The sequence below is a fragment of the Nycticebus coucang genome, unplaced genomic scaffold (assembly GCF_027406575.1).
Source record: "Nycticebus coucang isolate mNycCou1 unplaced genomic scaffold, mNycCou1.pri scaffold_64, whole genome shotgun sequence".
Taxonomy (NCBI): Eukaryota; Metazoa; Chordata; class Mammalia; order Primates; family Lorisidae; genus Nycticebus; species Nycticebus coucang.
In genome coordinates, this window is record NW_026515589.1 from 213729 (window position 1) to 285817 (window position 72089).

At 39.3% G+C, this 72089-nt stretch overlaps 1 pseudogene; it reads left to right on the forward strand.

Moving 5' to 3' along the window:
* Positions 1 to 21876: 21876 nt before the first annotated feature.
* LOC128579535 (neurotrophin receptor-interacting factor homolog) lies at positions 21877 to 42001 on the forward strand (annotated as a pseudogene).
* The last annotated feature ends 30088 nt before the right edge of the window (positions 42002 to 72089 follow it).

The following is a 72089-nucleotide window of genomic DNA, read 5'->3' on the forward strand; positions in this document are numbered from 1 at the left end:
TGGGAAAATTAAAATATAAAACCTAGTGATGAGCCCTGAACTAATTAAATGGAAGCAGCAGAATTAAATAGCAATTGTAAATATATTTTAAAATCTAAATGCAAGTGTTAAAAATAATTTTTATAAAAGATTCATCTGAAGCAACAATAATTTATGAAATATCAATCTGAGTCTGAGTCGAGTACCTCTTTCAACATGAGTCAGTGAGGTTGGGAGGGTTGGGAGGAGGAAATGCGAACACATTCCTTGCGGATAACTAAAAGTTACTGTTTCCTTCTTGACCGTAATAGCAGAAAAAATAGAAGTTGGATATTTTGGAAAGTGAGTAGAATAAATATCAAGATGTCCGCTTTTTTCTAATCACTAAAGATGAAAGCACAGTCCATGAAAACAACTACCACCAAAACAAAGATTAAAAGGAAAGAAATATAAAAATTAAAGGGAATGAAAGAAAACACTGCAAGGAAGATAACAGAGAGAGAGAAAGACCAACTTATTTGGTTTTTAATAATTCAAATAGCTGGCAGACCATCAGATTGAGTCAAAAGATGCATTCTAACTACGCGCTGCTACTGTGATATCTCTAATTTACAGGTGCAAGTAAATGTTAAAAATAAGAAAATGAATAGAGATTTCTCAAGCAAATACAAATTAGAGGTGGCAATGTTAACTTTGGACAATGTAGCTTTAAGAGAAAAAGCATACAATGGAATAAAAGAAAGTTGCTTGATATTGATACAAGTTATAAAGAAGACACAGCAGCCACGAACCTTTATGAATTAAAAAATGTAACATTCAAATATATTAAGCTCAAACTGGCAAGCAGATAAAAATGAAGAACGGATAGAAACAAAGTTGTCATAAGAGATTTTAATACAACTTTCTCAGCCTTAGATAGATTATGAAGAATTTGAGAATATGGAGAGTTGAGTTATTATAATTAAAATAACAGTAAAATGAGAATTTAACTAGTATAGTTAATAATATATATTAAGCTGTCTACTCTAAAAGCACATTTTCTTTGCATTTGAAGAATCATGTATGATATTTTTAAAAACTGGTAAGATATTAATCTACGAGAAGAAGCTCAATTTATGATAAGAAGCAGAAGTAATACAGATCAAATAATCTTACTATATACCCTGCAACTGCAAATATTTTAATCCAGGCTAAAAGATTACCCAATTACGTGAAAATGCGTGTGCATGTGTATGAGACTGTTTATATATACACACACTCACATAAACACAAATAAACACATACACACAAATACCTGCACACATACATCCTAAACACTTTTTGGAATAATGAGATACTCAAAATTTAAAATGTTCTTAAATATTGCTATATTTCATAAGGCCTAGGATTTACATTAAAGTACCACAGAAAAATGGAGTAGGGGTGCCGCACAGGGAAAATCAGGATTGATAAATGTTGAAGGTTGATGATAAGTACCTAGGGGTAATTAAACTATTCTCTTTCTATGCATACGTGCCAAATTCTGAATATATAAAACAGAAATATTTCTTAAAGTGCGCCATATTATAACCCATGTGTTGCTTAAAAAGCTGTAACCTGAAGGCAGCTTCATAATCCTAAATGCTATTAGCAAAACAAACTTAGGAACATCAGAGAGAAGAAAATGTTAACAATGAAAGTAGAAATGAGTAAAAATGTTTAAAATATATATGTCCACTAAAATTAAAAAATAATTACAAGAGCTGATTTTTGCAGACATTATTAGGGTAAATATTCAAGAAACCCAATTAAGAAAGAAGATGCAAATAGCCAAAATTTAAACAAGCAACACGATAATGGAAAAAAACATTCAACATTGAAAAGAAACGAAATTATAAAAGCATTATTAATTAATTAATAAAGACAAAGAAACCATAATAATCTAGAGGGAAATCTATCTGAACATTTAACTTATTTCACGGCAGATTAGTACTGCTTAAGCATTAAAGCAATTGGAGGAAATTAAAAAATAAAAAGCTTGATGGATATGTTTAATGATAAAATTTATAACAATACATGGAAATGATCAAAACAAAATTAATATTCAGATGACAAACATGAGGGCTTGAATCAGAACAATGATAATAAAGATGGAGAAAAAAGCAGATTCAAGAAACACTTTAAAAGACATGAAAATAGGAAAAACAGTTTATCGTAATTTGAATGAGGGAGGATAATGGTGCCACAACGAAGGGTGATCACTGTCATAGGAAGGTGTTTGGTAAAGTGACTACTACCCACATCCATGTTATTGAGCTTAACTATAAACTTCCCAAACTTCATTTCATCCCTGAATTTTAGCTTTTAGAATTTTTTCATGTGTTGTTTGTTTGTTTTTAGAATCTGTTGACATGCCTCTCCACCTCATGAAGAATGAAATTTGTAAGTCTGAATCTCAGGGAGGAGCATTGGAGTTAGTGAGGTAGGACAAGGAGTCATCAGCACAGGAGGAACTAGCTGTTAGCATGAAAGTCTGTAAAAGCATCCAAGAGGAGAGAACAGAACAAGAAGAGTAGAAGATGGAAGTTTTAAAACTGGATAAAATGATCTTTTAAAGTCAGAACTAAAGAAGTGAATCAAGAATGAGAATTGAAAGAGGAACATTAAGAAAGAAGAAAATATTATTGGAGAAGCCAAGAGAGTTGAAGAACAAACAGAAGATCAGGAAGCCGCCTAGGAAGAGATTAACATCTGATGGTCCCAGGTATTGGGGCTTTGCTTAACCTCAGATTCCAATATATCCTGGAATTGGCTTTCCCGCATATAGTTTCTTCAGCCCTGGTCTGGAGCCGAAAATGAGTGACAGCCTTGTACCAGCCACTAGAATCAGAATCTTGGGGTAAACAGGAAGTCTGTCCTTTTTGATTACCAACAGTGTACTCTGGAGACCCAGTGGCTTCATACTGCTCTGAAAAAAACTTCTGATCTGGTTGAAGATTGGGCAGAGCTTGGGGCTCATCTGTAAGGCAATGATACAACGTGCTAAAAGCTGGGAAGTGTCCAATGAAATCAGAATGCCATCTAATGTCAGGGTAGAGGGATCATCACTTATACCAAGGGACTGTAGTCTGCGCAGTCGGATGCCGACTTTCCTAAATCCAAGTACCTTTCTCTGGGGTAGTCTACTCTTCTTCTTCTTGGATGCTTTTACAGACTTTCATGATAACAGCTAGTTATTCCTGTGCTGATGACTCCTTGACAAAAGACCAGTCAAAAAAGTAAGAGTTACAGAATATTATTTCATTATATTCTCTGGCAATGGGCAGGGGTTGATAGACTGAAATAGGCTATTCTCAGCATTTAGAAATAAGGACCATGCCAGCTAAGGGTATGAATTAATAAGTTTCAAGTTCACATTTAATGAGGTAGAGAAGCATTTCAACAAATTCCAAGAGCTAAAATTCAGGGATGAAATGAAGTTTGAGAAATGTATGCCTTCCTACGATAGTGACTACTCTTATGGTGCCATCTATGTGGTGTAATAATGACAATACAATTAATCATAATAATAAACAAGATGGATTGAGGATTTATTATGTCCCAGACATACTTTACTAGTCTAACCAGTAAGGTAAGGAATCAGAACTCAAACCTGGTAACCTGACTGCAGAGCCAACATACTTAATTGCAAGGCTCAGCCTACAGCCTTCCAACCATTCCTACAGTAAAGAGGATGAGACGGTCCTCAGATAAAATGACTGAAACATGATCTTTGTCACATGCAAACTGCAAAGCTCTGGGGAATTTTTACTGAAAGCCCTCAAATTGTTTATCATCTCCAAACTAGAAATAATACTAGAAATAATACCTACCAGCATGGTCAAGAACTAATGAGATGACATGCAGCGCTCGCTTTGTACCTGATAGATAGTAAGCTCTCCACAAAGAGTAACCCCACAGTGAGGAAGAAGAGGAGGTGGGTCATCCTATTTCTCATCATTACGATTATTGGTTTGTTTTGGGGTCAGGGCTGCATTTGTTTTGTATTGCTGCTATGACAAATTACCACATTTGAAACTTAGTGGTTTCTAATAATTAAAAATGCATTATCTTACGATGCAGGTCTCACTGGGTTTAAGTCAAGGTTAAAATCTGAAGATTCTAGGAGAGAATCTGTGTCCTTGATTTTTTTCAGCTTCTTAAAGGCTGTCCACATTCCTTGTTTCATGCTCCCAAAACACTACCTTTCCATCTTTAAAGCCAGCAATGGTGAGTTGTGTTCTCACATTTTTAAATTCCAACCTCCTCTTCTGCTTTTAAGGTCCCTTGTGATTACCTTGAACTCACCCAGATAATCCAGAGCTAACATGTTTAGCCCCAAGGCTCTACTATGCAGGCAGTCCCTGAGATACAAACATCTGACTTAGTACAACTTACACTTACAAACAGGGGTTATTATAGGTAATAGATGAATGTACTTTATCCAACTCACACACGAGTTCAATTTAACAACAAACCTACAGAGCCTCGCTCCTTCACAACCTGGGGTCTGCCTATAATCTCTCTGTTTTGAAGTCAGCTGATTCACAACCTTAATTTCATCTATAAACCTAATTCTACAGAGATTATTTGTTCGATGATGGGAAATCAGCACACATACATTTCATTTTATGTTATTTTCAAAAACAAAACATACTTTTCTGTACAACTTCAATTATAATTGCAGTTCATTCATATCACTTTCTTACTCAAAAGTCACTCATGGCATAGCATTATATATGCAAAAAAGCTAAACATTTTTAGTTCATCGTTCAACGTCCTCAATGATCTTATATGATGTAAGTCCTTGTATTTTGAAACAAATTTCTAATCACCACGTCTCAGAGAAAAATAGACTTGGGCCATACTTATTCTGCCTAGAATATCCTTCCCCCAGCACCATCTAATTATCTAAATTATTCTTATTTCTCAGAATATGATAGAATTAAATATAATTTTATCTGTGATATATTTCCACTCAGGATGTGCAAAAATTTCAATGACACAAATTGTCAGTACCTTCCTTTGTTATTTGTCATGAACAAATGTCTATGAACACTTTTTTTATTTCTTTGGTACACACACATAGGCATGCTCTTTCAAAATCTTTGAAATGATTGGCTGTTTAAGTCATGTAAGTTTGTGTTTAGAATATCCCACAATATTATTTCTGCAAATTTCTAAGCTAATTCTGATATTGGAAGGTTTTCTCCGAACACATACTCTGAAAGTGTATTTCTAAAAAGTATTATGCAATTTCATAGACCCAAATGAACATTTAAAATGGGATAAATAATAAAATAGTGCACTACTTTCCTGCCAGCCACCAGATCCCAGAGATACTATTATACTAATAAATAAAAATGGATATGATAAACTGTTTTCAATTGTGTACTATTTGGAACTATATTAAGTATTCTAATAAGAGGAGAAAATAGCAATATAAAAATGCTTGTGGAGAAATGCAACAGAATAAACATTTAATGAAAGGTTCAGAGGAGAGAAATGTATTCTCGTCTATTCGTTTTCCGAATACAAGCTTCTAAATACAAGAGACCAATTCAAATACAATAAAGTAGAAGGAACACAGGATAACAAAAGTCCACTGCTGAGGAAGTGGGGTCTCTGGAAAAGTCATCTACACTATGCCTCACTTTACACACCTATAAAGCACAGAATATTAAATACTTGATTTCCAAGACTCATCCTCAGAAATTCCAGGATCATTTGACGTAAAGAGCCTACTCATCATCTGGGTAAATGACGTAGTTCATTATTCACTTCAAGTAATCTTTATCTTTTTAACAAAACATCATTTTAATACATATCAGTGCTATTTAGATAAAAGATTATCTTAAAATTAAGCTCATTAAAATTAAATTATAACATTTTACTCAATCATCATTCTTGCAAATGTACCATAATCTTATTAATATTTTCAAATATATGATTCAAGTTTATTATATTCTATTAAACATCATTGAAATGGTCCAGTTTAATATCTATGGCTATTGTGTAAGGCTAAATAGACCCCTGCTTTCATGAAACAACAACTGCCACAGAAGTTTCCCCATGTGATCTTTCCATTTGTGACATAGTTACTGAATTAAAACACTAGGCCATCAGCATGAGCATGTTAGTTGCTTTTTCTATTTACTATTTATTTCTAATATGGCAACCACATATTATTCAAAAGATTTGACAACCACATATTACACATATACTAAAGAATCTTTTTTTGGTACCACAAGGTGGCATCTTCTTATTTTGATATAAATATAAACCTCTGAATATTTACATAATTTGAATAATTCCATACACCTGAACTATTTTTTTTTTAATTTTAAGACAACCATTTAACAGCTGTGCAAATATATGGCAATTCTGTTGGCTAATACAAGTAATACTTGTGGATATTTAGGCTCCTGGTACATTCAGAATATTAAATCTTTAATAGAATGATGAGCTGTTAACACTAAAAACTCAATAAACACTGTCCTCTAAATGTTAAGCTCATAAAGATTAGTAATACAAAGTATACAGTGTAAAATAAATGTATTTAAATGGAAACTTCCTTTAACACAGCCACAGTGTGAAACAGACCGAGTCTCCATCATTTAATTAATTGTTCATCACAGCTAGACAAAATAACAAATGCACATTTATTCTATGGCTACCCTAGGCCAGAAAACTACGTGAGGCAATCTTACCTATATTTTCACAACATTTCCTAAGAAAATGTCTCTAAATATATCAACTCTAAAGCCAAATGCAGTGGTCTAGTTTTTCTGAAACATAGTAGCTATGTAAATCATCTGGGGAGCTTGATAAAATACAAAATTCCGATTGCCAGCCCTTAGAAATTGTAACCTCAAAACAACATATTACACATAAACATCAATAAATGTTAACAAGGAATTCTGACACATTAAAAATAAACTTTACAATAACCTTGCAAAAGTAATCTTAAAAAAAGAACTACTAATCTGAAATAAATTGGTGAATACATAAAACATACTGACAAATCACTAAGCCTGCTTACTTCTGGCAGTTATGAAAATTGTAACTCTTAATATGCCTTGCTTGAAATTTTTTGTCACCATTTCTTGCCCCACATCTTCTGGTGAAAAATCGATAATGAGTGTGATGAGAGCTTCCAAAAAAAAGAGGAAGAATAGATAGGGTAAGATTTCTCTCAGTTATTGCACTTTCCTGTGTACAGCTTAACCAACAACTTGCCATTTTGTAAAAAATAAATGGAAGACATATCCTATGGGGGTATAAAAAATACAATGACAATTACAACAGGGCCACAGACAGCTCTATGCTCAAAGTGGTGTCGCAACCTTTAGACTCTGATGACAAGATTTGGTCATCGGCAGAATATGTCGATGGACAAGAGGAAGTCACTTATCTCTGGACACATTCTGTCCTGTTACATAAACATATATCCCTGCAGTTAAAACACTGTAATCTAGTACTGTTTTATCTAGAACAATCACTGATTAAAGATGCAGGTATTTTTGATGAAGAAATATTCCCAAATTTTGAAAATATTGTAGCTAATAAGATCATAGATCCAGGTTGAAAATGGTTCCCAAAATTCTAACTGTCATTCTACAGTCATTCTCTCTTTCAAGCCTATGTACATACATACGCATTCATACATATGGAAGCATCAGGTGATTGTTGCTACATTTCATCCAACTTTTAGACAGAAAAATGATGCTATAGCACCACTGTGATCTTCATTGGGTCTATGAGATGTGAAGTTTCTCAGTTGCTCCTCTCTAGCCTTTTTAGTCTTTTGCATGTTATTTCCTTCAGATAGAAAAGATAGAAAAGTTGCATTTCAAACAATAGTGCAAATTAAAAGAAAAAAAATCCCTACCTCACACCACACATCAAATTAGTCCTGGAGTTTAAAAAAGGAAAATAAACTATAATGGCACTATAAGATGTTCAATTCTAGAATAGAAAAGGTCGGAATGCACAACCCCCAAGGCATAACATAACTATTAAAAAATGGATGGGTTTGGTAATAAAAAATAAAGATAAAAACTTTAGTATTTTTATCAATTCAATGAAAGGTAAATAATGAACTAGGGGAAATAGTTGCAAAATATAATATAAACAAAGTAATTTTGCACATATTCATGTATATTGCATACATTTTTGTAAGAAAATAGCAAGCAACTTAGAAATTGTGAAAGTTAGACAATTCTCAAAGAACTACTAATATAAACTTAAACTTATTCAATTTCATTAGAGAAATCAAAGAAGTTCAAATTAAAACAGTAATAAAAGGTTTTTTTAATCTCCAGGTTAGATTGGATTTTTTTTTTAACACCTAATATTAGAGGGAGGAAAGAAAATAGCAGTCTAGAATATTGCTATTGAGAATGTAAACTGGTATTTTCTGGAAAGCAAGTAAATAATTCATGTAAAAGTTTTAAAATGAATACATATATTTTTAAATAACAAATGCATGTGTAGTAATATATTTAAAAGATAAGCGTGAAAAGATATAATGTCCATATAAGATGAAAAGCATAAGAATACAATAATCCTTTGAATCTGCTACATTGCAGCTGTGAAATATGAGTTATAAAGGAATTAACTTTAATGAAGTGAGAAGCTGTGTATATTATGAAGATCTTTATTTTCATACATTTATTTTCAACATTGTAAAAAGAAAAACTATAAACATAAGAGGAATATTCCAGGAATATACATTGAAACATTAAAAGAGTTTATTTGAAGGGGCTTGATTACATGCGCTTTTTTAATATCCACTTTTAGTTTCCTTTTATTTCTAAAATTTCCATAATGAGTGTGATGGTTAATTTTATGTGACAATTTAGTATACAATAGCGCCCAGTTGTTTGGTCAGACCCTAGTGTGGCTGTTCCTGTGAAGGCATTGTTTAGATGTGATTACCATTTACAAACAGTAGACTTTAAGCAGGTTTCCCAGTGTGGGTGAGCCTCAGCCACCCAGCTGAAGGTCTAAGAGCAAAGTCAAGTTTCCCATAGAAGAAATTCTGTTTCAAGATTGCAACATACCAACCCTACCTGATTTTTCTGTCTGCCTGGCCTGCCCTGCAGATTTGAGGCTCAATACTACAACATCCACTCCTCCCTGAGGTTCTAAGCTGCCAACACATCCTAAATTTTCTGATTGCAAGCCCCCACAGTTCTGAGAACCAATTCCTTAAAATAAATCTTTCTCCTTCTCTCTCCACACACACATACACACACACACACACACACAGACTCACACAAACACACACACCACTGTTAGCTCTGTTTCTCTGGAGAATCCTAACGCAATGACATCTACAAGTTTTGGCATAAGACACAATGAATAAAAAGATCTTTGAAAATTTAACAATAGGGAGGCAGAGCAAGATGGCAGCCGAGTAACAGCTTCCCTGAATCTGGGCACCGTGAGTCTGGGGAGATAGGACTCCAGGCATCTCAGGCTGGTGGGAACTGCCTATCATCACCCCTGAGAGGATACAGGGAGTCAGCGAGAGACTTCTGGACCCCAAGAGGAGGACTAAAACAGTGGAAAACCGGCAAGTGTGTACAATCCGTCTAAACCCGCCAGCAACTTCCACAGGCACGAGAACTTAAAGAGCAAGAGGAGGTGAAAGGAAAATTAGGGCAAGGAAACAGATAAAAGAAATCACTCATGAGGAAGAATCAGCAGAAACCTCCAGGCAACATGAAGAACCAGTCCAGAACAACCCCACCAAGGGACCATGAGGTAGCAACTGCAGAGGATTCCACCTATAAAGAAATGTTAGGAATGACAGAAAGGGAATTTAGAATACACATGTTGAAAACAATGACTGGGAACTGCTAATAAAGTGGAAAATAACCAAAAGGAAATCCAAAAACAGAATCAAATAAGAGATGAACGATATGAAGAATATAAAAAGGATATAGCAGAGCTGAAGGAACTGAAACAGTCAATTAGGGAACTTAAAGATGCCATGGAAAGTATCAGCAACAGGTTAGACCATGCAGAAGAAAGAATTTCAGAGGTAGAAGACAAAGTTTTTGAGATAACTCAGATAGTAAAAGAGGCAGAAAAGAAGAGAGAGAAAGCAGAACGTTCACTGTCAGAATTATGGGACTTTATGAAGCGTTCCAACATACGAGTTATAGGAATTCCAGAAGGGGAAGAAGAATGCCCCAGAGGAATGGAAGCCATACTAGAGAATATTATAAAAAAATTTCCCAAATATCACCAAAGATTCTGACACACTGCTTTCAGAGGGCTATCGGACCCCAGGTCGCCTCAACTCTAACCGAGCTTCTCCAAGACACATTGTGATGAACCTGTCCAAAGTCAAGACAAAAGAAAAGATTCTGCAAGCTGCCAGGAGTAAGCGCCAATTGACCTACAGGGACAAATCCATCAGAGTGACCACAGACTTCTCTAATGAAACTTTCCAAGCAAGAAGACAATGGTCATCTACCTTTAATCTACTTAAACAGAACAATTTCCAGCCCAGAATTCTGTACCCTGCTAAGCTAAGCTTCAAAATTGACGGAGAAATCAAATCATTTATGGACATACAAACACTGAGGAAATTCACCACAACAAGACCAGCTCTACAGGAAATATTTCAACCTGTTCTGCACACTGACCACCACAATGGATCAGCAGCAAAATAAGAACTCAGAAATTAAAGGACAGAACCTAACCTCCACACTGATGCAAAAGATAAAACTAACCAATGGACTCTCACAAAATGAGAGGAATAGAATACTACCACACTTATCAATTATCTCAATAAATGTTAATGGCTTGAATTCCCCACTGAAGAGACATAGATTGGTTGACTGGATTAAAAAACACAAGCCATCCATTTGCTGTCTGCAAGAAACACACCTGGCTTCAAAAGACAAATTAAAGCTCCGAGTCAAGGGTTGGAAGACAATATTTCAGGCAAATGGAATTCAGAAGAAAAGAGGAGTTGCAATCTTATTTTCAGATACACGTGGATTTAAAGCAACTAAAGTCAAAAAAGACAAAGATGGTCACTTTATATTGGTCAAGGGAAAAATACAACAAGAAGACATTTCAATTCTAAATATTTATACACACAATTTAAATGCTCCCAGATTCTTGAAACAGACCTTACTCAGTCTGAGCAATATGATATCTGATAATAACATAATAACAGGGGACCTTAACACTCCTCTTACAGAGCTGGACAGATCCTCTAAACAGAAATTAAACAAGGATATAAGAGATTTAAATGAGACCCTAGAACAACTGTGCTTGATAGAAGCATATAGAACACTCCATCCCAAAGACAAAGAATATACATTCTTCTCATCACCCCATGGAACATTCTCCAAAATTGATCATATCCTGGGACACAAAACAAATATCAACAGAATCAAAAGAATTGAAATTTTACTTGTATGTTCTCAGACCATAAGGCACTAAAGGTGGAACTCAAATCTAACAAAAATGCTCGACCCACCCAAAGGCATGGAAATTAAACAATCTTCTGTTGAATAACAGATGGGTGCAGGAAGAAATAAAACAGTAAATCATTAACTTCCTTGAGCATAACAACAATGAAGACACAAGCTACCAAAACCTGTGGGATACTGCAAAAGCAGTTTTGAGAGGAAAATTCATCGCTTTAGATGCCTACATTCGAAAAACAGAAAGAGAGCACATCAACAATCTCAGAAGAGATCTTATGGAATTGGAAAAAGAAGAACAATCTAAGCCTAAACTCAGTAGAAGAAAAGAAATATCCAAAATCAAATCAGAGATCAATGAAATTGAAAACAAAAGAATCATTCAGAAAATTAATGAAACAAGGAGTTGGTTTTTTGAAAAAATAAATAAAATAGATAAACCATTGGCCAGACTAACGAGGAATAGAAAAGTAAAATCTCTAGTAACCTCAATCAGAAATGATAAAGGGGAAATAACAACTGATCCCACAGAGATACAAGAGATCATCTCTGAATACTACCAGAAACTCTATGCCCAGAAATTTGACAATGTGAAAGAAATGGATCAATATTTGGAATCACACCCTCTCCCTAGACTCAGCCAGGAAGAAATAGAGCTCCTGAACAGACCAATTGCAAGCACTGAAATCAAAGAAACAATAAAAAAGCTTCCAACCAAAAAATGCCCTGGTCCAGATGGCTTCACTCCAGAATTCTATCAAACCTTCAAGGAAGAGCTTATTCCTGTACTGCAGAAATTATTCCAAAAAACTGAGGAAGAAGGAATCTTCCCCAACACATTCTATGAAGCAAACATCACCCTGATACCAAAACCAGGAAAAGACCCAAACAAAAAGGAGAATTTCTACCTTTATCAAGTTTCGCAAATACCCCCGTAATATGCACCACAGGTAGAATGTAAATGTTTTGGCACAGTAACTGAGATAACGCCAGAAAGGCTATGTTAACCACTGTGATAAAAATGTGTCAAATGGTTTATGAAGTGAGTGTATGATACCCCATGATCATATCAATGTATACAGTTATGATTTAATAAAAAAAGGAGAATTTCAGACCAATCTCACTCATGAATATAGATGGAAAAATCCTCAACAAAATCCTAGCCAATAGATTACAGCTTATCATCAAAAAAGCCATTCATCATGATCAGGTAGGCTTCATCCCAGGGATGCAAGGCTGGTTTAACATACGCAAGTCCATAAACGTTATCCACCATATTAACAGAGGCAAAAATAAAGATCACATGATCCTCTCAATAGATGCAGAAAAAGCATTTGATAAAATCCAGCATCCTTTTCTAACTAGAACACTGAAGAGTATAGGCATAGGTGGCACATTTCTAAAACTGATTGAAGCTATCTATGACAAACCCACAGCCAATATTTTACTGAATGGAGTAAAACTCAAAGCTTTTCCTCTTAGAACTGGAACCAGACAAGGTTGTCCTCTGTCACCTTTACTATTCAACGTAGTGCTGGAAGTTCTAGCCAATACAATTAGGCAAGACAAGGAAATAAAGGGAATCCAAATGGGAGCAGAGGAGGTCAAACTCTCCCTCTTTGCTGACGACATGATCTTATACTTACAGAACCCCAAAGACTCAACCACAAGACTCCTAGAAGTCATCAAAAAATACAGTAATGTTTCAGGATATAAAATCAATGTCCACAAGTCAGTAGCCTTTGTATACACCAATAACAGTCAAGATGAGAAGCTAATTAAGGACACAACTCCCTTCACCATAGTCTCAAAGAAAATGAAATACCTAGGAATATATCTAACGAAGGAGGTGAAGGACCTCTATAAAGAAAACTATGAAATCCTCAGAAAGGAAATAGCAGACGATATTAACAAATGGAAGAACATATCAAGCTCATGGATGGGAAGAATCAACATTGTTAAAATGTCTATACTTCCCAAAGCAATCTACCTATTCAATGCCATTCCTATCAAAATACCAACATCGTACTTTCAAGATTTGGAAAAAATGATTCTGCGTTTTGTATGTAACCGGAAAAAACCCCATATAGCTAAGGCAGTTCTTTGTAACAAAAATAAAGCTGGGGGCATCAGCATACCAGATTTTAGTCTGTACTACAAAGCCATAGTGCTCAAGACAGCATGGTACTGGCACAAAAACAGAGACATAGACTCTTGGAATGAAATTGAAAACCAAGAAATGAAACTAACATCTTACAACCACCGAATCTTTGATTAACCAAACAAGAACATACCTTGGGGGAAAGACTCCCTATTCAATAAATGGTGTTGGGAGAACTGGATGAAGACTGAAACTGGACCCACACCTTTCCCCACTCACAAAAATTGATTCAAGATGGATAAAGGACTTACATTCAAAGCATGAAACAATAAAAATCCTCAAAGAAAGCATAGGAAAAACACTGGAAGATATTGGCCTGGGGGAAGACTTCATGAAGAAGACTGCCATGGCAATTACAACAACAACAAAAATAAACAAATGGGACTTCATTAAACTGAAAAGCTTCTGTACAGCTAAGGAGACAATAACCGAAGAGACAACCTACACAATGGGAAAGGATATTTGCATATTTTCAATCAGACAAAAGCTTGATAACTAGGATCTATAGAGAACTCAAATTAATCCACATGAAAAAAGCCAACAATCCCATATATCAATGGGCAAGAGACATGAAAAGAACTTTCTCTAAAGACGACAGACAAATGGCTAACAAGCACATGAAAAAATGTTCATCATCTCTATATATTAGAGAAATGTAAATCAAAACAACCCTGAGATATCATCTAACCCCAGTGAGAATGGCCCACATCACAAAATCTCAAAACTGCAGATGCTGGCGTGGATGTGGAGAGAAGGGAACACTTTTACACTGCTGGTGGGACTGCAAACTAGTACAACCTTTCTGGAAGGAAGTATGGAGAAACCTTAAAGTACTCAAGCTAGACCTCCCATTTGATCCTGCAATCCCATTACTGGGCATCTACCCAGAAGGAAAGAAATCCTTTTATCATAAGGACACTTGTACTAGACTGTTTATTACAGCTCAATTTACAATCGCCAAAATGTGGAAAGAGCCTAAATGCCCACCAACCCAGGAATGGATTAACAAGCTGTGGTATATGTACACCATGGAATACTATTCAGCCATTAAAAAATGGAGACTTTACATCCTTTGTATTAACCTGGATGGAAGTGTAAGACATTATTCTTAGTAAAGCATCACAAGAATGGAGAAGGATGAATCCTATGTACTCAATTTTGATATGAGGACAATTAATGACAGTTAAGGTTATGGGGGGGGAAGCAGAAAGAGGGACCGAGGGAAGTGGGGGGGGGCCTTGGTGTGTGTCACACTTTATGGGGGCAAGACATGATTGCAAGAGGGACTTTACCTAACAATTGCAATCAACGTAACCTGGCTTATTGTACCCTCAATGAATCCCCAACAATAAAAAAATAATAATAAAAAAAATAAAAATCTGTCATGTAAGAAAAAAAAAATTAAACAATAAATTGGGAATAAGAAAAAAATATCAAATTCTCCTGGAGATAAAGCAACATGACTGAGAAAAATCATCCTGTTTCTCTACTTATTATTTAAAAGTCACTGGCAATCATGTACAAGATAGACATAATGTAAAAAAAAGTTATATCAGCTCTATGTAATCACATCTTTGCCATCTCTATTATGTGCGATGATGAAATTTGTCACTTGTCTGCTATTTACGGGTGAAATTTTAATAATTTATACCATGTAAGCATTTGCTGATAAGATAAACTGCAATCGTGAAGGTGTTTCATGTGAAAAATAAGAAACATTTTCTATTTTGTTGCCTTTTCGTATTAATATCTGCTAGTCTATCATGCTAATTAATAAACATAGCAGGCAGGGTAAGTCTCTGGGATTTTTTTCGTATTTTTTTTAATTTATCAAATGGAAAATAATCCAGCAAAGAGTCATTAATTTAATTTCTTCTGAGAGGGAATCATTACTAGATATGTTAAATTTTCAACAATGCTGTTTCAAAACAGCTGTAGCCATGGAAAATTTTTATAGTTTTAATTGAACATCTGTGCATTTTAATTGAGAAGGGCTGATTCTGTACCAACAGAATCACAAATGTCCTTGTATAATGCAAGGTAGGAGTTAGGATCACAGAAAGCAACATGATGACATAATCAGATGTTGGAGTCCAAGAAAGATATGAACATAGTGCAGTGATGGGTTTAAATATCAGGATGGGGCCATAAGCCAAGAGAGATAGGTGGTTTCCAGAAACTGGAAAAAGCAAAGGCATGAATTGTTTCCTAGACTCCCAAGAATAAACGCAACCCTGCCTACACCTTGATGTTATCCCAGTAAGATACATTTTGGAATTCTGACCTCCAGAGTTGTGAGATAATAAATTGGAATCACTTCAAGCCATAAAGTTCTCATAATTTGTTACAGTGGCACTAGAAAACAATCACACTCCTTGATGTCACTTTATTCAGCCAAATGTTTTGTGGTTACATTCAACACTTGGATCTATGACAACCACTTGTGTCCACAAGGACGTGAGCCTTAGGAAAAATCAGGATAATATGCTGAGGAGGATGAGCTAAAGATATACAGTACCTAGCTACTAGCTATAGTTGAGCCCAGCAGTCAGCCCTAGAAGCCCTTGCCTCCATATTTAATGCAATTAAGTCAATGAATGGTGGCATATTCTGTAATTTGTGCCAAAAATACATCTTATGTGACAACCCTTTCCTGCTCCTCCCAGCTCTGCTCTCAAGTCTCTCGCTCAGTCATGATGAGTCACGATGTGAGGACTCCTAGAGGTAACCAGGCCCTGCAGGCTCCAGATGACCCCTGTGGAGCTGACTCAGAATCACTCCTTACGAGGGGGATGCCCCATGACGAGCAGGGACCCACTTACTGAGCAGGAAGGGCCACATAGACTAGCTGTAGTCTCAGAGGCATGGCCAAGGGGTTATAGGTACAGCAAGGGGACAACCCAGAGGTCCCAAGGTGTAATGTGTGAACGAGCTCCAGATGTGGTGGATTCAAGTTACATAGGCAGATGTGGATCCATCTCCCACTTATTCCATGACCTTCATTGTGGGCAGCATAAGAATCCCCTCTGGGTGAAAAAAGTTGCTCAGAACCACCCACATACCTCCTACCAAAATAAATCATGCCAACTTGCTGAATCACAGAATGACTCCTTCTGTCACCAACCCTTGGTGTCAAAGTTCTGTGATTACAACTGTATGCTACTGATGGCTTTTAAGACTAAATTTATTGGAAAAAGCATAGTTTTAGATTACAGGCAGTTTCAGGTTATAAACAAGATAGGTAGGCTCCGTAGGTTTGTCCTTAAGTTTAATGTGTATGTAAGTTGGAGTAGGTACATTCATCTATTACATGTAATAGCCTCCATTTGTAAGTGCAAGTCATACTTCAGATAGATGTTTGTAGCTCTGGGATTGCCTATAGTAATTTCTGCAGGAATTTCTCCTTCATGTGAGCTTAACCCAATTTATTTTCGTGAAAAATAGCTACCAGTTCTTTCCTTCATATTTGGATGAGGAGGGAAGTATACAGCAAAGTTCAAGGGCCAAGCTGCCAAAAAGGCTCTGTTGTAATCGTATTTGTACTTTTATCATATCCAGTGATGAAATTGGCACTGGCATCCTGGAATACAGTAAGCATTTTCATTTATGTATAAGTTTACCTCTAATTCTTTCCAAAATGTATCTTAACATAAGACCTCTGCATTTCCTATTAGATTAATCTCAAATATTTTGTGTTTATAATTTCTACTTTGAAAGGAATTGCTTTTGCAATATGTGTTAAAGTGATAGAGATTTTGTGTGTTCACTTGGGTGCTTTGACCTGTACATTTTTAGTTCTTTTTCTGCCTGGCTTATATCACTGATTTTTAAAATATTTAGTTGACTTTTTTAAATATGTTAACATTATTTGTTAGTAAATTCATTTTTATGTCTTTTTCCCAATAATTATAGTATTTAATTGTTTCATCTTTTTTGCATTAACAAGAAGATCCAGAAATTCTAAAATTAATATTGCTGAGAATGGATTTCTTTCTTTGGTTTTGGAATGTATGTATATCTACCTGTCCATGGTTGTTGAAGAGAGAAGTAAATAAGAACAAGACCCAAGAAGAAAGATGGGAGTTAATTTTCATCAAGAGAAAAAAGGTCAACTTCCTAGGGCAGACAGAAATACTGAGATGAGTTGTGTTCAGGACCAGCAGGAAGTGGCTGGTTGGCTTCTTCCTTGTCCATACCCTAGTGGAGAAAGGACAAAACACCATCACACTGAGGATAGTGGGATGAACAGTGGGAGTCCAGTCCTGGGTGACATCAGTGGGCAGTTAAACCAGCACCAGGAACCACCTCCTTGCAGATTTTCTATTCTTTAAGGAGACAATGTTGATTATTTGGGTTTTCATTTTATTTACAACCAAACACATCCAGTGGAAACAGGTTGCAAAGGTGTGGACTAGATTATTCCAAACATGCCTCACTGGTTTATCCTGCATTCTGATGACTTCCTGAATTCTTCTTTGAGGCAACCCATTTTCTAGAGGCTGTCTGTGGTCAGCCTCTGGTCAGAGCTCACACTCCACACATTTCTACATGCTATGTCCAGTGTGGGTTATCTTGCTGTTACCTTATCTTTGATGTTGGGTGAAACAAATGGAGAATAAATGAGTAGCAGTAATAAATAGAACAAAGAACTTCTTTTCTGGGAAAAAGAGCTATGATGCTAATAATTTACAGGTAAAAACACTGATTAATTTATCCATATTAATACTTCTCCAACCTGAAGTTCTCAAGCTCTGAGAAGTTCAGAGATGTGTGCTAGAACCTGACAATTCTGTGTGAACTATATGAGGAAAACTAAATGTTAAACTTTATAATTGAATTAAATAACTACTACCCTGTTTTCCCCCAAATAAGACATCCTCTGAAAATAAGACCTACTCACAGGAAAGATAAGATGTCCCCTAAAAATAAGACCTAGCACATCTTTGGGAGCACACGTTAATATAAGCCACTGTCTTATTTTTGAGGAAACGGGGTATTGCAAATTCAGCCATTTTCCTATATGATCCACAATGCCTTCATTGCAAGTTCAAATCCCAAAACATTTTCTAATGAAAATTTTTTCCCTGTTATGAATCTGCAAAATATGTATGAACTAATAATGTTATTTATACTTTGTCTTTCTTCAAACTAGTGTAAATCTTGTACTTTGCTGCGGATATACTCATGTGTTTGATGACCAGGCATTAATTCAGACATATTAGGGAGGTTATATACCTCGTGGTGGATACACCTTACTATCCTACTAAAATCCGAGTAATTGTGAATTCCAAAATACTTTTGGCCCTGAAGGCTTTGAAGAAGGGATCAGGGCACTGAATGTTGCTGAAAACAAACAACAAAAAAAAGCACAACCTTGGGCGGCTCCTGAGGCTCAGTGGGTAAGGCGCCGGCCCCATATACCGAGGGTGGCGGGTTCAAACCCAGCCCCGGCCAAACTGCAGCCAAAAAATAGCCGGGCGTTGTGGCGGGTGCCTGTAGTCCCAGCTACTCGGGAGGCTGAGGCAAGAGAATCGCTTAAGCCCAGGAACTGGAGGTTGCTGTGAGCTGTGTGAGGCCACGGCACTCTACCGAGGGCCATAAAGTGAGACTCTGTCTCTACAAAAAAAAAAAAAAAAAAAAAAAAGCACAACCTTTCTGACATTTTACATGCCAATAGTTAACATCTGTTCAGAGATTATGTTTTTTTACAAATTACAGTAAACAGCATATTTAATTTGATAAATAGGAAAAAGTATGCAATTATTAAAAGTTGCATCAAAATAGATTTCATAATTCAATCTCTAATAATGCACTTATTTTAAAGCACCCACCTTTAACCATAAATAATGCTTTTACTCTATACCATATAAACAGAAAAAGATATTAAAATAATTTCCTAGGGGACTTGCTTCCTCAATATGTAAAAGACCTTCATCAAACATGAAGGTTAAAAACTAGAAACATCCCCGTTTACATCCAAAACAAAACAAGAATGATTGTTAGTAAACAAGACTATTTAAAATGGCTCTGTCGCACTAGCTATGACTATACAACTTTAGTTTTATTTTAAATTGAAATATCAATGGATATGATATTTTATTTACAAAAGCCAAGAAAAATCCAAGGAAACATAAGAATAAAAGACATCTGCCTGGTCTCTGACTAAACAACTAATACACAAAACCCAACAGACTTACTAATTGCAACAAAGATTAAGACAATGTGTAGCCCGAAAGTGAACCACGCAGGCCCCCACATTAACAATCCCTGTAACACGTTTGGTAAGCACACGACGGCTCAGACATGTAATCCTAGCAGTCGGGGAGGCTGAGGCAGGTGGATTGCTTGAGCTCAAGAACTCCTGGAGACCAGCCTCAGCCAAAGACTCCCCACAACCTCTAAAAACAGCTGGGTGCCTGTATTCCCAGCTAATCGGGAAGCTGAAGCAAGAGAATCACTTGAGCCCAAGAGTTTGAGATTGCTGTGAGCTACGACACTATGGCACTCCACAGAGGGTGACAACTTGAGATTCTGTATCCAAAAAAAAAAAAAAATTAGCACGCAGTGTGCAGGACCACTAGAGGGAGGCACAAGGCTTTGAGAAACACCAAGAAACCTCAAGGAAGACAACAGAAAGAAATCCAGGATAGATTAGCAGACCCTGAGCCCCAGGAAGAGAACATCAGAGCCCCTAGGCTAGGGCCCCAAGGAACACAAGACCACAGATTGGGAAGGCAAAATACCACATGCCAGTCCCTGAAAAAGCCAATAGATCACAGACCACCCTGGACTTAAGGAAGACCAGCAAACTACACATCCAGCTCCCACCTCCAGCTTCCTCTTCCTGGATATGTGTACCTGGCACCCAGAAGCAAACTCGAACTCAGGAGCTGAGCAGAGGATCCCGGCCTGCCCACCCCTTCCACATACCATGGGTGCAGTCAGTCCTGATCTACTCCCTACAACTGTGTGGACATTCAGGCCCAGCCACACTGCCTGGGAGACAGTTAATCCCTTCTCTTTAAACCCCCCCACCCCTCACCCCCGGCAAGAACTAGGGTGAATGCTTCGCCTCTCTCCCTCCCCACTTCCGGTGGACAGAGACTGCTCACCCCACCCACCCACACCCGGGGTAGGCCTGGCCCTCTGCTCCCAGGCCTGGGCAGATTTGAGTCCCAACACCCAGCTCCCCCTAGTCTAAAGCGGGCGGGCCTACAGCACCAATGAGCCCTCCCCCGCACAAGTTCATCCCCTTGGTACCACCTTCCTCCCCCCAAAATGTAGTGGGTTATTCGCTCTGCCCCGCCTCTCCCACTCAAGGGGGATGGTGGCCTCTAGGTCCAGCCCCTTAACTCCGGACCTGTCTGGCCTTCCTCCACCCCAGAGCAATGTCAAAATGAACCCCGCCCAAGCAGCCTCGCCCCCTGCATAACTTCTGGCCTGACTCCCCCTTCCCGCGCCTTCCCTTTCTCCTGCTTCCAATGGGCCCCAGGAGGGGTCGCCCACATGGTGGGGCACGACTTTCTCTCAAACTGGGTTGCCCTGCACGGGACTTGAGGCCTAGCTTCTCTCACCAGAGACCTCCCTCCCACGCCCCCCCCCCCGCGCTCAGCTGCACCGCTGGTTGCCACTTACCGGAGCCTCTTTTCTCCCCCAACTCCCAGCTTCGCCTGCCTCACCTAGCGGGCTGAACAAGATGGCCGCCGGGGCGAGGCCGCGGGGAGAGCCGCGGGGGCTTCTGGGAGTTGTACTCCAGCCGGCGCGCTGACGCACTTCGCGGCGGGCCGACAGGCGCCATTGTGAGGCGTGCACCGGTTGAGTGGGGCTAGAAAGCCGTGTCCGGCGGGAGCTCCCTGGGCGGGTGTGGGGTCAGTATTTGGGAGCGGGCACAGCCTGGGGCCCTGCCCTGCCGCGCTTGGGAGCCCGGAGTCAGACCTGCCTGCCGTCCTGACGACGTGCTATGGGACATGGTGTGACCTGGAACCCCGAGGGGAGACGGCGGTCTCGGGACCTGAGGGCTGAGGGAGCCGACTGTGCTTGGGAGCGCGGGGCCCGGGAAGGCGGACGACCCCCTGCGGGTACGTGGGAGCTGGGAACAGCGCGCTCCTGTTGGCCAGGGTCCTCTCCAATCGTGCTGCAGTGCGCTTTTGACACATTCTGGGCTCCTCCTGTGAGGGTGGACTTGCCATTTCCTGTGGATGAAGCCAGTTGCGAGCACACCCGGGGAGAGCTCCCTGGCGATTTCCCCTGAACCCCACTTTGGTTTTCTCAGGACTTCACCCATTCCCGAGACAGACAGACTGAGAGGGAGAAAAGTATGGCCTTCAGGCATCTGACGACCTGGTCCTGGGTGAGTAGAGGCTTCTTTTAGCTTTTGAGTGCACTCCTTTATGGGGGTGTGGTGGGGAGAGACCCCCTTCTGTGAGATTTCCTCGGGCCCCAGAGCACCTCAGGAAGCTGCAAGGGGTTGGTTGGGCATGAGACAGTCCGCAGGTTGCTTTGCTTTCTAAGGGGTGTGGTTAGATTAGTGGCCAGATTGGGGGTGATTCTGAAGGGCAGGCTGAGGTGATTCCAGTTTACTCTAATCCATACTGAGCTGAGTAACTGACAGGTATAAGTGAGGATTAGGCTTCTGTTGAGGTTTCAAACAAGACGTGACATGAGCTCAGTTTAGCAATAAAAGGAAAAGAGAATAGTGGATGGATCCCTGAAAATAAATGAGATAGAAACAGAAGGGGCTCCGCTCAGCTCGTCTCAGCTCGTCTCCTGTAGCACAGCGGTTACGGCGCCGGCCACGTGCACCGAGGCTGGCCTGTTCGAACCCGGCACAGGCCTGCAGCACAACAATGACAACTGCAACAACAACAAGAAAAAAAACCGGGCTTGTGGCGGGCGCCTGTAGTCCCAGCTACTTGGGAGGCTGAGGCAAGAGTTTGAGGTTGCTGTGAGCTGTGAGGCCATAGCACTGTACCGTGGGCAACATAGTGAGACTGTCTTGAGGGAAAAAAAAAAAGAAAAGAAAAAAAAAAGAAACACTAGGGGCTGAAGTCTATTTTTTTTTTTTGAGACATAGTCTCACTATGTTGCCTTAGGAAGAGAGCCGTGGCGTCGCAGCTCTTAGCAGCCTCAGTCTCTTGGGCTTTAGAGATTCTCTTGCCTCAGCCTCCCAAGTAGCTGGGAATACAGGCGCCCATCACAATGACTGGCTGTTTTTTGCTGCAGTTGTCGTTGTTTGGCCCGCCCCTGCCGAACCCGCCAGCTCCCGTGTACGTGGCTGGCACCCTAGCTGCTGAGCTACAAGCCTGGAGCCATGGGCTGAAGTCTTGCATGTGATGATTCAGCTCAGGGAATTCCTTAGGAATTCTTATACTCCAATCCTCAGATTAATAAGAAATGGGCAGGATTTCATATGCCAGCAAGGTCTGGTGACCTGAATAGGGTCAAGCTTAGTGTTTGCTCAGAGTTTCTGACTGGCACAGAATCTCAGGATGTGACTCCCAAGATGATCATCATCTTGTACACCATTCTGTGATTTCACGGGCTCTGTCATCCTCCTTTGTCTTTCTTTGCCATGGATGAGGACATGCCCTGACTGAAGAAAAATCTGGATTTTAGGAACCAGTGACTTTTGAAGATGTTACACTGGGTTTTACTGGGGAAGAGTAGGGACTGCTGGACCTGGAACAAAAATATCTGTACAGGGAAGTGATGCTAGAGAACTACAGCAACCTGGTGTCAGTGGGTAAGGCTGGCCTCCATGTCAATAAAGATCTGTGCTTTGTGTGAAATGTGTGTCTATTTGGGCTTAAACTGCAGGGATCACAGTAGAAGTGTTATGGCCCTGGAGCCTGAGGAAGCAAGTGAATTTTTCACCTGTAGGATAAGGACTTACTACTGCCTAATCCATTGCTAAGAGCCCCCGAGTACTAGGCATGTGTCTGTTAAGGATGTTTGCAGCTGCAGTAGTGTATGATTCCTGTTTTTATAATAAGAATTACATAGGATGTGGTATAAAATGTTCTACCAGGTCAAGTGTATCGTCATCAAAGAACCTAATCTCTTGCATCTCTGGCTACTGTGAACCTTTCCATCTTCTGGTTAGTCATTGTATGCCTGTGGCTTCAAACAATTCTGCATTCAAGGCAGAAATAAGGGAAGGGGTAGCGCTGGCCTGCTCCTTTTCACAGCTTTGCATTTAACAAGAAAACAAGCTTTTCCCAAAAGTCTCAGCTAACCCATCTCCCTTTGTGTGAGTGACTGGAACTGGGCCAAGATAGGGGATGGATAGGATTGTGGTCATCAGAAGTTATGTCATGCCATCACAGGGAGGAAGGTGGAAACAGCTTGTACAGCAGCAGGGCAGCATTTTCTCCCAAACACAGACCACCCCTGCAAGCCCTGTCTCTTTTCCTTTAAGCAGAATATCAGCTTTCCAAGCCAGATGTGGTATCTCAGTTAGAGGAAGCAGAAGAATTCTGGCCGTTGGAGAGAGGAATGCCTCAAGATACCTTTCCAGGTGAGAACCAGGCACATGGGAAGACCTCACAGGGAATGGATCAATTGATTAGTCTGGGACCAATGTTTTGGAAAAGAGTTGGAGAAGGTTGGAGTGATATAGTAAGTAACCACAGACATGCAGAACCAAGCTTTTCTGTGGCTCCAAAGTTAGTGTCCTACTTGGTTGAAAGGGAACCTGTTACTAGGCAGGTGGTATATGTGTTGACAGTAGGGGCTCCCTCACACTGTTCCATTCATTGTCTGCATTCCTCCCCCTCATGTAATCATTTTTAAGTCTGGCGTGTCTCTAGCCAGACTTCTGTTTATGGGTTTAGTGCACGTGTATAAATTTATATAGATGTTTTGGGGGTGTATTATACTCAATACAGACAGGTCTGCTTCACTCTTTAACAGATTCATTGTAGTCCACATTTTATTTTTCTTCTCTCCCCTTGGGAGACATTCCAGTTGTTGGAAAAAACTTGCTTGTATACAGTTTTTTGCACATACAAGTTAGTTTTTCTGTAGGCTAGATTTTTTTCTTTTTTCTTTTTTTGGATACTGTAGCTTGATGTACTTGCCGTAAATTTGGTTACATTCTCCCTGAACTGAATCCAAATAGGCAAACAGTCATGCAGACCTAGGGCACATGTCACAAGTAAGGCTGCTTTAGCAGGTGTAGTGGCAATCCTAGGCGCATCAGTTATCTGTGCAAGAAACATAGTTGATACCAGTTAACTGTAGGATTGACTAAAGTGTAAGCTAAAAATCTGGTAGCAATAAATAGCCACCTAAAATCCTGTAAAGTATGTATAGCTCAGGCACATGAGTGCTTTTTGCCCTCTCCATCACCAGGGGAATTTTTTTTTTCTTTGCCCTGAAACAGAGTTTCATTATGTCACCCTTGGTAGAGTGCCATTGGCGTCACAGCTCACAGCAACCTCAAACTCCTGAAATCAAGCGATTCTCTTGCCTCAGTCTCCCAAGTAGCTGGGATTACAGGCACCTGCCACAATGCCTGGCTATTTTTTGTTGTAGTTGTCATTATTGTTTAGCTGGCCCATGCCTGGTTGGAACCCACCAGTCTTGGTGTATGTGGCTAGCACCATAACTGCTATGGGTGCCGAGCCTTAATTTTTTTTTAAGATTTGTGGGTTTGATGGGTAAAGAAAAAAATAGCATATTAGGTTTAGTTCACATTTTCCTCACAGCTGCCAGAGTTGCATGTTTTATAAATTTATATACTCTTGGCAGTTTTTTCTTCTGTGAGTTTGTGTATTTTCCCTTTTTTGTCACCTTTTATATGTGGTAATTAATATTTTCTGGATGTTAAGATTGAAATACTATATTCCAGACCTTCTATCTTCATGTAGTCTCTCTACAGAAGTTCTATAATTTCAAGTATTTTTTTTTTCAGGTCTGTTTTTATTACCGTTCTTGGTTTTGAATCATAAGTAGGCCAATAGTACGCATACTTTTGTGTTTTCTAGTATTTTCAAATTTATTTTTTGGTTAGTTCAGTTTATATGGAGTTTCCTCTGACACTTGGTGTGGGGTACAAGTTCTTTCAGCACTGTTTACTGACTATGTTCTTTGTTCATTGGATGTTAATTGTTTTTACTTTTTGGAAGAAGTTATGTAATTGCATTCACATGAACTTCCAAAGCATTGTGAAGCTGAGAGTGTGAAGAGTGGATGTCTGATTTCCAGATTTTGATGCGCATGACACTGGATTCTACTTCGATTCAAAACAGTTTTTATCTGGATGAAGAAATAGTCATCTAGTCTTTTCTAATGAATGAAAATCAGTAATATCTCCAGTTTCCCACCCAGAACCTACCACGGTGGTCATAGGGATATTTTTTTCCTTTAAGCAGTTAGCATGGGGACATAATAGACATAGAAGTACCCTTAGTGTAATGTGTAGCTGGAGTCTGTTGACTTTTTTTTTTTTTCATGTCAATGCTGATAAATTACTTTAGGGAGGTGGGTTTTTCTTTGCTATCTTTTTTAGCTTTTCTATCATCAAGGTGTGCTGGCTAGAAAGCACACTGGATGCTTTGCCTTCTCTTTGTTCTCTGTGCTCTGATTTAAATACCACTGTAACTACCCACTTATGGTTACTATGTGAAATCTGTATTTGAAATCTGTATCTGGCCCCCATGTTTGATGATGGACTGTTCACCACAGAATAGTGGGGGTGTGGTCTCTCCTCTTCCTCTTTTTCTCAACTCTATTTCAGGTTTTTCCATGTTTTAGCTTGACATCTCGATTTTTTTTTTCTTTTCCACATTCAGAGGCCTTTCTGTTCTCTTCACTGAAAATGTTTCTACCCATTGGCACAGGTAACCAAACTATATGTCCTCTACAAGGTACCCTGCAGTGCAAGCACTTTGTGTCTGTCTGCCCATTGGTTTCAACCTTGATCATCTAGACTCCTAATGTCCCTTCTGGTCTTTATGGTTCCAGATTACTCTGGATGGGACGAGTTAGTGTCTCATCCTCCCTAGAGCTTAAGTCCCATATGCTGCATGGGAAACCTCCAGGTCATGTACTTCTGGATATAGTTCCCTAAATCTAGCTGCTCTGTGGGGGCACTGTGGGTGCCTATGGTTCTACACATAGGGGAAAGCTGGCTTCACAGGTGACAGATTGAGGGGTGGTGTCTCAGAGTTATAGGCTGTGTGAGGGAAGTTGTGTGAGGTTAGGGAGCTCTTGTATTTTGTGCCTGAGATGATGGGTGCCCAGTTAATCTCTGCTTTGTCACAGAGTTATTTGTTAGATGTTTTACTTCCTCTCCTTTCCTTCTTTCACCTCCCAAATATTTACAGACAGTCTCTTCTGTCCCATGCAGTATACTAAACACTTGTGTGAGAAACTGAAGCCTTAACTTAAACCCTGCCACCATACAGTTCATAATCAATTTGATGGCTGTTTGTAAGCAGATAGCACAGATAGAATAAGTTGTAGTAAGTACTGAAAAGTAAAAGAACTCAGTGGAAAGGGGAGAGCTATGAGAAATTAGGGAAGAAAGACTCTGCAGGGGTGAGATTTAAGCCAATAAGGGAAAATAAGTGTGCCAACATGCAAGAGTGTTGGTGAAAAGAGCTTCCAGACTTGGAGACGTCATTTGTGGTGACCATGAGATGGGAAAGAGCTTGGCTTTCTGAAGAACAGTAAGTTGCCCCAGTGGGGCAGGAGTAGATAACAAGTATAAAGAGGAGCATGTAGTTTGGCATAATCAAAGTCTCATTGGCTGTGAGCGGACTGCTTTGCATTCTTGAGACCGGGTGAGACGTACCTTTTCACGGCTCCCTTTGGGTAGCTTGTGAAGAAAGAACTGAGGTACAGCACTGTAGTAGACCATATGCCTTTAAGGAAAGGAGAAGCAAGAGCTAAGCTTGGAAACACTCAGCAATTATAAGAAACACCTGTAACATCTTGGTACTATTAACACCTTGGTGATAAGGGCATGGGGCAGGGGGGCCACAGTAGCACCTAAGAGAGAGGTCCTAGTACCAGGCTTGAGAGTAAGAGCAGGTTTAGGGAGAAGCAAGTGTGGGTGATTCATGAGTGGACTCAGTGGGGGTAGGTGAGTAATTGGTTGAGGATGGTGAAGGAAAAGCAGCCAAGAATTCTTCATAAGTGAAAGGAAGACTGAGTTCCTGTGATTATTTATAACATGTACTTACTACATACAGTGGTCCCCCAATATCGATGTGGGATTAGTTCCAGGACCAACCTTCACACAAGATACCAAAATCCACAGATGTTCAAGTCACTTATATGAAATGGTTTAGTATTGGCATATAACTTATGCATAGCCTCTCATATGGTTTAAATCAATCTCAAATCATCACTCATAATGCTTAATACAATGTAAATGGTAAGTAAAGTAGTTGTTAATACTGTGGTGTTTGGGCAATAATGACAAGGGGAAGATTCTGGAAATGTGCATTATGGACACAACCATCCATTGATTTCCCCCAATACATTCAGTCCACAGTTGGTTGAATCAACAAATACAGAACCCATGGATATAGAAAACCATCTGTACATTCTTTCTTATATGTCATTATCTTATTTTTAAAATGTGATAAGGGAGAAAATTTACTTCTGAATTTTTGGCATGAACCAAGGACAGCTGGTAAATGCATGGACTTTTTCAAGGGGTAGAAGTACAGGGTTTTTTTTGTTTCATTGTTTTGTTTTGTTCTTTGTCTTTGGGGGTTTTGTTTGTTTATTTGTTTAGCAGGCCCTGGCCTGCCTGGTTCAAGCCTGCCACTCTTGCTGCACAGGGCTGGCATTCTAACCATTGAGCTATAGGTGCCCAGTCTACTTTTTATGTTTAAATAATTTTAAACAAAATGTTTACACTAACACTACAAAGTCACAGCTTTTGCCTTGATTTTGAACTATCCCATGTCTTGACTGGTTCTGTTAATAAAGAGTTTGCGTGAGAAGAAAGTAAGAGACAGCTAAAGAGGTTTGCAGGGTGGCGCCTGTGGCTCAGTGAGTAGGGCACCAGCCCATATACCAAGGTTGGTGGGTTCAAACCAGTCCTGGTCAAACTGCAACAACAAAAAAATAGGTAGGTGTTGTAGTGGGTGCCTGTAGTCCCAGCTACTCCGGAGGATGAGGCAAGAGAATTGGCTAAGCCCAAGTGGTGAAGGTTGCTGTGAGCTGTGATGCCGTGGTACTCTACAGAGGGCAAGAAAGTGAAACTCCGTCTTATAGCTGGGCATTATGGCGGGTGCCTGTAGTCCCAGCTACTCAGGTGGCTGAGGCAAGAGAATCACCTAAGCTCAAGAGCAGGAGATTGCTGTGAGCTATGACGTGACAGTGCTCTACTGAGGGCAACACAGTGAGACTCTGTCTCTAAAAAATAAAAAATTAAAAGCTCTATACTTCTAAAGATAATAATAATAAAAAAGAGGTTTGCAAAGCCAGTTGAGTGCACCCATCTGACCTCAGAAGGAGAGCCAGTCAGCACATAAAAATGTTTTTGGAATGGCAGCCTTTACTGTTGGCTGAGACATTTATCCCTCATAGAGGTCTCTTTATCCCACCACTGGCATGGCTATCCCTCATTAATGGACAGAACTGGAAGTGAATTCAAAGCTGGGCCTTTTTGGCAACTCAACTTATGTACTTTTCCAGCTTTCTGTATTCACAAGAATGACAGCCTAGGTCCTGGTTGTTGAAGTAGAAAGAAAATTCAATAAATGCCATATTCTCAAGAAAGCACTGAATGGGTAGTGATGCTGTGAAGGTAAAAAATGTGCTGAGGTAAATTTTATGGCAGTCACACTTCAGCTTTCAGTTAGTGTCCATCACAAGAAGGCATTGCTCTGTGTGGCTATTGGGTAGAATACTTGAAATATAAACTAGATTTAGTCGTTAGGGAAGCAAGGCAGGGAAGGGACTATTAATGAAGGTTATGCTCATAGGACATCCTACAAGAATTTAACACTTTTTACTTGTGAAGTCATTTAGTAGGAAATGAGCTCTAAAAATAAGAATATGGCATTCTTTTCAAATCTAAATTTTTGCAAAAAAATAATTTAAGGAAGGAAGTAGTTTAATTGGGAGAGAGAGATGCTTCTGTAGATTCCATCCTTCATGTAGCCCGACAGAATCACATAGACCATAGAGTTAATATATATATATATATGTATGTTATATATAGAGATAGATAGATAGATAGATAGATGTATATATAGATAGATAATGTAGGAAATGAGTGGAATACACTTGTTTGATAGAAAAGATAACTCATCTAAAAACAGAATGGAATAAAGCCCACTTTCAGCTCAGCTTGTCCTTTAAGGAAAGACTCACATGGGAGATTAACCTTCAAAGACTATGAATGAAGTTCTTTTCATGAGTTTTTTAGCATCTGAGAACTCACACAGGGAAAAAAAATCTCAGTAATATCACATCACGAAAGACTCTGGCATAACTCAGACTTGAGAGAATTCATACTGTAAAAGTTCTTAACAGGCAGTGATTCTGTCTGAGAATTCTGAAATGATGATAACATGTAATTGCTATGGGGAAGTTGTATGCATAGCTCTCCTACTCAGCATCATAGAAGTCATACCAAAATAGCCTAAGAATGTAATCAGTGTTGGGAATGCTTCAGGTGTTATAGAAGTCACTGGCAGGGTGCCCAGTGAATGACAAAGTGGGAACCCCTTCAGTAGGAGTCCTCATTGTTTTCAGCATAAGAGGACTCTTATGAGTGGAGATGTTCTGAATTTAATCTCTTCAGGCAAATTAACTGCCTTAGCCCTCACTTTATTTAACAGAACAAATAAATTTACCCTGGACAAGACAGGTGGATTGCTTGAGCTCAGGAGTTTGAGACCAGCCTGAGGAAAAGCAAGACCCTGGTCTCAATAAATAGCCAGGCCCTGTGCGCCTGGGAGGCTGAGGCAAGTGGACTGCTTGAGCCCAAGAGTTTGAGGTTGCTATAAGCTATGATGCTAGGGTGACTAAGTGAGACTGCCTCAAAAAAGAAAGAAACTTATGATAGAAAGAAACATATTGAATAATGTAAAGGTGCTGTTTTATCTTGTTTTTTTTTTTCCGTTTTTTTTTTGTTGTTGTTGTTGAGACCAAGTCTCACTATGTCACCCTAGGTAGTGTGCTGTGGCATCACGGCTCACAGCAACCTCAAACTCTTGGGCTTAAGTGATTCTCTTGCCTCAGCCTCCTGAGTAGCTGGGACTTCAGGTGCCCACCATAATGCCCTGCTATTTTTTGGTTGCAGTTGTCATTGTTGTGTAGCAGGCCCAGGCTGGGCTCTAACCCAACAGCCTCAATGTATGTGGCCGGCACCCTACTCACAGAGTTACAGGAGCCGAACCTTATCCTATTTTTTATATCATACAGAACATAAGCCCTACCTAAAGGTTCGGTAACATAAGTATATAAATGTAGTAAAACAGATCTTTACTAGTTTGTTTTACTCTCACCTCCCATATTTGTCTTATAAGACCTGTATAAAATGTGAGCCTCTTGTCTAGGGAACAAACACTCTCTGGCATCCAGTGTTGGCAGCCAGGGCTAAATGCAAGGGCTGAATTGTCTTTAACCTTTATCTGAATATGAAGGAAAACAGACTAAACTTTTGAGGCAGACATTTTATAGAAAAAAGAAGAACACTTCCTCACCTTGGCGCTTGTTGCTCAGTGTCTAGGGTGCCAGCCACATACAGTGGAGCTAGTGGGTTCAAATCCAGCCCAGGCCTGCCAAACAACAATGATGACAACTACAACAATAAGGAAAAAGAAAGTAGCCAAGCGTCATGGTGAGCACTTGTGATCCTAGCTACTTGGGAGGATAAGGCAAGAGAATCGCTTCAGCCCAAGAGTTGGAGGTTGCTATGAGCTGTGATGCCATAGCACTCTACCGAGGACAACATAATGAGATTCTGCCTCAAAAAAAAAAAATAAAAAGAAATTACTAAGGGTTTTAGTAATTAAAAAAAAAAATAAAGTGCTGTATAAAGAGGTAACTCACCAGAAGGTTTACTTTTTTGTTTGTTTTTTTTTGAGATAGTCTTACTATGTCACTCTTGGTAGAGTGCTGTGGTGTCACAGCTCACAGCAACCTTTAACTCTTGGGCTTAAACGCATCTCTTGCCTCAGCCTCTTAAGTTGCTGGGAGTACAGGTGGCCACCACAATGCCCGGCTATATTTTTGTGGCAGTTGTCATTGTTTTTTAGCTGTCCCAGGTCAGATTCGAACCCACCACCCTCGGTGCATGTGGCTGGTGCCATAACCACTTTGCTATGGGCACTCAGCCAAGGTTTACTGTTAAAATGTATAATTCAGGGATTTTAAAACTATTTTCACAGGGTTCTGGAACCATCACCACTATCTAACTGCAAAACATTTTAATCACCATGGCAGGGAACCCATGTCAGTTAGCAATCCCCTTTCTATTCCCTCAATTCTTCCATCTCCTGGCAATCACCAATCAAGTTTTTGTCTGTATGGATTTTGATATTTCATATAAATGTACTAATATGGCCTTTTATATATGATTTCTTTCACTTTAGCATGATGCTTTCAAAGTTCATCTGTGTTGTGGAATGTATCAGTTGATTTTTTTTTTTTTTTTTGAGACAGAGTCTCAAGCAGTTGCCCTGGGTAGAGTGCTGTGGTGTCACAGCTCACAGCAACCTCCAACTCTTGCACTTAAGTGATTCTCTTGCGTCAGCCTCCCAAATAGCTGGAATTATAGGCACCTGCCTCAATGCCCGGCTATTTTTTGGTTGTAGTTGTCATTGTTGTTTGGCGGGCCCAGGCTGGATTCAAACAGCTCTGGTGTATGTGGCTGCCATCTTAGCCGCTTCAGCTACAGGTGCTGAGCCTATCAGTTGATTTTTTCTTGTTGCCAGATACTTTGTTGTACAAGGGGATCACAATTTCTTTATACGGTCATCAGTTGACGGCTAAAAAGGGGAAATAACACAGATGTCCTGTAATGAATAATACTGCATTCTGAGACAGGTTTTTGTAAGCATATGCTTTCAGTTCTATAAGAAATACTCAGTTCTTTTGGGAATATTTACTAGATGGAGAGTTGGGGAGTTACATGTAACTTTACATTTACGTTTTTGAGGTTTTACCAAAGTATTTTGCAAAGTGGTACAGCATTCTGTATTGCCACCAGGAGTTTGTAGGTCTAGCAGTTTTTCCATATTCTTACTTGTTACGGTCCATCTTTGATAAAAACCGTTATTGTAGGTATAAAGTATATTTTATGATGATTTTGATTTGCAGTCTTCTGATGGGTAATGATACTGAGCATCTTCCCATATGCTTTTTCACCATTTGTCTTGTTCTGTTCTTGACCTGCAGAATATCTTGGGCCTCAAATCAAAATTCAGCTGGGTCCTCTTCCTGGTGAGAATCCCCTGATGAACATTGAGGTTGTTGAGGTCCTCACACTGAACCAGGAGGTAGCTGGTGCCTGGAATGGCCAGATTTGCGCCGTCTATGCTGAAGATGGGATCCTGAGTCCTGACATTCTCAAGGAGCCAGTATAACTGCTGGGCGAGCATCCAGCTGATCCTGAGGCAGCTCGTCAGAAATTTCGGCAATTTCATTATGGGAATGTGGTAGGTCCCCGAGAAGCCCTCACCTACCTTCGTGAACTGTGTCACCAGTGGCTGGAGCCTGACGTTCACTCCAAGGAGCAGATGCTGGAGTGCTGGTGCTAGAGCAGTTCCTGGGTGCACTACCTGGGAAACTCCGGATGTGGGTGGAATCACAGCATCCAAAGGACTGCAAAGAGGTGGCAGCCTTGGTGGAGGATGCTACTTGGATATCTGAGGAGGAAGGTGAGTGCAGTGGAAGGGTAGGTAGGTGTGCTGCTCCATGTGGGTGTGTTAGAGGACTCTGCAGGAGAGAGAACTTCAGACTTCCTGGGAGAGTCAGGGGACAGGTAGTGCACACTGTATGCAGACCAAAGATATCTGTGTCCCCATGTCAGAGCTATTGAAATCCCTGGGGTAGGTTCCAGCACTACATTCTCCAAGGAGCCCTCCAGAGGCTCCAATGAAAGCTTCCAGATAAAGTACTTCTTTTTTTTTCCATTTGGGATCCCTGCTGTACTACGATTCCTTTATTACTTGGTGAGACAAACAAAAGTATTGAGCTCTCAGAGCCTACAGTCTAGCAGGAGAGATAGGGATTTAACAAATGAATGTGCATGTGATGATGGTGGGATCACGATGAGTTTGAGAGTCCTCTTGGAGCTCATGGAGGCTGAGTCAGTGGAGTTGACACCTGGCCATGTAAAGAAAAGGCAGGAAGAATGAGCATTGCTTATTAGGGCCTAAGAATAGATCACAGTATGTGCATGGATAATTTGGGTAGGTTGGTACAGAAAGGGAGCAGGGGACTGAGCTGGCACAGCCTGTGAGGGCCCTGTGGTGGTTTGCATGCTGTTCTAAAGATAAAGCAGTGGGAATTGATCCCTGAACTCTGAAGGTGGGGGCCACAGTGAGACTTGAGACAGGTACAGGTGTTCCTGCCTGTAATTCCAGTACTCTGGGGGGAGGATCTCTTAAGCTCAGGAGTTGCAGAACAGCCTAAGCAAGAGTGAGAGTACATTTCTATCAAAAAAATAGAGAAAATTATGTAGTCGATGTGGTAGGTGTCTGTAGTCTCAGTTACTTGGGAGGCCAAGGCAGAAGGATTGCTTGAGCCCAGGTTGCTGTAAGCTAGGCGGATGCTAGGGCACTCTAATCTGAGCAATAGAGTGAGACTGACTCTCTCTCTCTCAAAAAAAAAAAAATTGCTTTGAAATATCAAGCAGGGACAAAAAAAGAAGAAATGTATCATGCTGAGTATGGTGGGTGATGAACAGAGGACAGAAAGGAGAGTACAAGCATAGTGGCTACTTTGAGCTATTGCCCATCCTCCCAAGAGAGGTGGCTGGCTGGGGAGAGAGCACACATGTGAGTTTTACAGAGTATGGATGCTTCTGCATTGTGTACCTCCATGTTCCATGTTGATAGGTATCCATAAGATGTTTCTGAAGTGAATGAATGATTAACTGGTTGATGTTTATGATTAAGGGGAAAGGAGGAATCCTATAGAGGAGATGGTGGGATTCTAAGAACAGGTAATCCTGGAGAAGGTGTGGTGGGGGGGGTGGGGAAGGCAGATACAGAGTTTGGGGTGCTGTGGTCTTCAGAACAATTGTCGCAAAGGTGTCTGTGTCCTCATTGTAGATGCACCCTCTACATCTATTATCTTAACAGGGACAAAGGGATCTTGGAGATATGATTAGGTTAAGAGTCTTGAGATGTGAGAATAGGTTAGATTATATGGGTGGGTCTAATGTAGATGTGAGAATAGGTTAGATTATATGGGTGGGTCTAATGTCTTTGCAAGGTTCTTTTTTTTTTTTTTTTAAGAGACACTTTATTGCCCTTGGGAGAATGCCATGGCATCACAGCTCACAGCAACTTCCAACTTCTGGGCTTAGGTGATTCTCTTGCCTCAGCCTCCTGGGTAGCTGGGACTATAGGCACCTGCCACAATGTCCAGCTATTTTTATTGTTGTTGTTGCAGTTTGGCTGGAGACCGGGTTTGACCCACCACCCTCGGTATATGGGGCCGGCGCCCTACTCACTGTGCCACAGGCGCCACCCCATTGCAAGGTTCTCAAGAGAGGGAGGCCACAGGATCACAGTCAGAGAAATTTGATGACAGAAGAAGGAGTGATATGAGGAAGGGCCATGAAATACATATTTGGAATAGCCTCTAGAAACAGAAAAGGCCAGGAATGGGTTTTCCCCTAGAGCCTCAAAAGAAGCCCAGCCCTACTGACACATTGATATTAGCCCAGTGAGGTACATATCATACCAGACTTATGATCTCTAGAACTGTGAGCTAACAAATATGCTCATTTGAGCCACCTAGTTTGCAGCAGTTTATTACACCAGCAATACGAAACTAAATATAGGTTCTGGCCGGGGTGCAGTGGCTCATGCCTATAATCCTAGCACTCTGGAAGGCCAAGGTGGGTGGATTGCCTGAGCTCATGAGTTCGAGACTAGCCTGAGCCAGAGCAAGACCCCATCTCTAAAAGTAGCTGGGTGTTGTGGCAGGTGCCTGCAGTCCCAGGTAAGTACTTGGGAGACTCAGAAAAGAGAATCACTCGTGCCCAAGAGTTTGAGGTTGCTGTGAACCATGATGCCATGGCACACTACCTAGGACGACATAGTGAGACTCGGTCACCAAAAAAAAAAACAGGATAGAACATTACATTATTCAATGTATTTCTTTCTAGCATAAGTTTCTTTCTTTTTTGAGGCAGAGTCTCACTTAGTTGCCCTAGGTAGAGTGCCCTGGCATCATAGTTTACAGCAACGTCAAAATCTTGGGTTCAAGCAGTCCACTTGCCTCAGCCTACTAGGCCCATGGGGCCTGGCTATTTTTAGAGATGGGGGTCTCACTTTTCCTCAGGCTGGTCTCAAACTCCTGTGTGCAAACAATCCACCTGTCTTGTCCAGATGAGACTCTGTATCAAAAAAAAAAAAAAGAGAGAGAGAGAGAAAGAAAGAAATACAGCTACCAAGGAGACAGCTGTGGAGTTCCTGATATCCAAGTCAGTGAGTTCATCCTGTGCTTAACCTCACAGATGGATGGAATCAATTAATATCACAGAAAACAGAAGTCTTCCAGGAAACCCTCAGAATCCCTCTCTTAGTGATGATCATATCACTTGGGACTCTTAGGTGTGACTGCCACAAAACACTTTCGTAGAATGGGTCAGGGAGGAGGAAAGTTTCTTGAAAAACTTCTTGGATGACGTAGCATCAGACACAGCTGAATCCAGGACCTCATAGTGTCCTCAGAACTCATCTTCTCTCCCATGTGTCAGTTTTTTTGCCCTTGGTTGGCTTCACCCACAGGCAGTCTATCTCTCTGCGGGTCCTCCCATTGTGGAATTTCTCTTTTCCAAACATTCCCAACATTCCCAAGCCTGTTGGCTCTGATTGTTTGGTTGTGGGCTGTGTTCATCCCAGATTCAATCACTGGCCAGGCTAGGTTACATCAGGTACCCCTTGATGTTGCAAGTGGAGCCAGTATGATACAAGCTTGCAAAATGTGTGGTGCCATGTAAAGAAGATCACAAGGAGGAGCCATGGTTGAGGGGTCATGGGGCCAGATGGGCCTGTTTTCTAAGGTGGAAGAAAGTTGATGAAGTTCGTGTCAAGATTGGTACATGTCCTGAACGCTGGGGAAGTCCATGAGGTGGCAGGAGTGATGGCAGAAAGGAGTGCCCATGTGGGCAGGGTGGAGGGCTTGGATGCTAGAAATGGGGGCTTAGCTTCACAGAAGGCATGAGGCAGCCATCTCATTGGGGCTGGGGCCCAAGATAGTCCCTAGAGAGGGAAAGAGTGGGACCAGGAGTCTCAGCAGTGGGAGCACTGCTCCCTGTGGCCTGTGCAGAGTAAAGCATCTTGTACCCATCCAGATGTGGGAAGACAAGTACCTTGAAAAGACTGGAGGGTCGAGAGTAGAGGGCTGAGTGTGGGAGAAGAGAAGGCAGGACCAGGGACATCACAGGGTGTAGCAGAATGCTGGTGTGCGGTAGCAGAGATAGGCTGCCCTTGCCCTTCTGGGGTATGACCACACCTACTGATGTCCTCCCAGCACCACCTGCCCAGCCTTCACAGGACCCCACCTGCTGTCTCAAAGTCCCTGCCCAGCAGGAAAAGAAGCAGCAGAAGGCTACAGCCATCCAGCCAGAGATGGCCCTGCCTGAGGTGAGTGGGGAAAATCACTCTCTTCTGGTCCCAGCATCCCTTGTGAAGCAGGCCCACAATTGAGGCTTTCCACAGGTTGAGCCATTCCAAATCTCAGCTCTTAGGTCTGTGCTGGACTCTGAAGCAACCTGAATGTGAAGAGAATCCCTGCCCTCTAGCCACAGTGGCATCACTAGAGAGAGGGCACGGTGACCTGGGAGTTGAGGCATGAGACAAGGGAGGGGACTGACCAAATGTTTCCATAGACTTGAGAGCTAGAACAACCTCAGGCCAGGGGTGTGTGGACATTTATATCCCAGTTTGTGTAAGAGCCCTCATCCTTCAGAAATGCATTTCTGGGATTTGCTTCTGAATAACCCAGAGCTAGGATCTGGGTAACACAGATAGGTCGTGTCTTGCTGACCATCAGGGTAAGGGTGTATCTGTGGCATTGGTCAGAATTATTTGCAAGTGACTGATACTGACTCAAGCATAGAAGTAAATTTATTGGCTTTCATGTATTCTGGATTAGGCTTAAGGCAAGGCTGCATCCAGGTACTTCCAGGTGATGGAAAGAATCTCTGACCATCTCCAGTCTCATGGCTCTGCTTTCTCTCATTCCTTCTCAGGAAGGTTGTGTCCCATATGGGCAAGATGCCTCTCGTCCAAGCAAAGCAAAGTGGAGGTGATCTCATCTTCCCAGAAAGGACCAATCATAGCACAGCCAGAGTGACTGTCCTGCTCTAGCTCAAGTGGGGAGGTAGTATTCATACAAGGAGAAGGCTCTGCAGTGGGAAGTTGTCAACCCAGGGTAGGGTAGATACAGATGTGGGAAAAGGGAAATAGCTTGCATATACTTGGGGCTCTTTGTGAAGTAGGAGCTTTGGTTCCTGGAGAAAGGGACCCAGTAGACCTCTTTAGCCACAAGTGGGTATCTCTAAACAAATCCCCAAAGCAGGAGAGTCCCTATCACAGTGGGTTTTGTAGGAATACTCAGCCAGATTTTCTTCTGCCCCCATTAAGAACCCTCCTGAGCAGACAACACATGTGACTTCACAGGAACCAGTGACTTTCCAGGATGTTGCTGTGGACTTTACCCGGGAGGAGTGGAGGCTGCTGGGCCTAACACAAAAGGACTGAGTACCATTATGTGATGCTGGAGACATTCGGGCACCTGGTCTCTGTGGGTAAGGCCAAACCCTCCCTTTCCCTGTCCTAGGGCTTATCTGCCTTAGGGACTCCGAGTTGGGGTTTCCCCTTCTCTGGGCTGAGAACTAGGACTGGTTATTATTCCTTGGGGATCATTCCGGTCATTCAGCATCAGAGAGTTCATTCTGGAGAGAGACCATTTGAATGTCAGGAGTGTGGGAGACCTTCAGTGATCGCTCGGCCATCTCCCAGCACCTGAGAACTCACACTGCAGCTAAGCCCTACCCATGTCAGGACTTCCGCCAGAGCTCCCACCTCATTCGGCATCAGAGGACTCACACTGGGGAGCGTCCATATGTGTGCCACAAATGTGGAAAGGCATTCACCCAGAGCTCACACCTTATTGGGCACCAGAAAACCCACAATAGGACAAAGTGGAAGAAGAAACAGCCTACATCATAGCTCTCAAGCCAGTTGAAGAGACAGTGCCTTTTCAACTTGATTCTGCAGTGGAACATGCATTTGGATGGTTGGGAATTGGGACTGAATGTGAAAGAAGCAGAGGGAGGACATTCCCCAAACCAAAGAACCACTGGGGACACCACCATTCTTTTAATTAGAGTAAAGAAAATGAGGAGTTGTCAATGTTTGGGAAAAAGATTTAATTTTTCAATCAGTTGATGTGCTACTGTTTGCTCATTCATTTAGTCCTTAAAAATTATATTAGTGACAGTGCCCGTAGCTCCATGGGTGGCAAGCTGGCCACATACACTGAGGCAGGTGGGTTCAAACCCAGCCTGGGCCAGCTAGACAACAATGACAAGTGCAACCAAAAAAAAAGGTGGCGCCAGTGGCTAGAGCACCGGCCACAAGCACCCAAGCTGGAAGGTTCAAACCTGCCCAGCCAGGTAAACAATGACAACTGCAATAACAACAAAAAATAGCCAGGCATTGTGGCTGGTGCCTGTAGTCCCAGCTACTTGGGAGGCAAAAGAATCACTTAAGCCCAGGAGTTTGAGGTTGGTATGAGCTATAATACCACAGTACTCTACCAAGGGCAATGTGGTGAGACTCTGTCTCAAAAAATAATGATAAAAATAAAAGTTACATTAGTAAAATCTCAAAATGCTTGTAATTTTTTTTTTTATTTTTGAGACAGAGTCTGTCACCCTTGGAATAGTGCCCTGCATTATAGCTCACAGCAACTTCAAACTCTTTGGCTCACGTGATCCTGTTGTGTCAGTTTTTCCTTTTTAGTAGAGACAAAGTCTCACTCTTGCTCGGGCTGGTCTCAAACTCGTGAGCTCAAGCAGTCCACCCACCTCAGCCTCCCAGAGTGCTAGGATTACAGAAATGAGCCACCCCACCCAGCCAAAAATGCTTATGAATTTAAAAAGACAGGTACTTAATAATCTGTGCACTGATTTTGTATCCACAGTAAAAATTTGAGTCTGTGGACAAGGACTTTAAAAAGAATGTGGTTAAACTATATATTTCTGTATAGAATCTCTTTACTTGGCCAGAATGGTGGCTCACTCCTGTAACCCGAGTGCTGTGGGAGGCTGAGGTGGGTGGATTACTTGAGCTCACAGGTTTGAGACTAGCCTGAGCAAAAAAGTGAGACCCTATATCTACTAAGAATAGAAAACCTGAGGCAAGAGGATCACTTGAACGTGAGTTGGAGGTTGCTGTGAACTATGACACCACGGCACTCTACCCAGGGTGACAGCTTCATACTAAAAAAAAAAGGATTTCTTTCCTTCATCTACTTAAATATCCTTACAGTAATGTTTTCATATTTAAAATAACACTTCTGAAACACAAAGAATAAAATTATATAATTTTTTTAATTAAAACAACCAGCTCAGTGCCTGTAGCTCAGGGATAAGGGCACCGGACACATACACCAGGGCTGCTAAACAAGTATAACTACAACAAAAAATAGCTGGGTGTTGTGGGTGCCTGTAGTCACAGATACTTGGGAGGCTCAGGCAAGAGAATCGCTTAAGCTTAAGAGTTGAAGGTTGCTGTGAGCTGTGATGCCACAGACTCTATGAAGGGCAACATAGTGAGACTGTCTTAAAAAAAAAAAAAAAAAAAACAATATTAAAAGGAAGATTGCCAGATAGTTTTAGCAAATTCTGTGCAAGGCTGTACAGTACCTTGGGCCTAAAGTTCTACCTTTGTTGGGATGACCAGTTCATTCCACTCTTTAGGGTATTATGATACAGTTTGTATAGAGAAGGGAATCCTTGAAGAACCCAGAGGACTAGAAAGTCCAGGCAAGTATGTGTTGCTTTCTGGGAGTATACATTTATTTTGTTTCCATTTTTCCTAAGACCCCTACCAAGGAGGTAATGGCTGTGTCCAGGTGCCAGCCAGGAAGTTAAACAACAGTACATTGGCAGCATTAAGGTAAGATACCCATATTAAATATTCTCCAAGTCATACAGCCTGTATAGCACATGCCCATTCAATCCCTCCACAGCTGCACATATATTGAGTTCTGCATGACACTCGAAAACACCCTCTTAAAGCTGGACAAAAAATACTTAAATTCAACAGATGTTGAGTGCTGCTCTGCATAGCTCCTTAAGAGTCCTTAGGGTCATGCCTTCTAAGCTGAAGGCATCTCCTTTCTCCACAATCTGAATCATGTCTGAACATGTGAACCCCATGGATGCTTCCTTGCTAAAGAGCATTCTTCTCTAGAGCTATGATTCGAAGCTACAAGGTATCAATAAAATTGTTGGAAGTGGGCACCATCTCCAAACTGGGTTGGATTTCCATTCTGGTGAGCTAAAGTGATCCCAGATTCTTTGGGAACTTTCCCCCTGAGAGGTGGGGTTCCATTGAGAAGATGGTATCCATGGCTGCTTCAACTAACAAAATGAGGTGGGAGTTAGTGCATCAGTCCCCAGGCCCAAGCTTTGGGCAGCTTTCATGTCTTTATCACTTAAAACAGTGGTCTGTTCCCAAACATTTTGGACCCGGCATTGTTTTATGGAAGACAATTTTTCCATGGACCAGGGCCTGGGGAGATGGTTTCAGGAAGATTCAGATATGTTACATTTATTGTGCACTTTATAATAATAAAGTAATAACAGGCACTGCCTGGGTTATGAATGAGACAGGCGCTGTAGGTTTGTTAAGTTGAATTTGTATGTAAGTCGAAACAGGAACAATAACCTATTACCTGTAATAGACTCCATTTGTAAGTGCAAGTTGTATGTAAGTTGGAGATTTGTAACTTGGGGACTTACTGTAGTAGCTGCTGTTCATAAGTGAAGTTGTAAGTAAGTCGGATGTTTGCCACTCTGGGTCTGCCTGTATTCCATTGTAATGTATAACAAAATAATTATACAACTCACCATAATGCCTTCTTCCGTCACCTCTACACACAGGTGAGAAGAGTCTCACAAATTCTGAATCACAGAAGGGGAAGAAGTGAAGTCTGTGGAGGGACCACAGTATTTCTGAGCCATGGTTTGCTCCTGCCTTGCAAAGACTACAGGGAGCTGAAGGATTCTGGAGATTGGTGGACACATTTCCTGAGTTCCTCTGAGCTGCAATTTTTGACCCTCTCACTAATGTTAGTAATCACTGTATCATTGATAGAAGGTGATTTCTTCTATTTTAGAATCAATAGAGTTCATTGCAGTATGGATTTTAGACCCAAATGGGAGAATCAATATGTTTATCATATTATTATTCCTCCCAGGAACTAGGAGCCAGGAAAAAAAGGACAGTCTCCAAAATACATCCTCTAAGTGTGCTATCGAGGACCGGTAAGTATCCCCGAGTGGCAGCATTTCCTATCAAAATGCGACAGAATTTCTTTTTTTAGAAAAGTGCCAAGTTAATTAGCACCTTATAGGCCCTTGTTACAGCTCAAAACGACTTTACATCTGCTGATAATTTAATCGGTATGAATGTGACACAGGAAATCGAGCTTCACATTCTGTTACGTAATGTAAATTGACAGCCAACGCCACTCAGTAGCTTCATGTCATTAATAAGGTTGTTTCTTAAACTCATAACCGATATCAAGTTGTTTTTTCTCAGTAGGTTAAGACAATAGACCCAACACATGTGACAGTTTTGAGATGTGAAACTTCCTGGGGGCATCTGTGATGCTTCTGGAAGTCATGGGCTGATGATGGGGGACATCAAGTGGGCCCTGATCTCTGTTTGAGGTCAAGAAGGTTCTACAGGGACATCCTGTGGGGCGGGGCAAAGGGCTCTCCAGCCACCACTGCCCCACGTTGTCTTTGGCGATTGATGGAGGTGAGGGAAGGATCCTCTTCTGCTCTAGAGGGCTTCAGGGAGGGGTGCAGATGCATCCGAGGTTGTGAGGAGCAGGTGTTTGTGAACAGAGCCACAGACCCATGCCCTCTTAGGCTTCCACAGCCTTTCATAATTGGCTTCTGGGATCCTTCTGGTCAGAACATTCTGAGAGACACTCTTGGCACAAGTGCACCGCCTGTCAGCACAGGGACAAGCCACACCACACAGGGACAGCATGACCCATGCGCCTGCTGAGCACCAGCTCAGGCCATGGGTGCAAACTCACATGAAGTCTGCATGGCTAGCTGGTGGCTTTCACTCTTGCATCTCACACAATGTTGCCTGAATCCTCAATATCTCCTGGAGTCTTGGCCTCTGTCCATCCATGACTTAATTATACTTTTCCTTTCAGACATTCTGAAAGATAGGAGGGAAGCTCCTTTCCACCTTTTTCAAGTGGAGTAGAATTGTGCTCAGGGTTGAAGATCAAAACCAGAATCAACAAACAAAAACAAGTCAACAGCAAAAACAAAGGGAAGGCAAGGGCTAGCAGGAAGGATGGAAAGAGCAAAAGATTTGGGTTGGATGGAACAGAAAGGTCGTGGGTTTCATAGGCTTCTCAGGGACTTAGGCTTGGAGACTGCAGGGTCCTTGAGGACTTGAGAACAAGGGTCTGACATTGGGAGGACTGGACATGGGGAGGGGGTGTCTGAAGCCACACCGATCCACCTCTGGAGTTTAGAATTGGAGCACCCGCCCTGGTGAAGGGGGTTCCCGACTTAGGTGCCTGGGACAGAAAGCCTCAAGGACTGGGCAGGGAAACCCATGCGTGGGTCTGCAGGGGGTGGAGGGGACTTCGGCAGTGCAAGGCAGGGGATAGGAACCTGCAGGATTCTCACATCTGCAGCCTGAGGAGTCCTGGTCACTGCTCATGAGGGAATCACATGTGTCTACAGCTCGGTTTGTGAGCTGTGAAGGGTACGTCAATTGGAAGTAGTTAAGACCCATACCGGGTGTGGTGGCTGAGTGGTCTGTCTATGTAAAACCAACTCTAAATCCAGCCTGTTTTGTGTTCTTGAATAAGAAATTACGTAGCTTACAATGTGTGGGGTATGTTTTTCCTTCTTAGTAAAAATAAATACATGGTACTAGTAGGAAATCTATCAGGGTGTCCAACCTGCAGCCCGCAGGCCACACGCAGAGTTTTGAGGAATGTGGATCTTGAAAAGTATGTACAGGCTGGGTGGTGGTTCCCACCTGCGATCCCAGCACTCCAGGAGGCTGAGGCAGGAGGATTGCTTGAGCTTAGGAGTTTGAGACCAGCCTCAGCAAGAGCAAGATCCTGTCCCTACTAAAAGTAGAAAAATTAGCTGGGTGTGGTGGCGGGCACCTGTGGTCCCAGATACTTATGAGGCTGAGACTAGAGGATCATTTGAGCCCAGGAGTTTGAGGTTGCTGTGAGCTGTGACACACAGCACTCTAGCCTGGGGCAACAGAATGAGACTGTGTCTCAAAAAGGAAAGAAAAAAAAAGAGAAGAAAAAAGAAAAGTATGCCTGGATCTTCTTTTTCTGCTAATCAGCTTTTGTTAGTATGTGTGGTGTTATTATTATTATTATTATTATTATTATTATTATTTTATTGTTGGGGATTCATTGAAGGTACAAAGAACCAGGTTGCTTACATTGCATTTGTTAGGTAAAGTCCCTCCTTTCATTATGTCCAGTGTTTGTGTATTTAATATATGTCCCAAGATAACTCTTCTTCCAACATGTGGAAAAGGTTGAACGCCCTGGCCAGTAGGTACGAAAAATAAATAGATAAACAGAGCTCCTAAATATACTATTAGATAGAGATAAATCAGTACGATAAACTTGATATAGATTCTTCCTCTTCCTCCTCCTTTATTTCTTCCTTTTTCATCATCTCTCATTGTGTGTGTGAAATGGATACACAACATATTGCATTCTACTTTGTATCATGATTTTCCTCCTTAGTAGTGAAGACAACTTTTCGTGCATCTGAGACATTACTGTGATGGCTGAAGAGTGTTCCACTGTGTGGTTTATTCAATCTCATTGCCTGATGATTGACATGATTCTCCCTCTAGTATTTCCTTTTGTTTGGGGAAAGAGGACATTGGGGGATTATATTCCTTGAGCTGATAGTGAGCCCTGAGGTCTGCTGGGGAGGCAACAAGGAATGCTTTCAGAGACATAGACTCTCTCTCTTTTTATTTTTATTTTATTTTATTTTTTGAGACAGAGTCTCACTTTTTTGCTTTCAGTACAGTGCCATGGCATCACAGCTCACAGCAACCTCAAACTCTTGGGCTCAAGTGATCCTCTTGCCCCAGCCTTCCAAGTAGCTGGGACTACAGGTGTCTGCCACAATGCCCAGCTATTTTTAGAGACAGGGTCTCACTCTTGCTCAGGCTGGTCTCAAACCTGTGAGCTCAGGCAATCCACCCGCCTCAGCCTCCCAGAGTGCTGGGATTACAGGCATGAGCCACAGTGCCCAGCCAAGAGACATAGACTCTCAAGGTGGGTTACAGTTTGGGAAAATTTTGACCCAGTTTCATTCAGGGTCATTTATAAACCCCTTCCCCTTGGGGGTGGTTCAGTCTGGACTTGACAGTGACTGGGAATTTACTACATCAGAAAGCCACCAAAGAACTTTTAAAATCCTTTTAAAGTTTTTTTAATGCAGTGATCCAGAATTTGCTTTAGAACCTAGGATCTAGAATCAGATAGGCTGAGACTGTAGGCCTGGCTCCTCCACTCACCAGCCTTGTGAACTAGGACAAAAGGCTTAACCTCTCTGGCCCTCGTTTTCCCCATCTGTAAAATAGGTACAATAAAAGAATATGCCTCAGTTGCAAGGAATAGTAAACAAGATAAGGGACGGGCAGTGCACAGAGAGAGCTCAACAAAGGTCACCTGTGGTCACAGTAATGTCCGTACATAGTCACAACACAAACTGTATTTGGTCCCTGCCATGTGACATCAAGTTAAAGGCGTTGCCTGTTCTTGGAACCTATTTCCGTCTTGTTGTCTCTAAGTTTCTTTTCTTCAAAGGATAGTAGTCATGTACCTCATCCAGCTCCCTCTCTCCCGAATATGCTTCCATTTTTACCATTTTGAACTGCTTTGAGGCCATCTCTTTACCTGCTCCACCCCTTCTGCACTTTCCCAGACAAAAAGCTACCTTTGTGATTTGATCCCCACGGGGTGCCCTGTTTAGTGCACAGGGGTCTTCCCTCCCCAGGCCTCTGTTGCATCCCAGCCTCCCTGCACATGGGTGAGGACCTTCTCTGGGCAGATGGATTATATCTAAAAAGAAGCTGTTCTGATGTTCAATTTCATTTGCTTCCTGCTTCCCTCTTAAGGACAAATTTGGACGGACTTATCAGCATAAAAACGTCCCTAAAGTGGAAATGATACTGAATTTCTTGAGGGCAGACCTTTTCTGTTATCTTACCAAATGCTTTAAGTGCATTTTAAATGTTCCAACAACATGTTTATAAAGGAAGCTGTTCTACTAGTGTCACTTGAACAGTTGGGGAAAACCTGGAATTCAGAGACATGAAGCAAAATATTACAAAACACTGGGCTGTTAAGTTTGGGAATTTTAGCATGTCAATAAATAACTTTTTCCTGCTGTCACAAATTCAAAACGAATTGACAGACAGACCCAGGAGTCAAACAGCTTTAGTATTGCAAAGCTTATTGGAAAATGTGGTTATAGATTTATGGCCAATGGGGCTTGTTGACACCTTCTTTTCTGTTTCCTTCTCATGAGTTAAGATTTTGTAAGAGGCCAACCAAGGGACAAGGGAATGTTAGGGGTTGAAGAACAGTTTGCTGCTCCACGTCGATCAGTGGTGAGTGGACGGGGGAGAGAAAGAGAGGGGTAGAGAGAAAGAATATGAATTCCCAGAACTTGTTTATTTTTTTGAATTCAGATTAACATGAAGGTACAAATGATTAGGTTACATCATTGGTGTGTCTAAGGTAAAGTTCAAGTTGTAGTTGAGCCCTTCACCCAGGGGGTGTGCTGTGTACCCTCACAATGTGCCCACCAGGTAAGAGCTTGCCAATCCCTGTCCCTCCTCCCCCCAACTTGAATATACTTGTGTTTTTTCTCTCATATGGGCATGTAGTTGTTTTTCTGTTGGTTTCATATTGGTATTGAGTACATTGGATACTTGCATTGCCATTCTTGTGATACTTTACTAAGAAGAATGTGTTTCAACCCCATACAGGAAAATATACAAGATGCAAAGTCACTTACCATTTTTATGGTTGAATAGTATTCTATGATATACATATCCCACATTTTGTTAATCTATTCGTGGGTTGATGGGCATTTGGGTTGCTTTCACATCTTGACGATTATGAATTGAGCTGTAATAAATATTCTAGTGCAAATATCCTTGTGATGTAATAATTTATTTTCTTCCAGGTAGATACTGAATGATAGGATTTGGGGATCAGATGGAAGGACAACTTTTAGTTCTTTGATTCTCCATACTTCTTTCCACAGAGGTTGTATTAGTTTGCAATCCCACCAACAGTGTAAAAGTGTTCCCTTCTCTCCGTGTCCTTGCCAACATTTGCAGCTTTGGGATTTTGTGATGTGGGCTATTCTCACTGGGGTTAGGTTATATCTCAGGGTGGTTTTGATTTGCATTTCTCTGATGATTAGAGATGATAAGCTTGTTTCCTTTAAATAGATCCAATTACCAAGAGGCTGGGAGCCTTCTCCACTGAAGATCCTTTGCCATAAACATGATTCCAGGGCAAAGGAGAGTCCTCTACCAATCTTCCATCAGATTTGAACCCAGACCTTTCTGGCTTCAGTGTGTTTGCATCTTTGAACAGGCTTCCCTGCCTCTCAGTGGTTTGTTTACTGAAGGACTTTGCTTCCCTCTTCAGAATACATTAGGAAGGAGGTTATGAAAAAATTTCCTCTTTGGAGATTTTTCTCATGCATCAGTATTTGAAAAAAAATTAAATACACAGTATCTTTGCTTGGCAGAATTCCCACTCCTTACACCATGCATAACTCTGCGTGTGGCAGCAACCCAAACTGTTTGGACGGTGCACGTGACTGGAGCTGTTTGCTAAAACCATTAAGTGACCAACAAGATTAACAGATTTTCCGGGTCTTCCCACTCTGACCAGCCATCTTGTCCAGCCCGATGTCTTTTCCTAATTAGAATAGATCAGAGAGAATGGTGTCTCGTCTCTAATTAAATTCTACTCGTTGCCCAACTGTTTCAAAGGGCAATTGTCTTAAACCTTTGAACTTTATTTGTAATACAAAACTTCAATTAGATAAAGGACAATAATTAGCAGATCTTTTATCTTTGGGTATAATTAAATCTTTAAGAAGGGATGTTTTAATCAATGAGATGTAGTGACAAGTTCATAAATTAATCCCACCAATACAGACTTGGCAGTAATCAATGGATCTTTAAAGAGGTCCAGGGTGAGGGGACATAGCTCCGTCTGGAATGCAGATACTCTGTTCAGTTTGGTGTAAAGATTCTCATTTATTAAGGATTAGGTGGCTCAAAAGATGATCTATTTATTTAAGGGAAAAAGCACTTAAAATATTAACTTTTAATGGGAGGAAAAACCTTCTTCTGGAAAGTTTTGCTTTTGGAACTTTCTTCTTAGATCTTTCAACTCAGGCCCCAGGTGTCAAGTTTTTCTATTAACTTTAAGGAAAAGCTATCCTAATATTCTGAAGACACAATATGTGGAACTTTTCACTTAACAGTTTGGGGGCAAATTATTTCTGAAAGCAAACATTTCTTGAGTCATAGTATATTGATATCAAATGTTGCTTTAAGTTGCCTACACTATATGCTAATTCTGTTTACTAATATTGTAGCCATAAAAGTCATTATTTTTGTTTATTCTTTTCTCTAATCACTAATATTATTTAATGCTCATTTTGTAAAAGAAAAGTTTTTCTTGGAAACACTTTCGTGTGAGTATATTTTGCATTTAACAATAGTCGTGTAAAAATTTTAGCCCAAGACTCGTTGTCATGTATTGAATTTTTATTTAATTCTTAGACTAACATAACGTGACCTTTTTTCTCTATTAGTTCCCATATCACTGCTTCTTTGAACCTTCAAATACTTAGCAAAAAGGCCAGCCATCAGATTTGCTACTTTAGAAATTCTTCGGATCTGAAACACAGCACTGGGAAAACAGCAAACCAGGTAATACTTTCAATTTTGCACGGAAAAAATTACTTTTTAGAGGGGGACCAGATAGCTCCTGGGATAGGTAATTGGATGCAGCGCCTCTAACCTTCAGGTCAACCTTTGCACCTAGCCTGGGTTAGTGGTGACAGAAAGCCATTAGCCTCTGATTGCTGTTTGCTGACCTATGTGAAATGAGTTGATGGCTCCCATTCAGTTTCGAGTGGACAAGTGTATGGATCACATGTGGCATGTGATAGTTGGTAGTTCCAGAAAAATAGAGATGGATTGAGTAGGCTTTGAGGTTAAAGTGCCGACCTATCAGATTAGGATCGACTTTCTGTGGAGGGGAACTTTGCTCTTTCCTGGTCCTCACTTCATACTTACTTATTAAGTAGACAAATGAAGTGCTTAGCATGCTACTTTTATTATGCTTTATTTTCTTTAAGACTGTAAATTAAAAACTTGATCTCATTTCTAAGAACGGTTTTCTTCTTACTGGATGAATGTTTTGTAATCAGAATATAATTTTATAACTTATTTATTTATTATTAAATCATAGCTGTGTACATTAATGCAATCATGGGACACCATACACTGGTTTTATATACCATTTGACATATTTTCATCACACTGGTTAACATAGCCCTCCTGGCATTTTCTTAGTTATTAATTTCATACCTCTTAGTGAACTCAATAATCACCAGGTATGTAAGTAATGAAATGAGAAAAATGATAATTTTAAATATTGCTATTATTAAATTTACAATTAATTATTTAATTTGCAATTAAATTTACAATTTGCTATTATTAAATTTACAATTTCTCTAGCCACTATAATTTGAACTTTTTCCCTCTGAGAGAATATTTACATTCCAATTTTCTTACCTTGGTTTGAGTTTTAGCCTCACCTGGAATACTCCATTTGTGTTCCTAAGCTTCATACCTTTACATCAGTCCCTAAGTGAAGTCAAATGTTCATTATAAAACAACCCATAAAATTCTGATCCATCCATATTTAATTCCCCATTTACCTTCTGAATTGCACTGTTGAGTAATTCATCATAGCTTCTCTGATCTTATAATTTTATGCATTTTTTCTTACTATTCTTAACTGTCAATGTTTACCAGTTAATAACAATAATTAATAATATTAGTTAGGGACTTAAGTTTTATTTCTTCCACATTTCCTAGATTATCTAACTGAATAGAATTCATAGAATGGAGGTATTTGTTTTGCAGGATAAAATTGTATGCCATTTCTCTTAAGCATTTATTTTTTACACATTCACAGAAATCTCCGAGCACTAAAACTCATGGCTTCTTTCCTTTAGGTAGACATAGTCAAGTATTACTCTGAGGAATGCAAAAGGCCCTGGAGAGAAGGCCAAGTGTGAGTTCTTACCCCTGAGTGTTGGTTACACAGAAACTTAGCAAACTGAGGAAACGTCGTGATCTCTCTGGAGGCGTATTGCTTCATGTATAAAATGGAAATAAAAATAAGTACTACCTATCAAACCAAGTGGTTATGAGAAAAATAAATGAGACAATTGTGTGGGGGAAAATCTTGTGAATAGTTAAGCGTTATGTAAATTTAAATATTTTAGTAAGCAATGTTTCATTAAATATTCAATAAGTACTTATTGCTTTGATAATGCATTCATTACAAGTTGAATTGTGTTCCCCAACATACAAATTCAAATGTTAAAGTCTTAACACTAAGTGCCTCAGAATGATGCTTATTTAAATGAAGTTGCTGCAGATATAATTAGTTTATATGACATAATACTGGAGCAAGGTGGGCCCACCAATCAAATGTAACTAATATTTTATAAAAAGTCGAAATTTGGATAGAGATGCACATACTAGGAGAAGACCTTGTAAAGATGAGGGCAGAAATCTCAGTGATGCTTCTGCAGGCCAGCAATGCCAAATATTGCCATAAACCACCAGAAGCCAGGTGAGAAAGAAACTTGGAAAAGGTTCCTCCTCACAGTTCTCAAAAGAAACTAACCCTGCAAATATCTTGCTTTTGGAATTCTAGCATCCAGAATGTGAAACAGTAAATTTCTGTTGTTTAAGATTCCTAGTCTGTGACACTTTGTATGGCAGCCCTAGAAGCCTATTCAACATCCTATATTAAAAGTATTACTCATAAAGAGTAGAGAGGATAACCACTGCTTTGTAAAACTTTTTTGCTTTAGAGGACACTACCAAGAAAATGAAAATAGAAACCATAGAATGAAAGAATGTATTTTCAAGTCATATTTTTAATAAGAAATTTGTATCAAGAACTCTTTCAACTCAGAAAATAGAACACAAGCAACCCAAGTAAAAAATGGGCAATGAATCTGAATAGACATTTCTCCAAGGAAGACATGCAAATTTCCAATAAGTATGTTGAAAAGATGCTCAATGTCATTAACCACTAAAAAAATGCAAATGAAAACCACAATGAGACACTACTTAACACCAGCTTGAATTACAACCAAATAAGGAGGAGATGTGAGGAATTTGGAACATTTATGCCCTCCTGGTTGAAATGCAAAATGGTGTAGCCAAACAGTATAGTACTTCCTCAAATAATTAAACATAGAATCATCTAACCCCAGTGAGAATGGCCCACATCACAAAATCTCAAAACTGCAGATGCTGGCGTGGATGTGGAGAGAAGGGAACACTTTTACACTGCTGGTGGGACTGCAAACTAGTACAACCTTTCTGGAAGGAAGTATGGAGAAACCTCAAAGCACTCAAGCTAGACCTCCCATTTGATCCTGCAATCCCATTACTGGGCATCTACCCAGAAGGAAAAAAATCCTTTTATCATAAGGACACTTGTACTAGACTGTTTATTGCAGCTCAATTTACCATTGCCAAAATGTGGAAACAGCCTAAATGCCCACCAACCCAGGAATGGATTAACAAGCTGTGGTATATGTATACCATGGAATACTATTCAGCTATTAAAAAAAAATGGAGACTTTACATCCTTCGTATTGACCTGGATGGAAGTGGAAGACATTATTCTTAGTAAAGCATCACAAAAATGGAGAAGCATGAATCCTATGTACTCAATCTTGATATGAGGACAATTAATGACAATTAAGTTTACGGGGGGGAGCAGAAAGAGGGATGGAGGGAGGAGGGTGGGGCCTTAGTGTGTGTCACACTTTATGGGGGCAAGACATGATTGCAAGAGGGACTTTACCTAACAATTGCAATCAGTGTAACTGGCTTATTGTACCCTCAATGAATCCCCAACAATAAAAAAAAAATAATAATAATTAAACATAGAATTATTTTATGGCCCAGTAATTCTACATGCCAGGATATTTCAAAGACAAATTAAAATCTATGCTCAAAAAAAACTTTTTTATGGGAGTATATCAATCAAATGGGTAAACAACCAAAATCTTCACCAACTGATGAGTGTATAAACAAGACGATATATATCCATGCAATGAAATACAGGAGAACCTCCATAGCTGTCTAGCTTCCCACATTGACCACCTCCCTCAGTTGGCCTATTTTTCATAGACTAGGCATGTACCATGTGTATGTAGGCCTCATTTCTTATTGTAACCACCTCTGTATGTCTACCTGTTTATTACAGTTTCATGGGTGATAAACAATTTACAGAGGTTCAAGAAATTAAATATTTATATAAACTATAACATGGATGTAACTTGAAAACATTATGTTAAGTGAAAGAAGCCAGTTACAAAAAAACCCCATAATTTACCACATTTTTAAGCAATGTCCTGAATAGACCAATACATAGAATAGAAAATAGATTATTAGTTGCTTAAGATTTGGTAAGTGGAGTATATGGGTGTGATAGCTAAAGATATATATGATGTTTCTCTTTCAGATGATATAAAATTGTCATGATGGTTAGCTCATGTGGAGAAAATACATAGAAAACACCAAGAAAAACTGACAAAACTTAAAAAAAAAAAGATCTAGGAATTGACTTACTCTGTATCAAACATTTTATAAAACTACAGAAATCAGAACTACATGGTTTTGGTGCAGAAATACAGAAGTAGATTAACAGAAAAAAAATAAAGAAGTCAGCAAGAAACCAATTTATGTTTGTCAATTTATATGAAGGAGATGGCATTTCAAACCATGCAAAAATGAATTCATAAAAATTATGTTGCTTCTTTCTCTAGTGTGAGGCTATAGCTGTTGATCTACTAGTTCAGCATAGGATTGAGCACGTGGGATGCTTGGTTTTCCACATATTAGGTTCAATGTAGGGGGATATGGCGCACTTCCTGAATAAAGGACTCAATTACAACTTGGACTTTGGATTTTACCTTACAAACACAAATGCTGCAATTTAATCGTATACTCTCAGATTAACCTTAAAAAAAATTATGTTGTGGAAATTAGAAAGATAAGCTACAACCAACAAAAAAAATTCTCTCTTAAAGTATTCATAAATTCAAAATTTGAATAGATTAAAGCATATGAGTGTAAAAGTCAATGCTGTAAAAGAATTAAAAGCAAAATGGGACAATTTTGTCTGGGCGCAATGGCTCACACACCCGTAATCTCAGCACTCTGGGAGGCCAAGGCAGGTGGATAGCCTGAGCTCAAGAGTTGGAGACCAGCCTGAGCTCGATAGAGCGAGACCCCATCTCTTAAAAAAAAAGAAAAATAGCTGGGCATTGTGGTGGGCGCCTGTAGTCCTACCTACTTGCTACTGGAGAGGCTGAGGAAAAAGAATCGCTTGAGCCCAAAACTCTGAGGTTACTATGGGCTATGATGCTATGGCACTCTACCATGGGTGACAACAAAACAAAAAACAAAAGATAAAACAAAAAGGGCAATATTTATTATTAACATGGCTTATAAAATAATATATTATTAGAATGCATAGATTTAAAACTGTATAAAAACAAATGCATAAGTAATTGACCAGGAGAAAATATTTACAATATGCTGGCAGACAGTATGACTTATTCATAATATATATATATTTTTTTTTTCTTTCTTTTTTTTTTTTTGTGGTGTTTTATGACTATTGTCATGATGTTGGGCATGGTCATGTTACTTGCTCTGATTAGTAGTATTTGAAAAGATGCGATGCATTTCCTTTCCAAACAGTGACCTTAAATATATATATGCAGTCAGACTCATTCTCTTGTACATTTACCATTAGTGGGAAAAGACAAACAAACAAAAAACATGCCCACGTAGCTGATAGTTTCTAGCCTGAGATCTAAGAACGATTTCTATATTTGATTTACATGCATACTAGAGTCAAGCCCAGTTATACCAAGGCAAAATTTGCCAAAGCTCAGGCAATCTGCAGACCTCAGATCAAAAACAAAGTAAATAACCACTTTCGAAAGTAATAGAAATTCAGGGCTTATTTTATGTAAAGCATTATAACAGCAGAAACATGAATGTTAAAATATATGTATATGCAAAGTATTTATAGTCATATATACAAAAATAATTTCTAGTGGCCAAAAAGAAAAATTAGCTATATAGTAACCTCAGCAAATTATTGCAAAATAAAATTTTGCTAAATATTTGAATATTTAAATGTTGAAATGGAGCATGTTACTCCATTTGTATAACGCTTTAGAAAATTTTATAAGAACAATGTATGAAAATTGAGAGGAAAATGATACTTTCAAACAAAGTTGTAGAAATGTTAAATATATGAATTTTTGAGAATACAGTATAAAGGATGTTATTAAAGTATCAAATATGCATATTATTTGACTAAGAAATTTACTTCCAAGGATCTTATGATCAGAAATATATGCATTTGTGTCCAAACATATACTTAAAAGGATATCCTTTGCAATGCTGTTTTTACTAGGGAAAAAAGGGGAGGGGAAGAGAAGATTTATTTATACATAGAATGAGGTAAAAGGCAGACCGTTGAGAAATTGCATGGAAGATTTCTTAGATATATTATCATGTGAGGAACAAATCATATAACTATGTATCTACTATGACTTATCTACTGTAATTTATGTTAAGGAGTAACTATATGAATATAAAATGTTAGAGAAAAGTTGGAAAGATATATAACAAGATATTTAACAGTGTTTACTTCTGAATAGTAAAGGTAGGCAGAGGATTAGAAGATTGAAACAGGAGTCACAATTTCCACTCTATATTTTTGGGGTGACTTCCCCCCCACAAACATGAAGGAAATATTAAAAATGTAAAATATTAAAAATTTAAGTTACAATAAAAGTAAAAATAGGCAGGCATGAACTTCTTTTTTTCTTAATAGGAAGGTCATTACTTCCTGGAGTCATTAAAGTGATATTTAACATATTGATTTCATGACAGCATTAGAATAAAAATATTGAAACTTATTCGAAGCTCTTAAATTCTAATTTATGTGGTATTTATTAGATATATTTAAAACTGAACAATTCCAAATATAGAAGTCATCAATATCTGAATGGCAAGACTGTAGATTATTCATTTAAAGAAATGAGTCATGGTGTTACAAAGACCATCTAAGCAGCCTTCTTACTGTAAAAATTTCATTGCTGGGAGTTCTATGGGTAACTCTGGATACAGAATCATTATAAAAATTGGCTTTTTGGTAATCCTTACAGTTAAATTGACTGTAAAATTATTAACACAATGGTGGATATATTTCCTTAAATGCCATCTTATTATTTGGTTGGCAAGAATGAGGACAACAGATTGAAACCCAATAATATTTTCTAATTCGTTTTATACAACATTAATATGAAATTTCTAAAGAATGTCTATGTTATATTAAAGTAATATAGATATTTTCTTCTTGAATAAGGTGTTAAAATGTACTGTGGGTTTTTTCATCTTTTAACTAAGAGATTATATTTTGACATTCTTTCTCATAAAGTACTTCTGATCATAAAATCTTGATGCCCCAATTACTGTCTCAATAAGTTGCTACATTGTGCCTCTACTTTAAGCTTTCTGGAATAAAATGTTCTCCATTATACCCATAGTAGTTATCGTATATTATTATACTGACTCTTGTGAACCATATTTTATATAATTAATAGTTTATAGTTCTTAGTCATTATTAAAATTAATATTTCATATTTATTTTTTCAAAGATATAAAATGTTTTGTATTCAAAATACAAGGATTTCTCTTGTGATGTGCTTTGTGCCTTGATTTTTTTTTTTTTTCTTTTTTTTTTTTTTTATTGTTGGGGATTCATTGAGGGTACAATAAGCCAGGTTACACTGATTGCAATTGTTAGGTAAAGTCCCTCTTGCAATCATGTCTTGCCCCCATAAAGTGTGACACACACCAAGGCCCGACCCACCTCCCTCCTTCCCTCTTTCTGTTTCCCCCCCCATAACCATAATTGTCATTAATTGTCCTCATATAAAAATTGAGTACATAGGATTCATGCTTCTCCATTCTTGTGATGCTTTACTAAGAATAATATCTTCCACGTCCATCCAGGTTAATACGAAGGATGTAAAGTCTCCATTTTTTTTAATGGCTGAATAGTATTCCATGCTGTACATATACCACAGCTTGTTAATCCATTCCTCGGTTGGTGGGCATTTAGGCTGTTTCCACATTTTGGAAATTGTAAATTGAGCTGCAATAAACAGTCTAGTACAAGTGTCCTTATGATAAAAGGATTTCTTTCCTTCTGGGTAAATGCCCAGTAATGGGATTGCAGGATCAAATGGGAGGTCTAGCTTGAGTGCTTTGAGGTTTCTCCATACTTCCTTCCAGAAAGGTTGTACTAGTTGGCAGTCCCACCAGCAGTGTAAAAGTGTTCCCTTCTCTCCACATCCACGCCAGCATCTGCAGTTTTGAGATTTTGTGATGTGGGCCATTCTCACTGGGGTTAGATGATATCTCAGGGTTGTTTTGATTTGCATTTCTCTAATATATAGAGATGATGAACATTTTTTCATGTGTTTGTTAGCCATTCGTCTGTCGTCTTTAGAGAAAGTTCTATTCATGTCTCTTGCCCATTGATATAAGGGATTGTTGGCTTTTTTCATGTGGATTAATTTGAGTTCTCTATAGATCCTAGTTATCAAGCTTTTGTCTGATTGAAAATATGCAAATATCCTTTCCCATTGTGTAGGTTGTCTCTTTGCTTTGGTTATTGTCTCCTTAGCTGTACAGAAGCTTTTTAGTTTAATGAAGTCCCATTTGTTTATTTTTGTTGTTGTTGCAATTGCCATGGCAGTCTTCTTCATGAAGTCTTTCCCCAGGCCAATATCTTCCAGTGTTTTTCCTATGCTTTCTTGGAGGGTTTTGATTGTTTCATGCCTTAAGTTTAAGTCCTTTATCCACCTTGAATCAATTTTTGTGAGTGGGGAAAGGTGTGGGTCCAGTTTCAGTCTTTTACATGTAGACATCCAGTTCTCCCAACACCATTTATTGAATAGGGAGTCTTTCCCCCAAGGTATGTTCTTGTTTGGTTTATCAAAGATTAGGTGGTTGTAAGATGTTAGTTTCATTTCTTGGTTTTCCATTCGATTCCAAGTGTCTATGTCTCTGTTTTTGTGCCAGTACCATGCTGTCTTGAGCACTATGGCTTTGTAGTACAGACTAAAATCTGGTATGCTGATGCCCCCAGCTTTATTTTTATTACAGAGAACTGCCTTAGCTATACGGGGTTTTTTCCAGTTCCATACAAAACGCAGAATCATTTTTTCCAAATCTTGAAAGTATGATGTTGGTATTTTGATAGGAATGGCATTGAATAGGTAGATTGCTTTGGGAAGTATGGACATTTTAACAATGTTGATTCTTCCCATCCATGAGCATGGTAAGTACTTCCATTTGTTAATATCCTCTGCTATTTCCTTTCTGAGGATTTCATAGTTTTCTTTATACAGGTCCTTCACCTCCTTCGTTAGGTATATTCCTAGGTATTTGATTTTCTTTGAGACTATGGTGAAGGGAGTTGTGTCCTTAATTAGCTTCTCATCTTGACTGTTATTGGTGTACACAAAGGGTACTGACTTGTGGACATTGATTTTATATCCTGAAACATTACTGTATTTTTTGATGACTTCTAGGAGTCTTGTGGTTGAGTCTTTGGGGTTCTGTAAGTATAAGATCATGTCGTCAGCAAAGAGGGAGAGTGTGACCTCCTCTGCTCCCATTTGGATTCCCTTGATTTCCTTGTCTTGCCTAATTGTATTGGCTAGAACTTCCAGCACTATGTTGAATAGTAAAGGTGACAGAGGACAACCTTGTCTGGTTCCAGTTCTAAGAGGAAAAGCTTTCAGTTTTACTCCATTCAGTAAAATATTGGCTGTGGGTTTGTCATAGATAGCTTCAATCAGTTTTAGAAATGTGCCACCTATGCCTATACTCTTCAGTGTTCTAATTAGAAAAGGATGCTGGATTTTATCAAATGCTTTTTCTGCATCTATTGAGAGGATCATGTGATCTTTATTTTTGCCTCTGTTAATATGGTGGATAACGTTTATAGACTTGCGTATGTTAAACCAGCCTTGCATCCCTGGGATGAAGCCTACTTGATCATGATGAATGACTTTTTTGATGATAAGCTGTAATCTATTGGCTAGGATTTTGTTGAGAATTTTTGCGTCTATGTTCATGAGTGAGATTGGTCTGAAATTCTCCTTTTTGTTTGGGTCTTTTCCTGGTTTTGGTATCAGGGTGATGTTTGCTTCATAGAATGTGTTGGGGAAGATTCCTTCTTCCTCAATTTTTTGGAATAATTTCTGCAGTACAGGAATAAGCTCTTCCTTGAAGGTTTGATAGAATTCTGGAGTGAAGCCATCTGGACCAGGGCATTTTTTGGTTGGAAGATTTTTTATTGTTTCTTTGATCTCAGTGCTTGAAATTGGTCTGTTCAGGAGCTCTATTTCTTCCTGGCTGAGTCTAGGTAGAGGGTGTGATTCCAAATATTGATCCATTTCTTTCACATTGTCAAATTTCTGGGCATAGAGTTTCAGGTAGTATTCAGAGATGATCTCTTGTATCTCTGTGGGATCAGTTGTTATTTCCCCTTTATCATTTCTGATTGAGGTTACTAGAGATTTTACTTTTCTATTCCTCGTTAGTCTGGCCAATGGTTTATCTATTTTATTTATTTTTTCAAAAAACCAACTCCTTGTTTCATTAATTTTCTGAATGATTCTTTTGTTTTCAATTTCATTGATCTCTGATTTGATTTTGGATATTTCTTTTCTTCTACTGAGTTTAGGCTTAGATTGTTCTTCTTTTTCCAATTCCATAAGATCTCTTGTGAGATTGTTGATGTGCTCTCTTTCAGTTTTTCGAATGTAGGCATCTAAAGCGATGAATTTTCCTCTCAAAACTGCTTTTGCAGTATCCCACAGGTTTTGGTAGCTTGTGTCTTCATTGTTGTTATGCTCAAGGAAGTTAATGATTTCCTGTTTTATTTCTTCCTTCACCCATCTGTTATTCAACAGAAGATTGTTTAGTTTCCATGCCTTTGTGTGGGGTCGAGCATTTTTGTTAGAGTTGAGTTCCACCTTTAGTGCCTTATGGTCTGAGAAGATACAAGGTAAAATTTCAATTCTTTTGATTCTGTTGATATTTGTTTTGTGTCCCAGGATATGATCAATTTTGGAGAATGTTCCGTGGGGTGATGAGAAGAATGTATATTCTTTATCTTTGGGGTGGAGTTTTCTATATGCGTCTATCAAGCACAGTTGTTCTAGAGTCTCATTTAAGTCTCTTATATCCTTGTTTAATTTCTGTTTAGAGGATCTGTCCAGCTCTGTAAGAGGAGTGTTAAAGTCCCCTGTTATGATGGTATTATCAGATATCATATTGCTCAGACTGAGTAAGGTCTGCTTCAAGAATCTGGGAGCATTTAAATTGGGTGCATAAATATTTAGAATTGAAATGTCTTCTTGTTGTATTTTTCCCTTGACCAATATAAAGTGACCATCTTTGTCTTTTTGGACTTTAGTTGCTTTAAATCCACATGTGTCTGAAAATAAGATTGCAACTCCTCTTTTCTTCTGAATTCCATTTGCCTGAAAAATTGTCTTCCAACCCTTGACTCGGAGCTTTAATTTGTCTTTTGAAGCCAGGTGTGTTTCTTGCAGACAGCAAATGGATGGCTTGTGTTTTTTAATCCAGTCAACCAATCTATGTCTCTTCAGTGGGGAATTCAAGCCATTAACATTTATTGAGATAATTGACAAGTGTGGTAGTATTCTATTCGTCTTATTTTGTGAGAGTCCATTGCTTAGTTTTATCTTTTGCATCAGTGTGGAGGTTAGGTTCTGTCCTTTAATTTCTGAGTTCTTACTTTGCTGCTGATCCATTGTGGTGGTCAGTGTGCAGAACAGGTTGAAGTATTTCCTGTAGAGCTGGTCTTGTTGTGGCGAATTTCCTCAATGTTTGTATATCTGTAAATGATTTGATTTCTCCGTCAATTTTGAAGCTTAGCTTAGCAGGGTACAGAATTCTGGGCTGAAAATTGTTCTGTTTAAGTAGATTAAAGGTAGATGACCATTGTCTTCTTGCTTGGAAAGTTTCATTAGAGAAGTCTGCAGTCAATCTGATGGATTTGCCCCTGGTAGTCAACTGGCGCTTACTCCTGGCAGCTCGCAGAATCTTTTCTTTGGTCTTGGCTTTGGAGAGGTTCATCACAATGTGTCTTGGAGAAGCTCGGTTAGAGTTGAGGCGACCTGGGGTCCGATATCCCTCTGAAAGCAGTGTGTCAATATCTTTGGTGATATTTGGGAAATTTTCTTTTATAATATTCTCTAGTATGGCTTCCATTCCTCTGGGGCATTCTTCTTCCCCTTCTGGAATTCCTATAACTCGTATGTTGGAATGCTTCATAAAGTCCCATAATTCTGACAGTGAACGTTCTGCTTTCTCTCTCTTCTTTTCTGCCTCTTTTACGATCTGAGTTATCTCAAAAACTTTGTCTTCTACCTCTGAAATTCTTTCTTCTGCATGGTCTAACCTGTTGCTGATACTTTCCATTGCATCTTTAAGTTCCCTGATTGACTGTTTCATTTCCTTCAGCTCTGCTATATCCTTTTTATATTCTTCATATCGTTCATCTCTTATTTGATTCTGTTTTTGAATTTCCTTTTGGTTATTTTCCACTTTATTAACAGTTTCCTTCATTGTTTCCATCATTTCCTTCATTGTTTTCAACATGTGTATTCTAAATTCCCTTTCTGTCATTCCTAACATTTCTGTATAGGTGGAATCCTCTGCAGTAGCTACCTCATGGTCCCTTGGCGGGGTAGTTCTGGACTGGTTCTTCATGTTGCCTGGAGTTTTCTGCTGATTCTTCCTCATGGGTGATTTCTTTTATCTGTTTACTTGCCCTAATTTTCCTTTCAATTCCTCTTGCTCTTTAAGTTCTTGTGCCTGTGGACTAAGGGTTACAGGACCAGAAGGGTGAGAAGGTTTAAGAGCAAAAATGCGATGAAAGAAATGAGGACTGAGTGATAAGAAAAAAAAAATGAAAAAAAAGAAAAATAGAGAAAGGAGAGTGGTTGGGTGAAAGGAATATTGACAAAAAGAAGAGAGGCACAGAAAGAGGGAGACAGAGCAATATAGGTGTACAGTAGGGTACTTTGATACAACCTTAAAAAAAAAAAAAAACACCTTCTGGGGGTGCCAAGTGGGGTGGTTCCCTTGAGGTCAGCAGCTCTTTGCTAACCTGATCAGACGCAGTACCCCACCTCCACCAAGTAGAGAGGAAAGACAAAAATGCTATAAATCAAACCAAAACAAGCAAACAGAAAACTTTACGGGATAAAATTGGCTGGAAAAACCAAATAATAGTGGTAGAAACACTAACAAAAATGAGGTTCTGATTACTGAAATAGGCAGCAATGGGAAATTATAATTAAACTAGAAAAATTGAGAAAGAAAAAGGATCTGTATGGAAAAGGTTGAACTTAAAAAACAAAACAACAATCTAGAACGTCAAAATAAACAAAAAAAACAACCAAACCAAAAAAAAAACCAAACAAACAAACAAAAAAAAACACACACGCAACCAAAACCAAAGCAGTATGTATATGGAGTTGAATATTGTCTGGGCAACACGTGGTCTTCTGGGGTATGAGATGTTAATCACAGTTCTGATACGACTGGAGGCTGCTAGTTTCTCGAATCCCAGCAGGTAGACACCCTAAATCTCTCTTCAGCCCACTTAAAAGGCACTTTGAACTTGTTCACTTACTGAGCAGAAGCTTTCTCAGGGAAGTGCTTGTTGCTGGAATCACTGCTGAAGTGGCTATCCACTTACCCTGTGTGTCAAAACTGGTCTCCCTCTGCCCCCGAGGGTTAGGGCTGCAAGGCGGCTCAGACCCCGCCCTTAGGCTACTTGGTCGCTGGGTTACCAGCTCCCACCCAATTCCAGCTCTGCGACCCTGAGGGCGGAGCTTGCCAGGGCAGATCGCTCACAATGTCTGCCTGTGACCCAGAGCCAAACTCTATTAGCTCCGTCTGGCTCAGCGGCTCAGACTGGGGCCCTAGACAAAGGCCAGAGTTCTCCACACTCCCACTCAGGCTCTCCCCAAGGCAGTTCAGCTGAGTGCCAAGTCCAAAGACACCAAAACAGTTCACAGGTAAGGCCTTTCTGGTTTGCAGTCTCGCTGCTACTGAACTTACAGTTGCGGGCGGGTTTAGGCGGATTGAACACACGCGACCACTTGCCGGTTTTCCACTGTTTTAGTCCTCCTCTTGGGGTCCAGAAGTCTCTCGCTGACTCCCTGTATCCTCTCAGGGGTGATGATAGGCAGATCCCACCAGCCAGAGATGCCTGGAGTCCTATATCCCCAGACTCACGGTGCCCAGATGCAAGGAAGCTGTTACTCGGCTGCCATCTTGCTCCACCCTCCTGTGCCTTGATTTTTAATTCATACATTTTGTGGCTTTATTTTCCCTGAGTATCTCTATAATAGCTTTGTACCTTTTTCCATGTACTTAAAGAAATACATATTTACAAAATTATATTTGGCAAATTTTTAAACATCCTTATTTATTCTGATGATGTATCTTTTCTGAAAATTCTTTGGATGATTCAAAATTGTTTTTGTATGTTGAGGGAAATATTTTAATGAGTGAATTTATAAAGTCTATCTTTTTCTTGTGATTTGTGATAGTTTGTGTTAATCTTTGAGCAAACAGAATTACTCAAGATCAACAGTGAACCCTTTTGAAACAGAAGCGCGGAACCATTTACCAATAAAATGTTAACAATTGTTCACCCCTCCTTATTCCATGGGCATTCTCCTAAAATAGAACATTTAACACCCTAATCATTGAAAAATGTTTCTTAGGAGATTATTTGTAAATTATTGATGTAATCCTTTTCAGAATATAATTAAATAATAATTATTTACTATTATTATTTTTTAAAAATATGACCTAAAATGTGCTTAAAATAGAATTCATATGGACATTTTTGAATTTTTTTTTTGGTGCCTGGTTTATATGAATGATGAGATTAATTTAAATGAATTTAGGTGATATTGCTCTCAAATCTATGATCTATAAAGTAAATTTTCCTGTCTGGACCATAATATTTTTATCTGTAAATGAGTAATCTGAGCAATGCTACATACACAGTTGGACAAGCTTTACTATTTCTTGAATAATAATAATGGCTGAAATATTTTGGTAGAATTTCATTTCTGCTTAAATAACAATATGGGTCAAATACTAAAATAGTTCCAGTTAGCAATTTTCAAAAGAATTATTATTTTTTGACATTTTATGGTATGTTAATTTCTATGTTCATTGTATAATGTAGTGTATTAAATGGGATCCTCTGATAAATAGAACCAGTAGGAGATTATATATTACATAATATTATAATATATAATACATTATATTATAATAATATTAATTAATAATTATATTATTATTATATATTATATTATATATTATAATATATTATGTATTATATATTATACAATGTATAATATTGTATTATAATAATACACTATTATATAATAGTGTATATTAATATTATTAATAGTATATTAATATTATTATATTAATAATATTATATATAATACATACATATAATACATAATATATTATAATAGTATAATATATTATGTGTTATATATTATACAATGTACAATATTATGTAATATATAATCTCCTTTTAGTTATATGTATATAAAATAAAGAATTGGCTCATGCAATTTCAGATGGTGAAAGATCTCAAGATCTACAGTCAGCAAGGTGGAGCCTCGGTATAGCTGACGGTGCAGTTCCAGCCCAAACTGCAGGGTCAACACACAGGATGGGCCAAAATTTTAGTTAGAATCTTAGAATCTGAGGGCAGAAAAAGACAGATGTCTCAGCTCATTCCATCAGGCAAAATAATTTCTCTCTTATTCAGCATTTTGGTTTGATTAAAGTTTATAATTGATCAGATAAACCCCATCCATTTTCTGGTGAACAACTACTTTACTCAGTCTACTGATGTAAATGTTAATCTCATCCAGAAACACCTCATGTACACATCCGGAATAATATTTGACCAAATACCTGGGCACTTTGGCCCAGTTGACAGATAAAAATAACCACCACCTGCAAAAAAATATATGTGAATACACTAAATAAATATTTCATACTTTTAGTTAAAATAATTTTAACTATAAAAGATACATTAGAGTGCAGTGCCTGTGGCCCAAAGAAGTAGGGTGCCGGCCCCATATGTCAGAGGTGGCGGGTTCAAAGCCAGTCCAGGCCAAAAAACTGCAAAAAAAAAAAAAAATACATTTAGAATTTTTTATTTTAGAAAATTTAAAGAAAATTGTCTGACAAATACACCAAACATACAGTGAACAGTAGTGCTTGAAATGTCATTTTTTAATTAGTGGCATTAATTTAATTTATAGCACAGTTTAAAGTGTAGTCTATCTACTGAATGTTCAAGTATATGTCTCCAGTTATAATTTCCACATGCCTATAATGGCGAAAAAATGCAAGTATCTGATTATCATTTGAAAACTACCAATTAAATATTCAAGTGTGACACTAACAGGTGACAGGAAGAATCTGAGTGTTGATTAGAAATGTAAGCATGTCTAGGGCAGCGCCTGTGGCTCAAGGAGTAGGGCATCAGTCCCACATGCCGGAGGTGGCAGGTTCAAACCTAGCCCCGGCCAAAAACCGAAAAAAAAAAAAAAGAAATGTAAGCATGTCTAAGCATTTACTTAGCATATTAATTAAAAATTAAATGTATCTAAGATTTGAATAAAGGTAGAGATATAGAAAAAGTATGATGAGTGTAGAAGCATACTGAAGAAATTTTAGATGCAAACTTGAAAAGTTTACAGAGAAAAATGTAACTGATAACAGGCTCATGCATAAAAGAAAAAAATGATTAAAATGATAAAAAATTGTTGACAGTTAATCAAATTGAAATACCACATGAAAATAATCAGCAGCCTGTATTTGAAATGAAAGATATAACACAAAAATTTTAATTTTCAGTATGATGTCCCTTTACCTGAAGCACATGCAAAATATTTCATATTTTTCCACTTATAATAAGGCTTTTTCAATGTATTTAATCAGTTTTATAACCATTGCCATGTCAAGAAATACAGACAGTTATGAATTATTTTTATTGAATTTTCAGAAAATTATATTTAAATTATATTTATTGGGAACCAATATGTTGTTGCTTTCTTTTTTTTTTTTTTGTAGAGACAGGGTCTCACTTTTATGGCCCTCGGTAGAGTGCCGTGGCCTCACACAGCTCACAGCAACCTCCAACTCCTGGGCTTAAGCGATTCTCTTGCCTCAGCCTCCCGAGTAGCTGGGACTACAGGCGCCCGCCACAACGTCCGGCTATTTTTTGGTTGCAGTTTGGCCGGGGCTGGGTTTGAACCCGTCACCCTCGGTACATGGGGCTGGCGCCTTACCGACTGAGCCACAGGCGCCGCCCTGTTGTTGCTTTCTTAATAATTATTAATTCTATTATTAAGAGATGCATCTCTCTCTGTAAATGATGACAAACTGGATTTACACATACCTACATGGTTATACACACAAATAAAATTTTTAAAAACTTATTGATGAATATTAAGTAAAAAACACTTAACACTATACAATCAGTACAATACTATACTTCAGGTAATGGAAAAGTTATCTTATGCATATCTGACAGAGAAACAGTAGAGGATAGAAAAAAAATAAAGCATAAACCAAATGGTGTATTTTGTGGTTAGGTGATGATAGAAACAATACTGTCTAAGCTAACTCATATTACATTTAGTGAAAAATTGTTATAGACAAAGGAATCATATCTGTAAGAAAAAAGGAGTTTGGGCTCAGCACCTGTAGCTCAGCGGCTAGGGCTCCAGCCACATACCTGGGTTCATGGGTTCGAACTCAGCCCTGGCCTGCTAAACAATGACAACTACAACCAAAACGTATCCAGGCATTGTGGTAGGCACCTGTAGTCACAGCTACTTGGGAGCCTTAGGCAAGAGAATCACTTAAGTCCAAGAGTTTAGGTTGTTGTGAGCTGTGAGCCAGAGTACTCTACTGAGGGTGACATAGTGAGACCCTGTCTCAAAAAAAGAAAAAGGAATATGGGATTAGAAGCATTTCTCAAGCACTCAAACATACCAAGTGCTTTACATACTTATTTTTAATCTTGAGTTTAACTCAAATGAGTGAAATTGTGCTTTTTAGAGTTAAGGAAAATGACTCAGTTTCATCAACTACACTTCTGAAGGTGAAGCGACTATTTGGAAGTTGCTGAGGGCAGTCAGTGAATGCAGACCTGTCTCTCTGACTGCACAAGTGATTTTGGTGTGTGTAGTTCTGCAGCTGGCATTGTATTTACCTAGCTTTCTGAAGAAATACTAGATAATCATTCAAAACTATGGGAAAAAGTTAGAGGCCTTTAAGTTAGAGGCTATGTGACAATTACTTAAAATTGAAAAAAAAAATCGAATGAAGGAGCGTGTAAACATTAACTGCTTTTTCTCATAATCATATGTGATCTACTAACTAATTTGTAGTTTTGTTTCAATTATTGCTATACTTGACACCAACATGTTTGCAAATATTCTACTCCTCCTTCTGGACATAGGGATGGATTTCAGCATGTAGCATTATCAGACTGAAAACTAATAATAATTAGTTTTCTAAAACTAATAATAATTAGTGCTGGCATTTCCTTGTGCTCAGCACCTCTTTCTCCCACTAGGAAGCAGTCTGATGAGTACAGCTGTGTGCTGCAAGAAACATCAGGGGTCCTTTGGATACAGTAATCTTTCTCAGGCTACAACTGGAGTCTCCAGGACATAAGAGTTTACTGGACAGTATATCCCAACAATGTGCCGTTGACCTCTGCAAGAACAAGTATCAGTAAACTAAAAGACTTCAGCTGGATCATATCCTATGGCAAACAGAAGAGAACACTTCTTATTGCTTCTAATTGAGACGATGGCCTCGTATTTTATAGAGTTATAAACAACAACAACAAAAAGTTCCATTTTCTAACACTCACACACCCAAGACCAGTAGCTTTTCTTCACTGTATTTAAACATGAATGAAATTGTGGCCAGTCTTGGAAATGACTAAGTATTTGTTATTGTCATTTCCTTCTTCACCTTAAATGTATTTTTTTGAATGAATCGTTTATATCTCCTTGCATATAAATTGTTTTTATTCCTGTCAAACCAGTTCAACAGACCTCAGCATGCAATTCTGAATCCCTATAATTAACATGGCCAGTATAGTTGTCAGGAGCTATCGCATTCTCCACGTAAATAAATTTCTGCTGTGTCTATTTCACCAGATATCTAGAAATTTACAGAAAAGTGAACACAATCGCATTCAAACTAGAGTTACCACTGCATATATGTTTCTATTGCTACTGACACTGACTTTTTCCTCTGACTCCCATTATCTTCAGTGGATACTGTTTCACCACCCCATTATCTAGTCTTCCTGTCACACCCCTCTACTCTATTCTTTGCTATTTATTATCCCTAGGATAAAATTCAGCAATCACAATCTATTTTTAAATTATTTTTCAACCTCACTTCCCACTACACCCCCAAACCAATTATCTATTTCTTAAAAAACTGAAAGTCCTACTGTTGCCTTAAGCCATCCTGTCCCACCGTGCATGCGTGACAATTCTGTCTTCCATTTCCAGTGAGGATCTCAAGGTTCTATACGCTCTTCTCCTGCCTGCCCTTCAAACTCTACTTTAAAATAAACTTGCTCTCTAAGGATATCAGGCAGAATTAATCACTCGCTCTTTTGTGCTTCATTATATTTAAAATAAGCAACCGATTATTATTTTTTGAATGTCTGTGTCCACAAATAAAATCTGAGCTCCTTTGTTGACCTGAGCAATATGACCTCTTTATTATTGTAGCCCCTGATTTTATTGAAAGAGCTTCCTAAGTAAATATGATATTTCTGTTTATTGAAGGTGGAGGGTTAACTAATAACTGCTGTAAATTATTTCACAGCTCTTCCTTGTCTCCAAGACCTGCTTTAAGCAAAAGGAACTAGTAATAAAAAATTTTGGTCAGTGCCATGCCCTTTTTGGAACCAGAACTTTTCTTCAGGAATCTAGTTTCCTTTGGATGCCAAGCCCTTCCCCCATACACACTTATGGTTTTAATATACATCCTTCTTTTCTTTTTCCTTTTTTTTTTTTTTTTGTAGAGACAGAGTCTCACTTTATGGCCCTCGGTAGAGTGCCGTGGCCTCACACAGCTCACAGCAACCTCCAACTCCTGGGTTTAAGCGATTCTCTTGCCTCAGCCTCCCGAGTAGCTGGGACTACAGGCGCCCGCCACAACGCCCGGCTATTTTTTGGTTGCAGTTTGGCCGGGGCCGGGTTTGAACCCGCCACCCTCGGTATATGGGGCCGGCGCCTTACCGACTGAGCCACAGGCGCCACCCCATCCTTCTTTTCTTAATACAGGTAATTGCTCTGCGGAAGACATGGGATAAACTTCCAGCGAAACTGGTAAAAGTAAATGATAAACTGCATTGTTTCTTTCTCCACTAATATTTGCTGCTGCTGCTTTTTTTTTTTTTTTTTAAAGACAGAATCTCACTTAGTCACCCTTGGTAGAGTGATATGGCGTCTTAGCTCACAGCAACCTGAAACTCTCGGGTTCAATTGATCCTCTTGCCTCACCCTCTCAAACATCTGGGACTACAGGCACCTGTCACAAAGCCCAGCTATTTTTTTTTTAAATAAAAATATTATTTTTCTGGCTCAGGCTGGTCTCTATGAATTCAGGCAATCCATCAGCCTTGGCCTCCCAAGTGTTGGAATTACAAGCATGATCTACTCTGCCCAGCCTAATATTTGCCTCTTGAATATTAAGTGGTCAGGTAATGAGAGAAAATTATGCTTATGGAATAGAGGATATGAATGAATTTATAGATTATTATTTAAGGAAAAGTGAGATTTTCTTGTAGTTCCTGAAATCACAACCTGTAAGGGAGTGTCTGCAACATTTTTTCATTGCCAATATTTAAACAACTTTTTTTTGTACATACTTTACTAATGGTTTGTTTTAAAGTTTCATTACTTCCTTAGATATCTTTCTGTGATCTTACTTCATGGAGTACCAAAAATTACCTCAAAAGGAAAAAATAGGGGGAAGATTTCAAGAAAAAATATTATTTGTAGATAGTTCTTTTTTGGAATATCTCTGTGTATCTTCAGAAATATAGATAAGGCAGAGTTGACTGGATGACTAAATAGTCTGTTGGGTTGAGTTCAGTTACCTACAAAGGGGTCTAATACTTAAAACATATTTCATCTGAATAAATCCAGCAATGAAAAAGCAAGTACATTAGAGAATATATAGCATTAGAGACAAAGTCTGGTAAAGGGAGAGCAAATCACATTTTAATGAATTAGGGTTATAAATTTATCTTTTTGCTCAAGGACAATGTAGATGCCTGGTTTTTTTTTTGTTTGTTTTGTTTTGTTTTTCTCCTCCCCTTCAATATCTCTTCTGCAACTGTATTCGGCTGCCTTCCCAGCTGGGTTTCCTTGTCACGAGCAATGGAATGAAAGGCTTTTCAGAACGGCCTGTTAGTGCTCTCTATTGATGTTTTCAATTTTTCGGTTTATTTCAGGAAAAAAAGCCAGCATGATTTTTTTAAACCTTCTGAAAGAATTTCCTTCAGAGGAAAGTGGAAATCAAGTTTTCCTCTTTCCTGATGTACATTTCCATCCCTTCAGCAGTCAGGATGTGCTAGGGCATCGCACACGCCGCTTTCACATCAGCTCTCCTTTCTCTGACTATCGTTTTCTGTAGCTGGATGCACTTCATAAAAACAAAAAGAAACAGGGAGTTAAAAAATGCAAACTCGGGCGTTGTGGCGGGCGCCTGTAGTCCCAGCTACTCGGGAGGCTGAGGCAAGAGAATCGCTTAAGCCCAGCAGTTGGAGGTTGCTGTGAGCTGTGTGACGCCACGGCAATCTACGAGGGCAATAAAGTGAGACTCTGTCTCTACAAAAAAAAAAAAAAAAATGCAAACTCATTTTGAAATTTCATGGATTAGTGCACAAACAACAAATTGTTTAAATAAATAGCTCAGAAATTATAGTTATTATTTGCATCCTGGAGCACCCTCGAATGGTAACCAAATCTTTCATGGTGATACTTAATGATTATTTTAGAATATGTGGAAAAACAGTGAAGCATGTATGCTTTACTCCGATACCACATCTTAGGCTTTTGTTTTCTTCGGGATTGCACACTTTGAAAATTTGGGTCTGAAAATGTTCCCCTTAGAACACTGTTTCATTGACTATTTTAAATGGGTGTATCTTTAATAAAAATGACTATACAAAAATGTAAGTGAGTCAATTTTATAATAATAGACTTTGCAGATACGTGTGGCTCAATGTCTGTACAGTGAATTAATGTAGACTGCAGAAATATTTTATTTGTATTTTTCTCTCGCACTCCTAATATTATTTTTTTTCTGCTTTACCCTAATAGGAAGCTTTTTAATATTTTCATAGGTGTTTGGAAAGAATGTAGGTTAACCTTATTAAAGGCTTTGCCATTATCTGAGTGATAAACAATGTTGTTCATAATGCGATGAAGCAAATTGAGATGGGGAATAGTAATGAGCACAGAACAGATACGTTTCCCATGCTCACTCGTCAACTGTGCCTTTTGGACTTAGTGATTATTCAGAGCACTAGAAATATTCATTTTAAATATGCTAAAGCAAACAACATCTAGGAGCCAAATACAAATTAGATGAAGATTTTTATTTGCATTGCATTATGAGATTATGGGGCTAGGTCTCTGACCATATTTCCTGGAATAATCTAAAGTTTAGCCTTAGCTTTTCTTGATATTTCTACAGATGGCCATGAGTTTAGTCATTCATCAGGCCAAATTTTCTGTAAAATACTATCTATACTTTTGCCAGAGGTTCATTAATAAATTTTACTTTCTAATTAATTTTTTTTTTTTTTTTGTAGAAACAGAGTCTCACTGTACCGCCCTCGGGTAGAGTGCCGTGGCGTCACACGGCTCACAGCAACCTCTTAACTCTTGGGCTTACGCGATTCTCTTGCCTCAGCCTCCCGAGCAGCTGGGACTACAGGCGCCCGCCACAACGCCCGGCTATTTTTTGGTTGCAGTTTTGGCCGGGGCTGGGTTTGAACCCGCCACCCTCGGCATATGGGGCTGGCGCCCTACTCACTGAGCCACAGGCGCCACCCACTTTCTAATTAATTTTAAAACTCAGTCCTGGGTAATAATTTGTCTTCGAATTCTATGTACATATTCCTAAGTATGTTTTTGTCAAAATGATTTTTTTCAGTATTCAAATTTAGTGTTTTATTTATAACATTTCTTATTTTTTTTTGTCTCTGAGAGAATGAAACTTGAGATAGGAAATGGAGCATAAATTGAGGGTATATACTTTTTCTTTTTTATTGCTCTTTATAGATTTTAAAAATTCTTTCCTTTAAATCATGTCAAAAATTCAATAGCATCTAGCATAGTTATTTCTAGACAAGAGAGATACAGTAAAATTTAAGTAAGGTTAGATACT